This window comes from Scyliorhinus torazame, chromosome 2, assembly GCF_047496885.1.
Source record: "Scyliorhinus torazame isolate Kashiwa2021f chromosome 2, sScyTor2.1, whole genome shotgun sequence".
Classification (NCBI taxonomy): Eukaryota; Metazoa; Chordata; class Chondrichthyes; order Carcharhiniformes; family Scyliorhinidae; genus Scyliorhinus; species Scyliorhinus torazame.
Window position 1 is genome coordinate 142,456,705 of NC_092708.1, and position 69,815 is coordinate 142,526,519.

The window sequence follows — 69,815 nt, forward strand, 5'->3', positions numbered from 1 at the left end:
CCATGACTGCCAGCCTTCACCCCCGCATCCAAACTTCCGGAGGCTCCTTCATACCCTGTCTGCACCCTCCCATGCTTCATATCTCTCCCCCCCTTCCACCCTCATTTCGTATGCATGGCCCCCCTCAGGCCCTGGCCACTAGCCATGCCACCCTGGCACTGCCACCCAGGGAGTCCTCCTGCCAACCTGGCAGTGTAAAGGTGCGCATGTTCCCAGCGGGAGGGCCAGGGGGCCACCTTGCTCTGTCTCTGACTACACATGGGCTGTCATTAGCCTGGGAGACCCCACAATGCCCTTCCAGCTGATCCACATTTGTGTGGACCAGTACTGAACGGCACCCTGCTGGGGCCTCCCTGGGGAGGCCAGTAGATGCCAGATAGATACTGGGTCAGCACGCCTAAGTGGGTTTTAAACCCACTTAGGCATGAGAGGCTTGGTCCTGCCCATTGTGGGTGGGATTCTGATCACGACGCCTGCTGAGATCTGGGTAGATCTCGCGAGGCCTACTGGCTGTCGGGATCCGTGGGAGGTCTACCATTCAGGCGCAACATAGCCGGTATATTGTGCCCATAATCTGGTGCCAGGTGACTGATGCAATGTTTGCGAGGGTCACCACTTAGGTTCACTTTGCTACTGACAAAGCCAGTTAGATACAGAGGACTCTTGCATTTTTTGCAGTGGCTGGATTCCCACAGGTACTGGGAGTCCTTGACTGCATGCATGTGGCAGTCAAGGTGCCCTCAGATCATCCAGTCATATCTGTCTACCAGAAGGAATTTGGTATGATCTCAATGGAGACCAGTAGCTTTTAAAAAGGAAATTCAAATTCCCAATGGCGGGTTGGAAAACCTACCAGAGGCTGATGTTATGGGCCAGGGTTTAGAGAACCCTAAAGTGTATCATGGAGTTCACCTGACCCACAACTTTTACTTGATTGTGGTATGGGGAGCACACGGCCCACTCTACAGGTGTGGTACAGCAGAAATGGAAAAGTTTTTTTTTCAGCAAAACAATGTTTATTCTATGAACTTAAGTTAACCTTTTTAAAACATACAGTGAACATCTTGGCAACCATTAATTCAAATACAACCCCCAAAGACTACAATACTAAGTAATTCTTAAGCTGTCCTTTTAACATCCAGAAGACTTTTAAAAAAAACTTTCAGCAGAAGCACATCAGATTAAAGTCACTACTAAGAGCAGTTATTAGTTTTAAATCACCAAAGGATCGATTTACATTCTTTAGATTACAGAGAGAGACTCTAATAGACCTTCTGGCTGTGACTGCAGCTATCCAGCTCTGAAAATGAAACTAAAACACACCCTGCAGCAAACAGCCTAAAACAAAAGTAAAAAGCTGACAGACAGCCCAGCTCCACCCACACTCTGACATCACTGCAGTAATCAACACCCATTTCTTAAAGGTACTCTCACTACAGATACTTATATACACACCCATTTATAAACACCCATTTCTTAAAGGTACTCTCACATGACACTGAAGTGGACGTAGTTTCAACATGGGCTTCCACTCGTATCCTTGCATAGTGACTCCAAATCAAAAATGCCCCAGTTCCTGCTGACTCTCTGCTCCTTGTCCATGCTGTTGGAAGATTCTCTATTTTCCTTCTCCGAGCTTCTCCAAACACAGATTGACGCATACAGTTGAGGTACACCAAAACAAAAAATTCACTTTCTAATCGCCAGAGCCTGTCTGCCTGTCGAGTGACACATATGGCCTGTTTGCAGATAGAAATTAAAATTAATTATCTTGAACTTTAACCCTATGCTTTGATCTGAAAATTATAAGGATAATTTAAAATCTTCTTTTGGTTTATATGGTGTCTTCAAATCTTCCTTTGATCTGAAAAAATGGCATGAATATTTTAAGTGTCCCCACCCCCCACTAACCCCAGTTTCTACATTAATTTCAAATCCCCTTCCAGATATCTCAAGAGAAATTCAGAGAGACCACAATAATCCTTGCTGTGAATATCTTTTGTCACCATCCTAGCAACACAGTAAGACTTCCCCTTTGAACTGTAACTCTTGTCCTATCTGAAAAGATACCTGAGCTTTCTTTCATCTTTCCCACATTTAAAATCACAGTTTTCCGAACCAGAATAATGTCTTATGAACCAAACTTCCAAATATGAAAAATTCTTAAATATTCTTTTCACCCCGTGAGTGTTGAACTCAGTAAGTTTTCATGTACATCTGTGTAAGATATCCTGGAACTTGGTGGTGATGTGCTGTGCCTTGCACTGTCGAAAGAAATGGAGCTGCAGGAGGAGCAATGTGAGGACCACTCTGCATCCTTAGAGGAGGATCAGAAGGAGCCTGGTGTCACTGGGATGCCTGTGTCACTCAGATAAATGAAATATGTCTCCACACATGGTTCAGATAACCTGAAAGCTTATCCTCTGCTCTGATCCCCACGGCTAATGTCCATTTGGAGGGCAGGAGGCAAAAATAGAGATGAACGAGCAATGGAAACTTAAAATAATGTGTATGATTCACTTACTGTCCACAATATAATTACAACGAAAAATAAGTCTTTTTTTTTGCTTTTCCAATTTCTTTTACATGGCACAAAACCTGTAACTTCAGCAGAATTAGAGGCTGGCTGCTTTCTCTCTGCTCTGACAGCTGAGGTGCTTATGACCAATGTCCTCTGAGTTTTGGAGCTAGTGGGAGCCACACCAATGGCTGCACCACCTGGATGTGTGCAGAGGCAGACTCAATCATCAGGGCAGGAGCCAGCATCTGGGACTCTGACTGAACTGGAGGGAAATGGAGTCAAGGATATGATCTGCCTTTAGCAGAATCCTCACTTCTTTGTGACCTTTCTCCATCTTCCCTCTCATGGTTCACCCATACTTCCCTGCTAGCCAATAGCTGGAGTAAAATTGCTGCACTTCAGGGATCTATCCAGCTAGCAATGTATCACGATATGAAATGCTTTCCTCCCTTCCACCTAAAGTGACAAACTTAGTGTGCAGGCTATTATTCAAGGCAAGCATGCACTCAGTTACCTGCCACTTCTGATTCTCCTTGCAAGTGGTCACTCTTTCCAAGGAAGTGGACATCAATGCAAATGTCTGAGGAATCATGACACTCATGTTTAAGGTAAACTCCTCCACTCTCAGTTCAAGGGTGAAAACTAGCCTCTGGGAATGCAGAAACAGTCACTTACATTTTCTGTCACTGCTCCAGAATAGTTCCCTTTGCAGATGACCTCCAAAGCTTAGCATCTGTGCCCAGCTGGGTAGAACTTGAGTGTCCTATGCTGTCCAACAGGGATTCCCCATCACTGTCCCTGCCTCCAACAGCTGTCCTGCTCACTTGTGACATTCACCTCAACATGTGACAACTACTTGGAGCCCTCACAGAGGTGCGTGTATCTAAACTGGTCAAGGGTGCACAAGAATCATGTGACTGTTTCTTGTGATTGCATGTCCTCTTCTGCCACATCCCGCTCCAGCTATTGTGTCACTTGTGGGTCCATGGGAGATGAAATCCATGAATTAGAAATTGCATGGGGAGGATAAATTTTAAAATCCCCCTTTGCAAATGATCCCATTTCAGTTATAGGTGACAGGAAATCAACATGAGTGATTGTTATGTACCATTTGCCTGTGTGATACCAGTCAGCAGGAACGTGGGAAACCCCTATCTCTCCATCCCTAATGGACATGTACTTTGCCACCCTGCAATCTCCAAGGCCACCACCTCCACAGCGGTCAGAGGTCAGAGTGCCTAACCCTGGATAGCCGCTCCCCCAAAGTAGAGGGAGCAAGTGTGAATCAGTGCATACTGGTTAGACCACAGAAATAGTAATCAAAGGCCCAGACTAATGCTCTGGGGACGTGAGTTCAATTCTCACCATGGTGGCGTTTGAGGTGAAATTTAAATCTAATTAATTGGATCTGGAATAAAATGCTAGTCTCATTAATAATAATCATGAAACTATTGGATTGTTCTAAAAATCATTTGGTTCTTTAATGCCCTTCAAGGAAGGCAATCTGGTGTCTTTACTTGGTCTGGCCTACCTCTTCATTCCTCTGACATACCTCTTCATTCACCTGAGGAAGGAGCAGTGCTCCAAAAGCTAGTATTTGAAACAAACCTGTTAGACTTTACCTGGTGTTGCAAGACTTCTTACTGGCCTACATGTTGTTGACTCTTACCTGCCCTCTGAAAAGGCTAAACAGGCTACTCAATTCAAGGGCATTGAGGGATGGACATCAAGGACACGATCTAACGGAAATTTTTCTTTGTGTCATTATGGGCGGGTTTTGCTGAGAGTTTCCTGCCGGCGAGTTCCCCACCGCCGTCTAACTACACTTGGTCATTTTTGGGGGGCCCTGGGGAGTTGCTCACCGGTTTAGCCCACACTTTGAATGCGATCCAATGGCCATGATACACCCGAAAGGGAGCACGCCACAGCATGGCCGTTGAAAGCCAGAAGAACCCTGCTCCCGGGATCTATCCAGCTAGCAATGTATCACGATATGAAATGCAATGTGAATCCCGCCCACAATGGGCAGGGTCGCTTTTTGGCAAATCTGCATGTTAGAGCGAGGCAGTAGCCTCACCCTAATGTGCAGATTCCCAAGGTACCTGAGGCTTTGGGATTCAATCCCTTTGCCTCAGAGACCTCGGGTGAGCGCCATTCAGCACTGGTGCCCACAAACGGGGACCAGATGGAGTGGCACTCATGGAGGTATCCCAGGGGATCAGAAGCCCCCCTGCTGCTTGCCCTTTGGGCAGGGTGGAAACCTGGTACTACTGGAGCCACCCGAGTATCCTGACAGTGCCAGCCTGGCACCCTGGCACTGCCAAGGTGCCCAGGTGGCACTTCAAGCTGGCATGGGCACTGCCAGGGTGTCGGGCTGGCACTGCCAAGCTGGCATTTTGTTGCACGTGTGATGGGGTTGGGGTTGCCCGGCATGAGTGTTGGGGGGATGGGGATCAAGGTGGCAGTGCCAAGGTGCCCATGTTCAAGGGGGAAAGCCAGGGGGCCACCCTGTCCTACCGCTGACCACCCAGGGGCCTCTGATGGCCTGGGACAACCCCCCCAAATGCCATTCCATCTGGTCCCCGTTTGTGTGGACCAGTACTGAACGGCGCCCGACTGGGGACTCCCTGCGGAGTGAGTACGCCTTAGTAAGTTTAAGACCTACTTAAGCCAGTGTGGTTTGGTCACGCCCATTGTGGGTGGTACCCTGATCGCGAGATCTGGGTAAAGGTGTACTGGCTGCCGGGAAGCTTGCAGGAGACTTAACCCAACATCTACCAGCCACATTGCACTCCCGGTCGAGTGCAACACAGTCGGTAGATCTCGCCCCAAATCCTTGCCAGGAACACACACATTCTAAGAAGGAATAAGAAAAAGGATGAAATATCCAGAAAGGATAGAATAACAACATTTGTGAAGGGTAACTGTGAGGCAATAAGATGAGGGTGAGCGAATATAGTGGTGATCCAGATGGGTATGTGAGGCAGTTCCTGGAGAGAGAGGAATACGTGGAGCTGAAAGGACTTTTAGTGTGAGGAGTGCGTGTAGGAGAATGCTGATGGAGTCAGTGCATGGGGGATTGCAAAGGAAAATGATATGCCACACAGCTTTCCTGCCCCACACGCCCACTGGCACCCCCCTCCCCCAACACCCCCTGATGCGACCATCAATTCACTCAAGGACTCATGTCGGAATAAAACAGTGGTTTTAATTAACTATCAACTTTGCCTGCCTGCGGCTGGTACATACTGAGGACAGTCCCACAGGCCAGCTACTCTTATACTCCTTCAAAGGGGCGGAGCCATGGGCTGAGCCCGTACATGCTCCAACATCCTCCAACATCTCCCCCTGTGGGTGAAGCCATACAATGGCCCACAGATAAAACCCACAGGGTTAATAACATAGAACATAACTGGTGAATTAACTGTATTTATAAACATAGAACATAACTGGTGAATTAACTGTATTTACATTCGCCACATTCACCCCCTGTATAAAAAATAAATTCCGGCGGGGGTCATGGGTCACAGGTTCAGCCGTTCCGGCGCCCGGATCGTACGCTGCGACTGCCGAAGCACTGGTGTTGCAGCCGCTTCAGGTGGCTGGGGAAGTGGGTCCGGTGCAGCCCCAGGGGTGGACTCCGGGAGCGGCACTTCCTGAGCTTCATTCCTGCGGACTGATGTGCCGGGTGGAAGGGAGCTCTGGAGCCAAATGGGTGCGGGGGTGCTGGGCATGGGAGAAAGAGCGGGGTACAGCGTGGGGGGTACTGTGGACGTAGTTGTGGCGGAGCCTGTGGACGCAAGGTCTTGGAGGGAGACGGTATCCTGTCGACCATTGGGGTGCTCAACATATGCGTAGCGCAGGTTTGAGTGCAGGAGCCGGACTGGAAACGGGAGAACTCATCAATAATATTGAGAAAGTAGGTATTGCGATTATTCGAGGGGAGGGGCCCTTTGAAACCGATACTGATGCGTTCAAAGGGCCGGGACGCCTTCACCAGGTAGTGAAGTATCTGGTCGATAGAAGTGCAGTTTACACTCCGCACAGATTTGGCAGTCCCTGGCTACAGCTTTGACCTCCTCGGTGGAGTAGGGCAGGTTGTGGGCCTTGATATAATGGGCGAGCTGGGAGACCCCGAGGTGGCAGAGGTCGTTGTGGATAGCCCATAGTCGGTCCTCTTGCGCACTGGCACATGTGCCGCGGGACAGGTCATCTGGGGAGTCGTTGAGTTTCCCAGGACGATATACTATATCGTAATTATAGGTGGAGAGTTCGATTCTCCACCTCAAAATCTTATCGTTCTTGATTTTGCCCCGCTGCATATTGTCGAACATGAAGGCTACCGATCGTTGGTCGGTGACAAGGGTAAACCTCCTACCAGTGAGGTAGTGCCTCCAGTGCTGCACGGCTTCCACAATGGCTTGAGCCTCTTTTTCGACTGAGGAGTGTCGAAGTTCAGAGGCGGTGAGGGTGTGTGAAAAAAACGCAACCGGTCTGCCTGCTTGATTGAGAGTGGCGGCGAGAGCGACCTCTGATGCGTCGCTCTCTACCTGAAAGGGGACGGATTCATCCACCGTGTGCATCGCAGCTTTGGCGATGTCCGCCTTGATGCAGTTGAAGGCATGGTGGGCCTCGGCTGCCAGAGGGAAAAGGGTGGCCTTAAATAGTGTGCGGGCTTTGTCCGCATACTGGGGGACTCACTGGGCATAGTAGGAAAAAAATCCAAGGCACTTCTTGAGGGCCTTGGGACAGTGAGGGAGAGGGAATTGGAGGAGGGGGCGCATGGGGTCAGGGTCGGGCCCTAGGACCCCGTTTTCCACGACGTAGCCGAGGATGGCTAGCCTGGTGGTGCGGAAAACGCATTTCTCCTTATTATAGGTGAGATTAAGTTTTTGGGCGGTTTGGAGAAATCGGTGGAGGTTGGCATCGTGGTCCTGCTGATCATGACCGCAGATGGTGATGTTGTCCAAGTACGGAAATGTGGCCCGCAGCCGTTACTGGTCCACCATTCGACCCATTGCTCGTTGAAATACCGAAACCCCATTCGTGACGCCAAAAGGGACCCAGAGGAAATGAAAAGGGCGGCCATCTGCCTCAAATGCCGTGTAGTGGCGATCCTCCGGACGGATTGGGAGCTGGTGGTATGCAGACTTCAGATACACCGTGGAGAACACGCGGTAGTGTGTGATCTGATTTATCATGTCTGCAATCCGGGGAAGGGGGTACGCCTTGCGTAAACCGGTTAATTGTCTGGCTGTAATCAACCACCAGCCGGAGCTTCTCCCCGGTCTTGACGACCACCACCTGAGCTCTTGCTATTGCTGGCCTCTATGACTCCTTCCCGCAAGAGACGCAGGACCTCAGACCCAATAAATATTCTGTCCTGCATGCTATATCGCCTGCTGCAAGTGGCTACTGGCTTGCAATCAGCGGTGAGATTAGCGAAGAGGGAAGGAGGGTCGACTTTCAGAGTGGCTGCACACAGTGAGTGGGGGCAGGGGTCCGCCAAAGCTAAGCGTCAGGCTCTTGAGATTACATTGAAAATCGAGCCCTAAAAGGAGGCAGGGGCGCAGAGGTCTGGGAGCACGTACAGCTGGAAATTAGTGTACTCAGCGCCCTGTACCGCTAAGGTTACCGTAGTGCACCCTCGGATTTGTACCGAGTGCGACCCGGAGGCGAGGGAAATTATTTGTTGCGCCGGGAATATCGGGAGCGAGCAGCGGCTTACCAGATCCGGGTGGATGAAACTCTCGGTGCTCCCGGAGTCGAACAGGCAAGGTGTCTCATACCCGTTAACCCGGACGGCCATCATTGAGCTCTTGAGGTGCTTGGGTCGCGACTCGTCCAAGGTGACTGCGCTGAGTTGAGGGTAACCGGCGGCGTGGTCGGCTGTGCTGGGGCGGCCCCCCGGTGACTGTCCGAGCAGGTCGTACGCGTCGAGCGGCGTAGCAGATGGCATCCAAGATGCCGGCCCATGGGGGGGTTTGGCCAAAATGGCGGCCCCCGTGAGTCGCACGTGCTGTGCGGAGTCGGAGTCGGCAGGCACGCTGCCACATTTCGAGGTCTGCGGGCCTGAGAGTCGGTAGTCTGGGTCTGAGAGTTCGCGTGCTTGGGCTTGGCGAGGCAGACCTTGGCGAATTGCCCTTTTCGGCCGCAACTGTTGCAGTGCGTGTTGCGGGCCGGACAGTGCTGTCGAGCGTGTTCAGGCTGGCCACAAAAATAACAAGAGAACTCCCCATGATGAGCGGGAGGGCGCTCTGGTCGGGAGCCCACGAGGGGGTCGAGTGTTCGGCCGGAAATGCAGTGAGGCTTTGGAAAGCGACCTCCAGTGAAGTCGCTAGTTTCACCGTCTCGTCCAGGTCCTGGGCCCCTTTCTCGAGCAGTCGCTGCCGCACGTAATTTGATCTGACCCCCGCAACATAGACGTCTCGGACGGCGAGCTGCATGTGCTGAGTGGCCGCAATGGCCTGATAGTTGCAGTTGCGCGCGAGGGCTTTGAGGTCGCACAGATAATCGTCGAGTGACTCCCCGGGGCGCTGGCGTCGAGCAGTGAGAATATGTCGCGCATAGACCTCGTTCACAGGCCGCACGTAGATGCGCTCGAGGATTGCGGTAGCGGCGGTATATGAGGTGGCCTCTTCGAGTTGCACATAAATGCGGTGACTCACCCGTGCGAGGTGAATTAACTGTATTTACAAACATAGAACATAACTGGGAATTAACTGTATTTACATTCACCACAGCACGCCCCCCCCCCCCCCCCCCCCCCCCGCACCCCCCAACCCCTACCAGTGGTCATTGAGCCTCTTGGTGCATTGAAACCAGGTTTCAGAGGGCAACTCCTGCTGTTCACTGCCTCAGCTACTTCCAGCCAAACCTGCTGGGTTTGAGACCAGTCTTCCTGCTGTCTGCAGAAAACAACACTTCTGTTCTGGCCCTCACAGCCTGTAGCAGGACCTCCAGTGAGAAGTCAGAGAACTGAGAGGAAGACTTCTCACATCTGTTGCTTTCCAAAGCCTTTAGATCCTCTGGAGAATGTAATCATTCTGACCCCAGTCAGGGTCCCATAGAATTCCTTCCATTGACGGACATGGGGCATCATTCCATCTGCGCTCTGTCAGTAGGATGGCTGAGGTAAACACAAACAAAAAACAAGCCGAAGGAAAAATTTCATGAAGACATTAAATCCCATTGTCGCACTCACCAGTTTTTCCCAGCAGTCTGTCGTACATCTGGCTCCTTGCTACAATTGAGAAGAGTGTGGGAAATTGCTTTTGAATGATTCTTATCTTTGCTCCACAGGATATGACAGGTTTGAAGAATAGGTTCTATCCACATGCACACCTTTCTTGCACCTGAAGCAAGTGAGAGCAGCGATAAGTGACAGGGATGAAAAATGCCCCACTGCTATTGGGCTGCAAGAATTTGATGGGTTTACAGCTTTGACAGAGTGTATCGGCAGGCAATGAGAATTACAGGTGAAAGATGACAAGCATCTGCTGGTCATGAAAGAAAAACCAAGGCACCGAGAGTCTGAAATTCTAAAGTAAAACAATTTACTTAACTAGAAGCAATATAACAAATTGTACTTCAGAGAATAAAATCAATCAATCAACTGAGATATCATTGATTATTCCAGCTGGCAACACCATCTTTCATTCCTGCTTCTCTAGTTTCCTGGAGACCCTAAAAGTATTAATGTATCTGTGCCTGCTTTAGTAGTGAAAATAGGCAAACGCTTGTTTGGAAGAGAATCAATTCTGTAATGGAACAGTGAATAATTTATGTTGCAAAGTGAACACAGAATGTGGAAGTCTGAATAATTAGATGTAGATGGGGCATCTGCTGGGGAATGTGTTTTTTGTTTTTGAACACAAATAAGGTTTTTTGTTTAAGGATCCTGCTTTGCAGCCAAATGAATGTGGAAATATATATAAATATCTGCCAGAGATAAAAAGTATCCACCTTCCTACCTTTGCCAACAGGATATGTTTGGGGCAGCCAAAATGGTAATTAAAATTTAATATACTTAAAACAAAACCATAATTAAAGTAGCCAACTGGGAGTGTTTTCTAAGGATGATTAATTCTTGCAGGGCTGTCCTAAGAAGCAATTCAATTAAAAGCTACTAATGTTTAATGTTTTAACTTGTGTTGGATGGAAGAGGGGGGGGTTGGGGGGGGGGGGGGGTACGATGAAGCTGATGTTTCAGAGAAACCGCAAAAAGGGTGGTTGCACCAATTCAGCTTGAGTGGAACTAGATTACTGCCAGCAGTAATGCAAAAGCATATCTTTATCACCGGCGGCAATTTTATTCTCTGACAAGGTGCCTTTAGCGGCTGGGAAGATAGGCAGGAGACTAATTCACATGGATTTGCCCTTTAGTTTTCCTTCTTTTTCTATCAAAAGACTGACTGCACTTTCCTAATCAACACACTTGCAGAAGATGATTGGGTGAGGCAAAGATCTCATGGGAGTGAGTGCAAGCTACCTCTTGTCCTTCCATTGCACACACCATCACAGAAATGTCACCCTGTCTTTCTTGAAGAGCAGTAACAAATGTTTCTATGCCACAACCAAAAAGAAGCCACTAATATGCCATCTCTTTTGTGCTGGGAGATGTTTCTGCATTTTCTTTTGAAATTGTTCTGCAACAATTTAATTTTCCATAATGATTGATGGAAAATAATATGTTGCAAGGAGGTCACTGATTTTAAAAAGAGTTCTCTAGAGTATTGCATTCTTTAGAAACAAAGGCCTGGATCTGCAGCGGAGCGGCAACCGTCATCGGATCACCACTTCGCTCAATCTTTTCCAAGCCTCAATGCTGCTCCATATTTCTTTCCAGATCTCTGGAGTCTGGCTTTCCCAACAATGCAGAGTACAGCATTCTTCAGAGAACTTAATCTCAACGCTGTGCCCTGTGAGGAAGACTAGACCCCCTTCCACCCTTTCTTTTAACGACACTACTAGCTGCTGTATGGAAAGTCAATGAATGGGTAAGTCGATGAATGAATGAATGAATGGGGAGGGTGGGTGGTGTAAGTGGATAAGTAGGTAGGGTGGGGGAGGTAAACGGTTAGGTTGGAATGTGGATGTGGTGGTGGGTGGATAGGGTGGCAGGTGAGAGAGTTGGCGGGTGGATGGAATGGTAGATAGGTAGGGTGGGAGGTGGCTGGAGGCAGGTGGGATGGTGTCTTGTGGCGGTGAGGTGTCAGGTGGCTTAAAAAGTAGTAAAGTTGATCGGGGAGTAATCAAGTGGTCGGAGTTAGTCGAATTGGGCCGTTCTGTTGTTAGATGGCTGGTCGGGGGATAGTCAGATGGTCAGGGCAGTAGTTGGGTGGGGTCAGCTTGGGGTGGTAGTGGAGGGATTAGGAAGACTAATCAGTGGTCGGGGATGCGGAGTCAGGGAGTCAGTGTGTGTGATTGGGGTGTCAGCTCTATAGCTACCCATGTACTGGACTAGATTTTAATCCGTCTAACATTTCTGGGTAACTATCCAGGCAATTACCTCGGAACCATTCAAAATGTCCAATGGAGGATGCGGGGAGCAGGGGAATTTCCCATTACACAAGAACATAAGAACTAGGAACAGGAGTAGGCCACCTGGCCCCTCGAGCCTGCTCCGCCATTTAATGAGATCATGGCTGATCTTTGTGGACTCAGCTCCACTCTCCGGCCCGTACACCATATCCCCGAATCCCTTTATTCTTTAGAAAGGTATCTATCTTTTTCTTAAAAACGTTTAAAGAAGGAGCCTCAACTGCTTCACTGGGCAAGGAATTCCAGAGATTCACAACCCTTTGGGTGAAGATGTTCCTCCTACACTCCGTCCTAAATCTACTTCCCCTTATTTTGAGGCTATGCCCCCTAGTTCTGCTTTCCCCGACCAGTGGAAACAACCTGCCCGCATCTATCCTATCTATTCCCTTCATAATTTTATATGTTTCAATAAGATCCCCCCGCATCCTTCTAAACTCCAATGAGTACAGTCCCAGTCTACTCAACTTCTCGTCATAATCTAATCCCCTCAACTCTGGGATCAACCTAGTGAATCTCCTCTGCACTCCCTCCAGTGCCAATATGTCCTTTCTCAGGGAAGGAGACCAAAACTGAACACAATACTCCAGATGCGGCCTCACCAACACCCTATACAATTGCAGCATAACCTCCCTAGTCTTGAACTCCATCCCTCTAGCAATGAAAGACAAAACTCGATTAGCCTTCTTAATCACCTGTTGCACCTGCACACCAACTTTTTGCGACTCGTGCACCAGCACACCCAGGTCCCTCTGCACAGCAGCATGTTTTAACATCTTACCGTTTAAATAATAATCCATTCTGCTGTTATTCCTCCCAAAATGGATAGCCTCACACTTGGCAACATTGAATTCCATCTGCCAGACCCTAGCCCATTCACCTAACCTATCCAAATCCTTCTGCAGACTTCCGGTATCCTCTGCACTTTTTGCTTTACCACTCATCTTAGTGTCATCTGCAAACTTTGCCACATTGCACTTGGTCCCCAACTCCAAATCGTCTATGTAAATTGTGAACAGCTGCGGGCCCAACACTGATCCTTGAGGGACCCCACTAGTTACAGGTTGCCAACCAGAGAAACACCCATTTATCCCCACTCTCTGCTTTCTGTTAGTTAACCAATCCTCTACCCATGCTACCACTTTACCCTCAATGCCATGCATCTTTAGTTTATGCAGCAACCTTTTGTGTGGCACCTTGTCAAAAGCTTTCTGGAAATCCAGATATACCACACCCATTGGCTCCCCGTTATCTACTGCACTGGTAACGTCCTCAAAAAATTCTACCAAATTAGTCAGACACGACCTACCCTTTGTGAACCCATGCTGCGTCTGCCCAATGGGACAATTTCCCTCCAGGTGCCCCGCTATTTCCTCCTTAATGATAGATTCCAGCATTTTCCCTACAACCGAAGTTAAGCTTACCGGCCTATAATTACCCGCTTTCTGCCGACCTCCTTTTTTAAACAGTGGTGTCACGTTTGCTACTTTCCAATCCTCTGGGACCACCCCAGAGTCTCGTGAATTTTGATAAATTATCATTAGTGCGTTTACAATTTCCCTAGCCATCTCTTTTAACACTCTGAGATGCATCCCATCAGGGCCAGGAGACTTGTCTACCTTTAGCCCCATTAGCTTGCCCAATACTGCCTCCTTAGTGATTACAATCATCTCAAGGTCCTCACCTATCATATCTTTATTTCCATCAGTCACTGGCATGTTATTTGTGTCCTCCACTGTGAAGACTGACCCAAAAAACCTGCTCAGCTCCTCAGCCATTTCCCCGTCTCCTATTATTAAATCTCCCTTCTCATCTTCCAAAGGACCAATATTTACCTTAGCCACTCTTTTTTGTCTTATATATTTGTAAAAGCTTTTACTATCTGCTTTTATGTTCTGAGCCAGTTTACTTTCATAGTCTACCTTACTCTTCTTTATGGCTTTTTTAGTAGCTTTCTGTTGTCCCCTAAAGACTTCCCAGTCCTCTAGTCTCCCACTAATTTTTGCCACTTTGTATGTTTTTTCCTTCAATTTGATACTCTCCCTCACCTCCTTAGATATCCACGGTCGATTTGGATGTTCAAACCTTCCAGCCAATTCCCACAGAGGCCAGTGCGTTGGGTGCTCTGCAGTTCCAAACATGCATCTTGGATTATACTTCAGGTCTATGACAATCTGAAGGTTGGGAGATCTCGGCCAATATGGCAATAAAAAAGGCTACTCCTGAATTTATGATGTATTTGCTCATTTTTCCTTATGGAGAATGTTATGCTTCCAACAGCATATGTTAGGGGAACATAAACTTCTGCCCACAAACACAAATCAAAGAACCACAGGATAAAAGGATGTCTGATGTGCCGCTATGCACTAGAAGTTGAAAGCTCTCCACCTGAAAGTTCTAATGTGAGGGTAGTGTGTGAAATTACATGGATGGGATATCCTCTGGGATCCCGTCCATCCAACCTGAGAATGATTTTACAGAGGCGGGACATGGCTTTGGAGTGGAAACCCATTCTTGCTCCAATTAAGACCTTTAAATGGCCACTTAAGAGCCTTTTCCTGCCCAGCCTCAACCCTGAGGCTGGCGGTGGGTGACAGTTCAAGGGGAGAAACCCATAATTGAACAGAGTTGAATCTCGGGTGGGAAGGGGAGGGTGACCTCTCCAAAAGAAGCTCCCTTCTGACTGAGGATGCAACTCCTTTTAAGGTCCAATGACCTCCAGACTTCGCACCACCCCGCCCCCCCCCCCCCCCCCAACCACACGTGGTCTATCCTCCGAGACCCCAATCGTCCTCCTCACATGCCCCTAGGCCTTCCCTGCCGTGTCCCCTTTCCCATAACCCCAACTACTTGCCTGTCCTCTGGTTCCTGGCACTTAGTTCCAGGCAGCACTCAGCAATGCCACTTCCGGCCACTGCAGCACTGTGCCTGGAGGGACCGGAGAGCTGCTGGCTAATCTGATTGGTTGGCAGCTCGCCAAACTGGGACTTCTTCCTGAATGAGGGCAGCGGTCCCGTCTTCTGCAAATCAATGATTGTTGGATTGTGGGCATTGGGGCCGTGGGAGTTGGCGGGGATGTGTCCCCTGCTGACTCTTCTGATGGTGAGAGTCAAGCCCCTACCACCTTAAAAATTCAGACCATGGACTTTTAACTCCATTGTGTCACAGTGATTATTGGACCATTCAAGTTACGCCAACAATTAAAAATACCTTTTGCGTAAATGTGAAGGGTGTTTTATCTAAAGTACTCATAGATTGCCATTAATATTGATATGAACCGGAAGGTTGTTTATGATAAAAATGGTTGTAATTCCTGTCGCTTCTACCAGATGGAGCTAGATAGAGCCAGAAACAATTTATACTGTAATGTAACAGTGCACTCTTGTGGTTGACCTGCTGTCTTTTCATTTAGTTATAATTTCGTGATGAACATACATATTAGGTCTTTTGTTTTTTCTTTCCCCTGACTCCCATTGCCAATCACCTCTCCTCCCCTCATAAAGGTATTTTCTTTCCTTTATAACTATATACCAGTCCATCGTTGAACTTACTGCTAATTTTATTTTTAAAGTCAAAATGGAAAAATAAGAATAACTGTTCCAAACTGGTCTTGTATACCTCAAAATGGAACACCAGTGGAAACAGGGAAATAAGAACCATGGTGTGAATTGTTTTTTCCTATTGGGATGCTGAAAGTGGTTCTGTGACCTGCACTTTCAACTTCTATTGCATAGTGGCACATCAGACATCCTTTTATCCTGTGGTTCTTTGATTTGTGTTTGTGGGCAGAAGTTTATGTTCCCCTGCTGAGGGGTTTGAAGGTGAGGCTGCACGTCAAATCCAGCAGGATGCCGCCCCGCTGTCCACTCATCTACCCGACCTGTCTGAAATTTTACATGAGGCGGGAAAGGCGTTGGGTGGATCACCCACCCACCTTTGGGCCTTATCCCGCCAGTGCCAATATTTTATACACGGTAGTGGGATGCCCACACCATGCTGGAAGCCTGGCAGCTTTTGCTTCATGTGCTGCTTCCAGACAAGGTTGTGGGGGGGGAGGTCATGAGAGCAACGGTCGGTGCTCCTTTTCACAAATGTGCAGTGGCAGCAGAGGGGATCGGAGTAGGTGAGTAGCCATCTCCCGTGTTCAGGCATGCGGCTAGGGGCACTGGAGCTGTTGCCTGAGTGGTCAGGGGGGAGGAGGAGCCCCCAGGGGTACAGGGCTGGTCGAGGGGCAGGTCAGGACAGCACCGGCCGGGTGCCACCCCGGGCTGGAAGGGGGGCTCGGTGCTTGCAGGTCCCAAGGGTTCCACCCCTTCCCCCGACCCCCGCTCCCCCAGAAATGTGCACCCCCGTAACCGGGCAATTACGGCTGCTACCATCTAATGTTCCCAGCAGGGGTCTGAGGTCTAGGGGTCCCTGCTGAGTTGGGGACAGAAATGCAGAACGGGGCCCCCCAGCAAAACTGGCTCGGTGGAGGGACACAGGGTGTTGAGGGTCCCTTCTCCAATTCCACACAGATACCACGATGGATGGAGCTATCGACCCCCCAGTAGCTGCCCTCATGGCGCTGGTGGAAGCCCAGATGGCCAGACAGTGAAGAAGGCGGCAGCATCATCGACACAGGCTCATGGATGCAGTCCATGTGCAGGGGCCTGCCCCACACCCATGTGCAGCACCCATCAGGCCAGGGGAAGAAGCAGAGGAGGATGCCGGCCACAACCCAAGGTGTACAGCCATTGGGGTCCTTTGAACAGATGATGGACAGATTGTGCCACCTCAACAAGGAGACGGTGTGGCACCGCTGCAATGTCCTTGCAAACCATAAAATTACCATAGAATTTACAGTGCAGAAGGAGGCCATTCGGCCCATCGAGTCTGCACCGGCCCTTGGAAAGAGCACCCTAACTAAGCCCACACCTCCACTCCATTCCCGTAACCCAGCAACCCTACCTAACCTTTTTTGGACACTAAGGGCAATTTAGCATCGCCAATCCACCCAACCTGCACAACTTTGGACTGTGGGAGGCAACCGGAGCACCCGAAGGAAACCCACGCATCCACAGGGAGAGCGTGCAGACTCTGCACAGACAGTGACCCAAGCCGGAATTGAACTTGGGACCCTGGAGCTGGGAAGCAACTGTGCTAACCACTGTGCTACCATACTTGGCCCCACATGGAGAACGGGGACACCTGCTCCTGGTAACCATGAAGGTCATTACAATCCTGAACCTTTCTGCTTCGCCATCATTCCAGGACTTGAGTGGGACCTGTGCGGCATTTCCCAAGCCACAGCCTCCAAGTACAACAGTGAAGTCGCAGATGCCCTGTATGCCCAGGCAGCTGACTATATAAACTTTGAAACGAAAGAGAAAATGCTGGAAAATATCAGCAAGCCTGGCGGCATCTTTAGGGAGAGAAAAGAGCTAAGTTTCAAGTCCGATGCTGCCAGACTTGCTGAGATTTTCCAGCATTTTCTCTTTCGTTTCAGATTCCAGCATCCACAGTAATTTGCTTTTATATAAACTTTGTCCTTGATCAGGCCCAACAAGATTCCCTGGCAGCAGGATTTTGCACCATCACCCGGATGCCCCAGGTCCAGGGGGCAAGAGATGGCAGGCATGCCTCCTTGCGCACACAGGGACAATCGGGAGCACCCTCCATTACCAGGAAGGGGTTCCACTCCCTGAATGTCCAACTTGTGTGCGACTACCAGCTCAAGGTCATGCACGTGTGTGCACGTTTCCCAGTGAGTGTGCACAACAGCTACATCCTGGGGCAGTCAGAGATCACCGACATATTTGAGGGACCGGTTGGGTCTTGGGGGACAAGGGGTACCCGCTGAGATCCTGGCTAATGGTGCCAGTACAGAGGTCGGGAACTGATGTGGAAACCCGATATAAGGAGTCCCATACTGCCATCCGTGCTGTGATTGAGTGGGGCATCGGACTGCTCAAAATGCGGTTCTGTTGCCTAGAACGCTCTGGTGTGCGCTGCCATACACCCTGCAGAGGGTCTCCCACAACCTGGCACACAGCGGGGCGACGCGCTGGAGGAGAAGGATGAGGACGGGCATGCAGCCTCATGAGGATGAGCCGGAGCAGGAAGGGATGGAGGATGAGCACGGGGAGGACTAGCAGGAGGGTCTGGGGGAGGGAGGACAGGTGGCAATGGCGATGGCGAGGGTCCGGCATGCCCAGAGTGTCGGGGAGGCCCTCATCCTCGCAAGCTTCTCATAGGACGGGATTTCGTCCATCATCGCACCCTTCACCCCATCCCTGGACCCGCCTACACTGCCCCCACATCCCTCCATCACCCTCACCCACCACTGACCATCCAATAGCCGCACCCACATGAGTCCAACCTATCCCCCTCCTCATTCACCGACCCTCACTTCGCATGGGGGCATGGGCTTCGGGAGGGGGTTGACAGGGAGCAACGGGGGATGAGGTTGGCCCACCAGAAGGAATAACATGACAGATGCATCACGATAATTGTGTGTAACAAGTTTTCATTGAGAACATTCAACACCCTCATTGTCCCTAGCCACCGATGGTGACCCCCCCCCACCTCGCCCCAGTACCCATTCAGTGATCCACAACTTTCTTAACCTTACATGCTCTGCCACTATGCCTAGGTGCATCCCCAGGATGCATATTTAAAGTGGAGGCAGCCTGCTGCATTGATGGGTAAGATAATCCTCCATAGCCCTCACACTATTGTTCAACTCTTGGAGGCCGGAAGACTGAAAGGTGTCTCGAATAAGAGAGTCTCAAAGTGGGAAGCTAGTATTTTACCTGGGGACAGGCATGTGGAAATCTAAAGATATGAGGGAATATCCCGCGATAGGCTTAACGATACAAGGAACAGAACATGAATGCGTTGTGGAAGTAGAGGAGGACACGAGTGGAGGCTTGGCACAAGAGCCACGAGTTGGAGAGGGGGTGAACGACTTGTATGTGGATGGAGCAAGGAAATATATAGGAGGAGAGCCCCATACGGCATGGGCTGTAGTGGATAGTGAAGGTGAGTTGATTGCAGGATAACAGATCCCCGGGAACCACTCAGCACGAATGGCTGAATTAATAGCTTTAACGAAAGCCCTGGAACGGGGCAAAGGAAAGCGGATTGGGGGTACAGGGGACCGGATGTCACATGTGCAAAATTGTACCGCCTGGCAAAGTTGGACCATTCCTGGCTTGCGAAGCAGGGGCCATTGTCTGACATCACCGTGAGTGGGATGCCGTGTCGAGCAAAGGTGTCCTTACAGGCACGGATGACTGCAGACGATGTGATGTCGTGCAACCGTATCACCTCCGGGTAATTTGAAAAGTAGTCCACTATCAGGACATAGTCTCTACCCACTGCATGGAACAGGTCGATGCCCACCTTGGTCCAAGGTGACGTGACCAACTCATGGGGCTGCAGGGTCTCACGTGGTTGGGCCGGCTGGAAGCGCTGACAAGTGGGGCAGTTGAGCACTGTGTTGGCTATGTCGTCATTAATGCCGGGCCAGTACACTGCCTCTCAGACCCGTCGGCGGCACTTTTCCACGCCAAGATGGCCCTCGTGTAGCTGCTCCAGGACGAGCTGTCGCATGCTATGCGGGATGACAATGCGGTCCAGTTTCAGAAGAACCCCGTCTGCTACCGCCGGATGATCTCTGACATTATAGAACTGAGGGAATTGGCCCTTGAGCCACCCGTCTGTTAGGTGGCGCATGACACGCTGTAGCAAAGTGTCAGCTACCGTCTCGCGGCAAATTTGGATGAGGCGTTCATTCGTGGCAAGTAGATTGGAGGCCACAAAGGCCACATGGGCGTCAACCTGGCAGACAAATCCCGCTGGGTCGCACGGAGTGTTGACTGCCCTGGAGAGAGCGTCGGCAATGATGAGGTCTTTGCCTGGGGTGTATACCAGCTGGAAGTCGTATTACCGGAGCTTGAGAAGAATACGCTGGAGGCGAGGCGTCATGTCGTTCAAGTCTTTCTGTATTATATTGACCAACGGACGATGGTCGGTCACGACGGTGAATTGAGGAAGTCTGTACACATAATCGTGAAACTTAACTACACCGGTCAGAAGGCACAGGCACTCCTTTTCTATCTGCGCGTAGCGCTGTTCCGTGGGTGTCATGGCGCGTGACACATATGCAAGGGGGGCCCATGATGAGGCCTCATCGCGTTGCAGGAGCACTGCCCCAATGCCGGATTGGCCGGCATCGGTCAAAATTTTGGTCTCTTTTGCTGGATCAAAGAAAGCTAAGACCGGGGCCGTGGTGAGTTTGGTTTTGAATTCTCTCCCTTCGCGCTTGTGGGCAGGGAGCCATTGGAAGTCTGTCGTCTTCCTGACCAGGTTCCTGAGAGCAGTGGTATGAGAGGCGAGGTTAGGGATGAACTTCCCTAAAAAGTTGACCATGCCCAGAAATCGGAGGACCGCCTTCTTGTCCTCTGACGTTTTCATGGCTGTGATAGCAGCCACCTTGTCCGCATCCGGCCGCTCACCCAACTCGGAGATGTGGTCCCCGAGGAACTTGAGTTCCGTCTGACCAAGCGAGCATTTGGCCCTGTTGAGGCATAGGTCCTGCTCACGTATGCGTTTGAACACGCGCTGGAGGCGACTGACATGCTCCTGCGGGGTGGTGGACCAAATGATTATGTCGTCGACATAGACGCGAGCACCTTCAATGCATTCCATCATTTGTTCCATGATCCTATGGAACACTTCTGAAGCAGATATGATCCCAAACGGCATCCTGTTGTAACAATATCTGCCAAAGGGGGTATTGAATGAACACAGTTTCCTGCTGGATTTGTCGAGCTGGATTTGCCAGAATCCTTTTGAGGAGTCGAGTTTGGTGAAGACCTTGGCGCGAGCCATCTTGCATGTGATCTCTTCGCGCTTGGGAATTGGATAATGCTCCCTCATGATATTGCGATTTAGATCCTTTGGATCAATGCAAATTCTCAATTCACCAGAAGGCGTTTTCACACATACCGTGGAACTGACCCAGTTGGTTGGTTCCGTGACTCTGGAGATCACTCCTTGGTCCTGGAGGTCCTGCAGCTGCTGCTTGAGGCGGTCCTTAAGGGGTGCTGGAACCCTGCGAGGTGCGTGCACCACAGGTGTGGCATTTTGTTTCAATAAGATCTTTTAGGTATTTGGGAGCGTGCCCATGCCTTCGAAGATGTCGTGGTGCTGGTCGATGATGGCGTCGAGTTGCGCCCTGAAGTCAGTGTCCTGAAAGGCAGACGTGTCATCAGGAGAGAGAGAGTGAACTCTCTGAACTAGGTTCAACAGCTTGCATGCCTGCGCGCCAAGCAGGGAGGCTTTCGAGGAGCCCACAATTTCAAAAGGAAGGATGGCTTTGCGTGACCTGTGCGTCACTTCAAGTTGGCACGAGCCGCTAGCAGCAATGGCATTGCCATTATAATCCAATAGCTGGCAGGCTGATGGAAGGATGGCTGGTTTGACACAAAGGCTTTGGAAGTCAGACCGCGTAATGAGATTGGCGGAGGCAACAGTGTCCAGGCGGAATCGTATTTGGGACCGGTTGACCATCAGGGTGGCACACCACTCATCGTCTGGATTGATGCTGTATACCGACAGCGGCTGGTGTTTTCGCTTCGGGGACAGACTATTTTTTGTAACACCACCGACTCGAAAAGGCGCCTTCGGGTCCTCGGTGTCACTGCTGTGTGGGAGGTCCGCATCGGACTCTGTGACTGTGGGTTGAATTGCCCGGACATTCCTGCGAGGCTGGCTGAAGCGATATGAATTGGCAGGCTGAGCTGTGCGGCAGAAGGCAGCATAGTGGCCAAGTCTACCACATCTTAGGCATTGTCAAAATTTGGCAGGGCATTGCCGTTTTAAATGGGCGGAGCCACAGTTGCCGCACGTCGTAGCATCAGCACGTTCGCTGCACCGGTCGAGCGTGGTGCGCGCCTGCGCATTACGTTCTTTGACGTCGCCGTCCCCTTGTTTGGTGCGCACAAGCGCGGGAGTCCACGAAAAGCACGCAAAATGGCCTCCCTCATCCAGGCTGAGGCCCTGGAGTTGCTCAATCGCTTGGACCCGTTCCGCCTCGTGGGGACCTTGCCGTGCCATTTCAGCCGCTTGGATGTGGGAATACCGACTCGTGGCATTTTCGTGTAAGACACAGGTCTCAATGGCGGTCGCTAGGGTGAGCTGCTTTACTTTGAGGAGCTGCTGTCGTAGGGGGTCCGACTGAACACCGAAAACGATCTGGTCGCGTATCATGGAGTCGGAGGTGGGCCCGTAGCTGCAAGACTGCGCAAGGATGCGGAGGTGCATGAGAAAGTATTGGAAAGGTTCATCCTTACCCTGCAAACGCTGTTGGAACACGTAGCGCTCAAAACTTTCATTCACCTCTATGCTGCAGTGAGTGTCAAACTTGAGGAGGACCGTCTTGAACTTTGTTTTATCTTCATCATCCGCAAAGGTGAGAGAATTGAAAATGTGGATGGCATGGTCTCCGGCCGTGGAGAGGAGGAGAGCAATCTTCCTGGTATCCAAGGCGTCCTCCCTGTCTGTGGCCTCAAGGAAGAGCTGGAAGCGCTGTTTGAATATCTTCCAGTTGGCCCCTAGGTTGCTGGCGATGCGGAGCGGCGGCGGCGGGCTGATGTTGTCCATGTTGCAGGATGACTGAATGCTGGTGGAAGGCAGATCACTTGCAGGTAGGTCTAAGAAGTGCTAATATCCCTCAACTCCTGGTATCATGTTGTGTTGGGTGCTCTGGATCCGTGGAACACATACAGGTCACCAACACTTGAAATAGTGCAACACTATTTTATTGAATCATTAACTGTTTAACATACTCTGACTGTGGGTTAACACAATACTGGCTTTAACTAAAGACATTTGCCTTGTCCTAACCAGTCGATGCACTCAGCACATGGTGAATGTCTGTGCTGCAGGCTGTGAGCTCTGTCCTCCTAGCTAGCTGCAGCTCAAATGAGCGGGAACTCTGATGCTCCCTGTCTTTATAGTGCGTGTGCTCTAACTGGTGATTGGCTGCGGTGTTGTGTGTGTTGATTGGTCCCACCGTGTGTCCATCAGTGTGTGTCTGCACCATGATATACTGGTGTATATTATGACAATGCAGACTCCGGGAATAGCAGCTGTGAAGGCCATAAACAATGCCGATGATGATGTAAGGCAGGTGCAAGGACCAGCGCTAGCGGAGGAAAAGGAAGGGTGGAGAAATAATGGGAGACGGATAGGCCATAATGGAATATGGAGGAGAGAGGGAAAGATAATAGCCCCCGAGGCCATGCAACAATCCCTGTAAGACATAAACCATGGACAAGCGCACTCAGGGAGAGACAATATGATCAAACTATTAAAGGAATGTTGGTGTTGGAAAAGAATGGGCATGGATGTGGCCAAATTCTGCCAGCGATGCAGACAGTGCGCCCCAGTGGCCGTCGCTGCAAGATACAAATGGGAAGTCAGCCCTGGCCATGGGACCATGGGAAAATTTGCAACTAGATTTTACTGGGCCTTTGCCTCGGGTACAGGCTAAAACATATTGTTTGGTGGTTATAGATCAATTCACCCGTTGGGTGGAAGCATCCCTGTGTAAGGACACCACCACTAGTACCATGGCTTTGAAATTGGCAGATGAAATAATAGCAAGGTGGGGCGTGCCCCTCCAACTGGATTCTGACCAAGGTGCCCATTTCACAGGAAAAGCCATGAAGGAGGCTTGTAAAGCTTTGGGAATCCAGCAGAGATTCCACATCTCATACCAAGCTCAGAGCTCGGGAATGGTAGAGCGGATGAACCGAACCTTAAAAAACAGCCTAGCCAAAGCTATATTTCAGGAGGGGAATAATTGGGTATGGGCCCTGACTGCAAAATAATTGCGACAAAGAGCCACCCCCGCCCGGGGAACGGGTCTAGCCTCTTTTGAGTTAATGACAGGAAGAGCAATGCGCCTTCCGGAGGAGGTGATAACCGGAGGGGCAGAACACGAGATGAGCAAAGGAACTGTACTCCAATGTACGGAAGATCTGGTAGACCGCCTGCATGTCTTTAAGGGTCAGGTAGTTGCACAGCAACAGCATCGAGTTTGGGCCAAACCGACTCAAAAGGATACCCCAAAACTACCGGCACCAGGGGATAGGGTAATGATCAAATTCATGACAGGTAGAAAGGGTCTAGGGGTTCGATGGGAGGGGCCCTATGCAGTATTCATTGCTAGACAAACATGCGCCCTAATAGACGAGAAACCCAGTCTGTGGTGGCGGCGCTGGCACAGTTGAAACCCTCATGAGTAGTCAGAAGGATTGAGAGAACCCTCCGGTGGGTTTTAGATGTTTCAGGCGGGATAGAGGGGGGTGTAAAAGGGGTGGCGGAGTTGCGCTACTGGTTAGGGAGAATATCACAGCTGTACTACGGGAGGACACCTCAGAGGGCAGCGAGGCTTTTTGGGTAGAGATCAGGAATAAGAATGGTACAGTCACAATGTTGGGGGTTTACTACAGGCCTCCCAACAGCCAGCGGGAGATAGAGGAGCAGATAGGTAGACAGATTTTGGAAAAGAGTAAAAGCAACAGGGTTGTTGTGATGGGAGACTTCAACTTCCCCAATATTGACTGGGACTCACTTAGTGCCAGGGGCTTAGACGGGGCAGAGTTTGTAAGGAGCATCCAGGAGGGCTTGTTAAAACAATATGTAGACAGTCCAACTAGGGAAGGGGCTGTACTGGACCTGGTATTGGTGAATGAGCCCAGCCAGGTGGTAGGAGTTTCACTAGGGGAGCATTTCGGGAACAGTGACCACACTTCAGTAAGTTTTAAAGTGCTGGTGGACAAGGATAAGAGTGGTCCTCGGGTGAATGTGCTAAATTGGGGGATGGCTAATTATAACAATATTAGGCGGGAACTGAAGAACCTAGATTGGGGGCGGACGTTTGAGGGTAAATTAACATCTGACATGTGGGAGGCTTTCAAGTGTCAGTTGAAAGGAATTCAGGTCCGGCATGTTCCTGTGACGAAGAAGGATAAATACGGCAAATTTCGGGAACCTTCGATAACGAGAGATATTGTAGGCCTCGTCAAAAAGAAAAAGGAGGCATTTGTCAGGGCTAGAAGGCTGGGAACAGACGAAGCCTGTGTGGAATATAAGGAAAGTAAGAAGGACCTTAAGCAAGGAGTCAGGAGGGCTAAAAGGGGTCACGAAAAGTCATTGGCAAATATGGTTAAGGAAAATCCCAAGGCTTTTTACACCTACATAAAAAGCAAGAGGGTAGCCGGGGAAAGGGTTAGCCCACTGAAGGACAGGGGAGGGAATTTATGTGTGGAGCCAGAGGAAATGGGCGACGTATTAAATGAATACTTTGCATCAGTATTCACCAAAGAGAAGGAATTGGTGGATGTTGAGTCTGGAGAAGGGTGTGCAGATAGCCTGGGTCACATTGAGATCCAAAAAGACAAGGTGTTGGGCGCCTTGAAGAATATTAAGGTCAGATAAGTCCCCAGGGCCTGATGGGATCTACCCCAGAATACTGAAGGAGGCTGGAGAGGAAATTGCTGAGGCCTTGACAGAAATCGTTGGATCCTCACTGTCTTCAGATGATGTCCCAGAGGACTGGAGAATAGCCAATGTTGTTCCTTTGTTTAAGAAGAGTAGCAAGGATAATCCAGGGAACTACAGGCCGGTGAGCCTTACGGCAGTGGTAGGGAAATTACTGGAGAGAATTCTTTGAGACAGGATCTACTCCCATTTGGAAGCAAATGGACGTATTAGTGAGAGGCAGCATGGTTTTGTGAAGGGGAGGTCGTGTCTCACTAACTTGATAGAGTTTTTCGAAGAGGTCACAAAGCTGATTGATGCAGGTAGGGCAGTGGATATTGTCTATATGGACTTCAGTAAGGCCTTTGACAAGGTCCCTCATGGTAGACTGGTACAAAAGGTGAAGTCACACAGGATCAGGGGTGAGCTGGCAAGGTGGATACAGAACTGACTAGGTCATAGAAGGCAGAGAGTAGCAATGGAAGGGTGCCTTTCTAATTGGAGGGCTGTGACTAGTGGTGTTCCGCAGGGATCAGTACTGGGACCTTTGCTGTTCATAGTACATATAAATGATTTGGAGGAAAATGTAACTGGTCTGATTAGTAAGTTTGCAGCTGACACAAAGGTTGGTGGAATTGCGGATAACGATGAGGACTGTCAGAGGATACAGCAGTATTTAGATTGTTTGGAGGCTTGGGCGGAGAGATGGCAGATGGAGTTTAATCTGGACAAATGTGAGGTAATGCATTTTGGAAGGTCTAATGCAGGTAGGGAATATACAGTGAATGGTAGAACCCTCAAGAGTATTGAAAGTCAGACAGATCTAGGTGCACAGGTGCACAGGTCACTGAAAGGGGCAACACAGGTGGAGAAGGTAGTCAAGAAGGCATACGGCATGCTTGCCTTCATTGGCCGGGGCATTGAGTATAAAAATTGGCAAGTCATGTTGCAGCTGTATAGAACCTTAATTAGGCCACACTTGGGAGTATAGTGTTCAATTCTGGTCGCCACACTACCAGAAGGATGTGGTGGCTTTAGAGAGGGGCCAGAAGAGATTTACCAGGATGTTGCCTGGTATGGAGGGCATTAGCTATGAGGAGCGGTTGAATAAACTCGGTTTGTTCTCACTGGAACGACGGAGGTTGAGGGGCTACCTGATAGAGGTCTACAAAATTATGAGGGGCATAGACAGATTGGATAGTCAGAGGCTTTTCCCCAGGGTAGAGGGGTCAATTACTAGGGGGCATAGGTTTAAGGTGCGAGGGGCAAGGTTTAGAGGAGATGTACGAGGCAAGTCTTTTACACAGAGGGTAGTGGGTGCCTGGAACCCGCTGCCGGAGGAGGAGGTGGAAGCAGGGACGATAGTGACGTTTAAGGGGCATCTTGACAAATACATGAATAGGATGAGAATAGAGGGATACGGACCCAGGAAGTGTGGAAGATTGTAGTTTAGTTGGGCAGCATTATCGGCACGGGCTGGGAGGGCCGAAGAGCCTGTTCCTGTGCTGTACTTTTCTTTGTTCTTTGTCAGCGAACCCAATGAACAGGGGGTAGCCATGGCATTTGCAGCTGCTGCACTTGTAATAGGATTTATCTGGATTTGTAGATGGGCCACCAGAGTGGCTCAGGATATAGGACAAAGGCACGGAGAGGATGTATACGAGGAAGGAGTGGAGATAATGCAAATGATACAATGCTAACTGAGCTCCGAAGGCATTTGTTTATACCCACTGGATTCTATTGCTAGCACACTTTGGGGCCCCACCTCACCTCTGGTTGCAACATCAACATCAATCTCCTCGCCATGGACGCAGAAGGAGCCGGACATCGCTGACTCAAAAACAATGATTGCATGTATAGTAATGTCCCGCAGTTGCTTCGGGATGCTGTAAATGTTATGAGAGATGCAAAGGGAAGGAGTGGTATAGGTTTTTATTTCGATGGGACTCAGGATGTATGCACAAACAGGACTCTATACATTCCTGCGGGGCAGCTTATACAAAATACTTGCAATTCTGAAATACCTAGGCCCTATAGCAGTTGGGAACCCAGGATCAAGGGAATTACAGGCAATACGGAAAGCTGGAATGCTGGCCAAAGGCAAGATGACATTGGTTTTTTTTAAATGACCAATCAGAAAACATTAAATGGCGTCGATGGCCCAAATCGCCCTATTGTGAAAGTTATCGGGGACCATCTGGAGATTCACTGTCTAGCTCCCTGCCAGGTGCCTAACCATACTATAGATGATGAGATGATATGTTAAAGATTAACAGTTTTGTATCAGGGAAGTGCGGTAGGCAGCCAGTCAACACAGGAGTCCGAGAATCGGGTGGGATATTGTAGGAAGCAAGGACCCCATCAGTTAATGGTAGGGACCACGGTAATGGTAGGCAGCACGGTAGCACAAGTGATTAGCACTGTGGCTTCACAGCGCCAGGGCCCCAGGTTCGATTCCCCGCTGGGTCACTGTCTGTGCGGAGTTTGCACGTTCTCCCCGTGTGTGCGTGGGTTTTCTCCGGGTGCTCCGGTTTCCTCCCACAGTCCAAAGACGTGCAGGTTAGGTGGATTGGCCATGCTAAATTACCCGTAGTGTCCATAAGGGTTGGGAGGGGTTATTGGGTTGCGGGGAAAAGGTGGAAGTGAGGGATTAATGTGGGTCGGTGCAGACTCGATGGGCCGAATGGCCTCCTTCTGCACTGTATGTTCTATGTAATCTATGTAATCTATGGACCAGACAGAAACCTACCACCACCACTGTGGCACCAGCGAGCCCCAGTTTGGTTACAGCCACAAGTCCAAGGACGACCCCCAGACCCAAATGTGCTGATCCTATCACTAGCCACACTATGGGACACGGGTGCGTCCTGACTCACTCTGATGAATCAGTGAATATAGTCCCGGGAAATGAACATGTAAAAGTTAGGATTAATCTCGCCAGCCTACACTTACCAGCCTACACTTATCAGAAAAACAACTTTATAATGGACACAGGATTCTAGTAAACAACAGGTGGCAAGATTGGATTAAATCATGAGCTGATCACAAGTCATCATGTTGATTAAAATAAATTTTACTGGACAATACAAAATAGACAGCTTCAAGGGTTGGATCAAGTCCAATTGGGGTGGGCTATTGATTTTTTAAAAACGTTATAATTGGTGTGTTTGAACCAGTGTCATACCGATTGATTTTGGCATTTATCCAGATCTCTCTCCCATGTACATGGACCATGCTTGGAATAATTAACCTGGCTTAAACGGGTTGATGTGTGTCTGCAGATCTGTGTGTTCAGCTGAGCTGTAACTAAGAGGGAGGAACCCCACCTAAAAACTAGCTCAACACCCAGGCCTTGGAAATGCCCCTACAATCCGCAACTCCATCTGACCACCCCATGCCTGGACATCACCTTCCCTCCCCACTCTGAGGTCCCCGCAGTTTGCCCTGGTACTGGACTCGAGGAGTTAGAGGCTGGGGACTGCTTGTAGACCTAGCCCTATGCCCTGCATCTCCTGGCATTGCTGGGCCCAGAGAGTTGCCAGCCAATTAGATTGGTCAGCATCTCTCTGAGGTGGGATTTCATATCAAGTGAGGGGACAGAGGTCCCATCTCCAGCCAATTAATACCCCTTGGGGTGTTAATGGCTGTGTGGCAGCCAGTGTCAGGAGTGATGCATTCGCCAACAAGCCAACAACGAGTGGGGAAGCCCTGCCATCTGAAAAAACTCTGAAAATTATGTTGCAACAATGTCTAATTTCATGATTCAGATATTTTAGGAATAAAACTTTTAGGTTGGTCATTGAAGTATTAAATGTAAAATGAATGAGAAAAATTCTGAGTTTGAGAGGTTGATAAGCAGACCAAGAGTGATTGCAATTCAAAGGACCCATGTTAGTTTAACATGGTCAGAGTTGGAATTGGAAAAATACTAAACAATATTGGACCTGATTTTACAGCTTCCCTCTGGCCATGTTTGTGGGGGAGGGGGAGTCCAAGGGGTGTCTAGCACACCAGCTTCTCATCCCCCCGTGAGCTATCCACCATAATATGGGGGTGGACAGATGTTAAATTGACAGTCCACTTGCTAAATGCAAATAAATAATTATGCTGCCCGATATTAGACAGGCAGAACTGGCCAGTCCATTCTTTCAAAAAAGCTTTTAGAAGGACAGGAAGAAGGGGGTTACCATCTTCCATCAGGGTGTCTTTTGTTCATCCCAGGCACTCAGTGAATATAGTCCCCCTCTTCCTTCCTCCCTGCCTGCACGACAAAACCCACCTCCACCAGCCCCAGCCCCACCTCCCAAAGATGTCCAATCTAATACCTCTGACTTATGAGTCAGGGAACCATTGAGGTCTTCATCCTGGGTTCGCTTGCAAAGTTGGCAGTGTTCATTACTGAGCTCTGATGCTGCTGAGACTGCAAGAGCTGCAATGCACAGTAGCATTGTGGATAGCACAATTGCTTCACAGCTCCAGGGTCCCAGGTTCGATTCCGGCTTGAGTCACTGTCTGTGTGGAGTCTGCACATCCTCCCAGTGTGTGCGTGGGTTTCCTCCGGGTGCTCCGATTTCCTCCCACAGTCCAAAGATGTGCAGGTTAGGTGGATTGGCCATGATAAATTGCCCTTAGTGTCCAAAATTGCCCTTAGTGTTGGGTGGGGTTACTGGGTTATGGGGATAGGGTGGGGTGTTGACCTTGGGTAGGGTGCTCTTTCCAAGAGCCGGTGCAGACTCGATGGGCCGAATGGCCTCCTTCTGCACTGTAAATTCCATGATCTATGATCATATTGGTGGGAAACTCCCGAGGATGAGACTTCCTCCCAGAAAGAGGTGGATGTTCCCCTCTCACCTTGTTGTTGCTACCCGCAGCGTGTCTTTGCTGTGGGACAGACCTTATATTGGTCAGTTTCAGAATGATGTTTTAGTCAGGTGGGTGATGAGCAGTATGCATCCCTGTAAAATCCAGCCTAATGTGTGAGTCCTTTCTGCGTTGCTTGGTAGAGGTTTGATGTCTTCCTAAGGTGTTCAAATTATTCACGTCTTTACCAGACTAAGAAATGGTAGGAAAGCAATTGGCAAATAAGAGAAGAATTTAAAGTATCCATAGACTTTTTAGATCAAAGGACAGGTTTAATGTTGGAGGTAATTGGTTTAAATTTCTCTCTTAAGCATCCCAGGTAAGCCATGCTGCTATATAAATAGAATAGCAGGGAGGCAGTTCCCTATTGTTTTGGGTCTGCGTGTGTGCTTTTCTCACAGAACCCACTAATCAGTTTGGGAGCAGCTTTGAAACTGGCTGGATTCTCCGCCGTCGGGATGCTCTGTTTTGCCAGCAGCCCATGGGTTTCCTGACGGCGGCGTGGGACTGCCCCACAATGGGAAACCCCATTGATCAGCGAGCGAAATGAAGCATCCCGCCGGCTTGCTGAACCAGAAATCGGGCGCGGCGGATCAGAGAATCCAGCCCCAGTCTAAGTCTGGAACTGGAACAACATGGAAACAGTCACAGTGAGAAATCTGCCTGCAGCTCTAGACTTCTCAACAAGAAGGAAGTAAAGCCCATACTTGAGTTGGCATGTCTACAAATCTGAGGTGCTGAAGGAGAGTTAGAGGGTTGTCAAACCGGATGCAATTGGAAGACCCCCAAGAAATTTGGTACTGTAGAGATTAGTAGGGACACAAAGGAAACAAAGTGAATTCTTGGAAACTGTGGCACATCCTGGTTTGCTCGCAGAAGTGAAGGAACCCTCAAGATCCTGTAATGTGTAGGAGAACTGTTTGGTGGAATTAAAAACAGGTCTGTTAAGACTGTTGTGTTCAAAATCTAAGTGTTTATGAAATATATGGCATTAAGTTAATAGTACTTGCTTTGTTTCGCAACAGTTTTTGCTTGAAATATGAAATCCTTTGGCGTGTTCTTCTAATTAACAACTGGGAGTTCAAATTTTGTTTTAAAAGTTATTGGTCTACCTCCAGGTCAGAACAATCATCAGATGCAGAAGAAAATCTGCCAATAAAGATAAACTGTAATCTGAAAATATACATCTACATTTAGCAATAGGAATACTGGAAGAACACCACAGAAATAGTTCCATCATCTCTAAGTCTCTCTTAACATATCTGCATCTAAGTGTATGTCGAAAGACACACAGAGAGAAAAGAGATTGGAAAACAAGGAAAATATCAAAGCATACAAGAAAAGTGACTAAGATTGGGTTATGACGTAAGAGTGACTTAATTGTAGTTGGATGGACATATAGCTTAGTATTTTATCTAAAATAAAAGCAGAAATTCAGTTTTCGAATTAAATTTGTAAAACTCTATAAAGCATAGATATGATTGGAAGTACAAAGTACTGCAGCAATGACAGAAAATGCTGGAAATAAACAGCAGATTAGGCAACAGCTGTGGAGAGAGAAACAGAGTTAACAGGTCAGATTTTCTGGTTCCAAATTCCCACCCAAAGTCAATGGATGTTTGGCGCTCTCCTCATTTCCTGGTACAAGCTGTGCCGATCCCTGCCTTGGGAGGGACTGGAAAATCCCAGCCAACGTTTCAGGTTGATGACCTTTTCTTTCTGCACAGATACTGTCTGACCTGTTGAGTATTTCCAGGATGTTCTGTTTATTTCATGTTTCTAGTATCATTGCTTGTGCACCAGCATTTTATCTGTTCTGGCGGAGGTCAGAGTACAATCAAACTCAGTTACAGTATGAGGTAACTATTTAAATGCAGTTATCTTTTCCAGTCACAACCGAGTTTTATCGAGTGCGTTTGACAAATTCAACTGGTAAAATGATTTCATGGAAAACTGATTATATTTCAAGATTGGTGAAACATCACCATTATCCACTAATGAAAATAAATATTCATTTTGTGAGTTGAGCAAATAGCTCTGGTGCAATCTACCACCCAATAGCTAATGGACCAGAATGTTGAGTTGCTATGTCTATTCCCAAAGGTAAAACTTAAATTGTAGAAAAAACACTCCAAGGCTCACTGAATCACAATCAATTTTAAAAACTTGATTGCTTTTACATGTGGCCCCGAAAGACCAGCATTCAATTTCCCACCATGAAAATTTTAAACTGGACCCATTATAAATAGAACGGCAGATGAATCAAATAATCCCTCTGGATTCTAATACTGCACATACGGATTTAACAACATGTAAAAATTGATGTAATGTTTGTGCCTTACACCAGGGATTGTCAAACTCGGGGGTGCAGGTGGGCCGCGGCAGATTCAGGAGAGTCTCGGAGCCGTCTGGTGCGGCGCTCCCGATCGCACAAATCCATGGGCAAGAGCCGCAGCAGCCGGCTTGTAATAACGCCGGCTGCAAGCGGCCTTCAAAATGGCACGAACATATTTTAAAAATGCGGCCGCACTGCGCATGCATGCCCGCTCATCGGTACGCATGCGCAGAGTTTTGCGCATATGCACCGATGAGCGGGCACGCATGCGCAGTGCAGCCGCATTTTCTAAAATCTGGCCGCAGTCTTTTTGAAGTCCGTTCGCAGCAGGCATTGTTAAAAGCCGGCTGCAAAAAGTTTGAGGAGAATGCTGTGATTGGTTGCTTTCTGAGCTTTGATGCTGATGAAGTGGAAGTCTCTTACTCCAAGAATGGTGAGTGATCCAACGATGGTTTCACCGCTGCTGTAACTTCAACCAAGAGACATCAACTTTTTTCATCTTGATGTTTAAACATTCCAAAACAAAGTGCCTGCAGGTCGTATTTGGAAACTTTGTCAATTAATTGATTTTTAATTGTCTTTTATTTTTTTACATTTTTAACTGTAATGTTTAGGTGAAATGTGGTGCACCTCCAATTTCTAGAGGATGAAAACATTTTCAGTTTCTGCATTTTTTTCCTGTAAAATTTTATCAAATAAACCCCCTCCCCCCCCCCCCCCCCCCCTGAATTTGTAAACAAAAAGCTGGCTGCTGTGGCTGTTGCCCGCGAATTTGTGCAATCAGAGACGCAGAAGATTTTTTAAAAAATTCTATGTAATCTTCCTGCCTGAAGGAAGGCAGACAGCAGGTCACGCCCCCCCGAACATTGACATCACGTGCTTTGGGAGCGATTGCGATTCCTCCATTTTGACAGCAGCAAACAAGGTAGGAGAAAATGGTGGGTCGCGAAGGTCGGCCGGCGTGGGTCGCAAAGGTTGGCCGGCGTGGGTCGCAAAGGTTGGCCGGCGTGGGTCGCGAAGGTTGGTCTGCGTGGGTCGCGAAAATCAGCCGGGTTGCGTCCCGAAGGTTGGTTGGTTGGTAAAAATGGGTGCCCGGAAAGAAAGTTTGAAAAACACTGCCTTACACAACCATTTTTAAAATTTGGACACATGACAACCGATAGACAATTGAGGATCCAATCAAAATTTTTACTTGTAATAATGCAGTTTTTTCACCTGTTAACTATCCAAATAAAGATCTAAATTATCATTAACAGTGTGTTACTCCATCTTTGAACTGTTTAAATTTGTGTGCTTATGGTAACCTATTGTTAAAAAAAAACACACAGTGAAGGAACCGTGCAGACTATTGTGCATTCTGACAGAACGGCAAGTATTCTCTTGAAGGTGGAAGAAAACTCCATTAATAAGAGCCATGCTATCGACTTGAGAGTGAATGCAAATTTCCCAATTTGGTGCATGAGGACAAAAGTCTGATTTTTTAAAAATATCATTATTGAATGCTTTTCAACAAAAATATAAATATACAAAATATCAAAAGAACAACCAAAGAACATCAGAAGAACAGCACAGCAACCACAACAAACAACCCCAACTCTCCAGCCCCCCCTGACACCGATCCCATCCACGTCCCGCATTTGCTATTTTAGCCCCCTTACCCCCCCACACATCTTGCTGACCCCTCAAACCTCCTCGAAGAAATTGATGAACGGTTTCCACCTCCGGGTGAACCCTTCTACCGATCCCTGCAGAGCGAACTTGATCTTCTCCAACCACAGGAATTCTGCCAGGTTGCTCACTCACACCCCTGCCTTCGGCGGCTCCGAGTCCCGCCAACATAACAAAATCTGTCTCCGGGCTATCAGGGAGGCAAAGGGCAATACATCGGCCTCCCTTCCCCCCCTGCCCTCCCGGATCTTCCGACACACCAAATATCGCCACCTCCAGACTCGGGACTACCCCCACACCTAGAACCTCGGACATAACCCCTGCCAAACCCCCTCAATCTTCTGCCAGAACCCCCTCAATCTTGGACACGCCCAGAACATATGGACGTGATTCATAGATCCCTCGCGTACCGCCCACACCTATCCTCCACCCCCTCAAAGAACCTGCTCATCATCACCACTGTCATGTGGGCCCTATGCATCACTTTAAACTGGATGAGGCTTAACCTCTTACACGACGAAGATGCATTCAACCTCCTCTCCCAGCTCCTCCTCCCATTTGCACTTAATATTCTCCACCAGTACCTTGTAAATATCCGACACCTTCATTTCCCCTATTTCGTCCTCCAATAGAAACTTATCTTGCAGCACCGGAGGCAGTAACCCTGGGAAGGCTGGCACCTCCCTTCTCATGAAATCCCAAACCTCCAGGTACCTAAAACCATTCCTCTTGGGCAACTTATTCAATTCCTCCAACTCATCCAGTCCCACGAATTTGCCCCCTATAAACAAGTCCCTGAAGTACTCATTCCCCATCCACAGCCAACCCCGGAACCTCGCATCTAATCTCGTCAACACAAACCTCTGGTTATCAGAAATAGGCGCCCATAACGCCATTCCCTCTGACCCCAAGTGCTGCCTACACTGCCCCCACACTCTCAAAGCCAATACCACGGGGTACCTGGCCGGCGAGAAGAGCTGAGGTGCCAACAACAAAGCCCTCAAGCTCGTTCCCCTACACAATGTTGCCTCCACCCATCCCCAGTCCGACCTCTCCTCCATGGCCCATTTCCTCACCATCGCAATGTTTGCAGCCAGTAATAATTTATCGCATGTGGCACCCAGCCCCACCTCCCCTCCCCCATTTCAGAAAAGGCCGCCGCCCACAAAAAACCCCGAAATCAACCCATTGACATTCTTGAAAAATGGCTTAGGGACAAAGATAGGGAGGTTCTGAAACATGAAGAGAAACCTAAACCGCGCCGTTGTTTTTACTGTTCCCACCCGCCCCGCCAGCAACAATGGCAGAACGTCCCCTGTCGTGCCCCTGTTCAAAAAAGGGAATAGGGATAACCCTGGAAATTACAGGCCAGTTAGTCTTACTTCGGTGGTAGGCAAAGTCATGGAAAGGGTACTGAAGGATCGGATTTCTGAGCATCTGGAAATACACTGCTTGATTAGGGATAGTCAGCACGGATTTGTGAGGGTAGGTCTTGCCTTACAAGTCTTATTGAATTCTTTGAGGAGGTGACCAAGCATGTGGATGAAGGTAAAGCAGTGGATGTAGTGTACATGGATTTTAGTAAGGCATTTGATAAGTTTCCCCATGGTAGGCTTATGCAGAAAGTAAGGAGGCATGGGATAGTGGGAAATTTGGCCAGTTGGATAACAAACTGGCTAACCGATAGAAGTCAGAGAGTGGTGGTGGATGGCAAATATTCAGCCTGGATCCCAGTTACCAGTGGCGTACCGCTGGGATCAGTTCTGGGTTCTCTGCTGTTTGTGATTTTCATTAATGACTTGGATGAGGTAGTTGAAGGGTGGGTCAGTAAATTTGCAGACGATACGAAGATTGATGGAGTTGTGGATAGTGAGGAGGGCTGTTGTCGGCTGCAAAGAGACATAGATAGGATGCAGAGCTGGGCTGAGAAGTGGCAGATGGAGTTTAACCCTGAAAAGTGTGAGGTTGTCCATTTTGGAAGGACAAATATGAATGCGGAATACAGGGTTAACGGTAGAGTTCTTGGCAATGTGGAGGAGCAGAGAGATCTTGGGGTCTATGTTCATACATCTTTGAAAGTTGCCACTCAAGTGGATAGAGCTGTGAAGAAGGCCTATGGTGTGCTAGCGTTCATTAACAGAGGGATTGAATTTAAGAGCCGTGAGGTGATGATGCAGCTGTACAAAACTTTGGTAAGGCCACATTTGGAGTACTGTGTACAGTTCTGGTCGCCTCATTTAGGAAGGATGTGGAAGCTTTGGAAAAGGTGCAAAGGAGATTTACCAGGATGTTGCTTGGAATGAAGAGTAGGTCTTACGAGGAAAGGTTGAGGGTGCTAGGCTTTTTCGCATTAGAACGAAGAAGGATGAGGGACGACTTGATAGAGGTTTATAAGATGATCAGGGGAATAGATAGAGTAGACAGTCAGAGACTTTTTCCCCGGGTGCAACAAACCATTACAATGGGACAAAAATTTAAGGTGAATGGTGGAAGATATAGGGGGGATGTCAGAGGTAGGTTCTTTACCCAGAGAGTAGTGGGGGCATGGAATGCACTGCATGTGGAAGTAGTTGAGTCGGAAACATGAGGGACCTTCAAGCAGCTATTGGATAGGTACATGGATTACGGTAGAATGATATAGTGTAGATTTATTTGTTCTTAAGGGCAGCACAGTAGCATTGTGGATAGTACAATTGCTTCACAGCTCCAGGGTCCCAGGTTCGATTCCGGCTTGGTTCACTGTCTGTGCGGAGTCTGCACATCCTCCCCTGCGTGGGTTTCCTCCGGGTGCTCCGGTTTCCTCCCACAGTCCAAAGATGTGCAGGTTAGGTGGATTGGCCAAGATAAATTGCCCTTAATGTCCAAAATTGCCCTTAGTGTTGGGTGGAGGTGTTGACTTTGGTAGGGTGCTCTTTCCAAGAGCCGGTACAGACTCAATGGGCCGAATGGCCTCCTTCTGCACTGTAAATTCAATGATAATCTATGATTAATCTAGGACAAAGGTTCGGCACAACATCGTGGGCTGAAGGGCCTGTTCTGTGCTGCATTTTTCTATGTTCTATGTTCGCACCTCTTAAAATCCGCCTTCATCCGTTCTACCAATGGGGCCAAGTTCAACCTGTGCAGCAGGGCCCAGTTCTGCACCACCTGGATACCAAGGTATCTAAAGCCCATCCCCACCACCCTGAACGGCAGCTCCCTAACCTCCTTTCCTGCCCCCTAGCACTGATCGGGAACACCTCACTCTTTTCTTTGTTCAATTTATACCATGAAAACCAACCAAATTCTCCTAAAATTCCATAATACCCCCAATGCCGCCCAACAGGTCTGAAATATATCCTACCAAATCATCCGCATATATTGACACCTTATGTTCGACAACACCCCCCCCCCCCCCCCCCCCGCTCCATGCCTCTCCAATCCCTCAACGCCCTGAGCCCCATTGCCTATGGCTCTATTGCCAAAGCAAAAAACAACAGGGAGAACAGGCACCCCATCGCGCCCCACAGCGTAGAAGTCTGACTGTTTACGAGAACAGCCTTTATACATTGAGGATTGCTGTAAATTATCCAACACTGCCTTATTGAGGATTGTCAATTATTTTACACTTAATTGTTGGTATGCTCATTTACTAATACTCTTGCCTTTGGGCAGAAATTCAAATTTCAATGCAGAAATTGAGCATACAATTTAACATTTCAACCTAAATTTTTATCCAGATCCTTTACAGTTCCAATTGAGCAATGTTTTCTCTGGGGCCAGGTATTTCGATGGGTCAATGGATTTCTGGGCTCTCAATCAAGCCTCATTATGTATTCTTGGCTGGTAGATCAGACCTCCATTAGAGTACCAAAACACCTGAGCCCCAGAGAACACAATGCTTGGTTGAGATCTCTGCCTCTCTGATCTCTGCTGTCAATTGCACAATACTTATTTACAGAAGGTAAGATCTTTCAAGTGTTTGCAGCTTCAGCTACTGAGCCTTTAAAGGGTCTGGATGTTTGATGTTTTTATTGGGCTGAGGTAAATATAAGTTTTTTTTAAGAAAATGGAAAGTTACCTATGAATTATTATTTTTATAGCTTTTTATTACACATCAACTGTCACTATAGTGTTCTTTGATTTTATACATTGTAAAGTGGTAAATGGGCATAGAAGTTTCATAGCTTGGCATATGGCATGAAGGGCCAAAGGAATTGTCTGGAGCATACATTGGCATGAGGGCTATAGATGTTAGATGGGGGATCAGATCTTGGTATGTGGGACATGAGGGCCCATAGGAATTGGGAGGGCACTAATCCTTGGTATGAGGGACCATTGTAGTGGATGCAGCACACCTGGGCACGGGGGCACGTGGAGGACAACATTATCTTACCTCTTAAAAGGTCCAAGCATGCAGACTATAGTACAAAACTGAGGTGCCATGAACCCAAACTCAATGATAACCTGGCCTAGCTCCATGAAAATGATGGAGAATAAGACATGCCTGTCCATAGAACCATAGAAAAGTTACAACACAGAAGGAGACCCTTCAGTCCATCTTATCCATGCCAGCCCAAGGCCATCCAGGTGCCTTTTTTAATCCCACCTTCCTGCACCCGGTCCATAGCCCTGTAGCTTTCAGCATTTAAGGTACAGTTCCAGGTACTTTTTAAAAGAGTTTAGGGTCTCTGCCTCCACCACCAACTCAGGCAGCGAACTCCAGGCTCCCACTACCCTCTGCGTAAAAAATGTTTTTCCCTTTGTCCCCTCAACACCTTCTGCCACTTATCTTGAATCTATGATCCCGGTTCTAGAATTCTTTGCCAAGAGAAATAATTTTATCCTGTCCACTCTACCACTTACCCTCATAATTTTGTACACTTCAATTAAATCACACCTCAGCTTTCTTTGTTCCAAGATGTTGTATCTGTTAAATCACAAATACTTCGTCCAGTATATAAATTAAACTTTTACCCAGGTGCCTTTAGTTGCAAGATGGACAAAGGACAAACACAAGTAAAGGTTCAATAAGGTTATTAATAATAATACTATGAATCCTTAAATTGCCCACAGTAAACCAGAAGATACCACAGGTTCAAGTATGCTACCCGCAAAGATGGTTTCGTTGAACTGCAGGCCTGATTCTATAATAATAATAATTTTTATTGTCACAAGTAGGCTTACATTTACACTGCAATGAAGCTACTGTGAAAAGCCGCTAGTCACCACATTCCGGCGCCTGTTCGGGTACATGGAGGGAGAATTCAGAATGTTCAAATTACCTAATAGCACACCTTTCAGGTCTTGTGTGAGGAAACCGGAGCACCCGGAGGAAACCCATCCAGACACGGGGAGAACGTGCAGACTCCGCAGACAGTGACCCAAGCCGGGAATCAAACCCGGGCACTGTGAAGCCATAGCACTAACCACTATGCTACCGTGCTGCCCCAGATTCTCTGAGTCCCTCTGGTCTGTCGTCATGAAGGTGAATGTCGATGGCAGCTTCTTCTTTCCTTCCTTCTCTGGTCAGTCTTCCGGATGGTCAAGGTCACCTCCCTCGTCGAGTCTCCGCTGTTGGTGTGTCTAGGATGCGTACCTTTATCCCCCTCCCTCCCTGCCTGTCCAGAAAGCTCTCTGGCTTCCGGCCAATGGGGTCTTGGGAGGGGGTCCCAATACCCAATGGGTTTCTTGATGTCTGCCTGACAGGATGCCGGGGCCCGCCCCGAAGTGTCCATTGCCATGGTGATGCTTACATGTAACCTGTTGCCATATCAGTTAATGGCAGGAAGTCTGGCCGGATCTGGACTTCTACCAATAGGCTAGTGCATTTCAACGGAGTGCTGGTTCTCAGTAGATCATCTTTGATGGGTGATTGATGGGACAGGTCCAGACATGTTTCTGTGTCTTTGTATATTTGATCTTAGTCAAGTTTGGCTGTGTTTGATTTTAATATGCCCAATTCTTTAATTTAGGATATCCAATATAATCAGCGTTAAAACTACACGCTGATCATATTAACACAAAGGAAAATAACTGTGGTGAATGTATGGCTGTAACAATTCACCATGTGCATATCTGTATTATGCTGTTGCCCATGTGGGCTCCACCTATGGACCATTGTAAGGTATTACCTATGATGTAGCATGTTGGGGCCTGTGTGGGTTCCGCCCCTGGCTCCACCCCTTGAGGGGAGGTATAAAGAGCAGTCGCCATGTAGACTGCTCTCACTAATAGATCAGTCGCAAGCATGCACTGTTCTAGTTGATTAAAGCCACAGTTTACTTCTACTCTGGGTTTTGTGTGAATTGATGGTCCCATCAATAACCCCAACCTATCCAATCTCTCCTCGTAGCTATACTTTTCTAGCCCTGGCAACATTCTTGTAAACCTCTTCTGCACTTTCTCCAGAGCAATTCTGGCCTATAAGGGGATCCATACCCTACACACCCCCGCACCCAATCTCATGTACACAGGGCACCCGCGGGCCTGATCCGCCATGCAGAAAATGCCAGATTGGCACCTTGGCACTGCCAGTCTGGCACACTGGCAGTTCCCCTGCTGGCAGGAAGCCACCTGGATCCAGCAGAGGGCAGTAGAGCAGAGCTTCTGATTGGCTGTTGCAAGGGAAAATTGCATACCTCCATTGTGGTCACCCTAACTTGAAGGTGTACCTGAGCTAGAGACCCTAGCTATTCGAGTGAAGACAAGCATCCAGCAGAGGGCAGTAGAGCAGAGCTGCTGATTGGCTGTTGCGTGGGAAATCTGCATACCTCCGTTGTGGTCACCCTAACTTGAAGGTTGTTTGTGGAGGAGCTGTTGTCAAGTGACACTTAAACCCGAAACACTTCTTCCGTGTTTCGCTCCCTACCCCCTCCTCGAACCAAAAAAACCAACCGCTGTAAAGATCAAGGGGAAAGCTCGAGGGCAGGTAGAAGTTGAACCGTGATGTCACAGCCTGCAGGTAAGGGATTGGCTGGTGACTGGTAAGTAATTTTTCTTTTATTTTCCCTCAGGTGTTATCGTGCAGGGCGCAGAGGTTGCTGAGTGAGTGCTTGCTGAGAAGGGGAGTGAATAACAGGTAAGCTCTTTCTTTCTTTTTCTTTTTTGATCTAGAGGGGATGGCAGGGAAGGTAGTGCAATGTTCCTCCTGCAGAATGTTTGAGGTGAGGGACGCTGACAGTGTCCCTGCTGATTTCATCTGTGGGAAGTGCACCCATCTCCAGCTCCTCAGAAACCGCGTTAGGGAACAGGAGCTGGATGAACTTCGGATCATTCGGGAGGCAGAGCTGGTCATAGATAGAAGCTTCAGGGATGTAGTTACTCCGAACAATAAAGATAGGTGGGTGACGGTGAGAGGGGCTGGGAGGAAGCAGTCAGTACAGGGATCCCCTGTGGTCGTTCCCCTTAGTAACAAGTATACCGCTTTGGATACTGTTGGGGGGGGGGGGGGGACTTACCAGGGGTAAGCCATGGGGTACAGGTCTCTGGCACAGAGTCTGTCCCTGTTGCTCAGAAGGGAAGGGGGGAGAGGAGTAGAGCATTAGTCATTGGAGACTCCATAGTTAGGGGGATAGATAGGAGATTCTGTGGGAACGAGAGAGACTCGCGGTTGGTGTGTTGCCTCCCAGGTGCCAGGGTGCGTGATGTCTCAGATCGTGTTTTCGGGATCCTTAAGGGGGAGGGGGAGCAGCCCCAAGTCGTGGTCCACATAGGTACCAACGACATAGGTAGGAAAAGGGATAGGGATGTAAGGCAGGAATTCAGGGAGCTAGGGTGGAAACTTAGAGCTAGGACCTGGGTTGTTACCCGTGCCACGTGATAGCGAGACGAGGAATAGGGAAAGAGAGGAGTTGAACGCGTGGCTACAGGGATGGTGCAGGAGGGAGGGTTTCAGATTTCTGGATAATTGGGGCTCATTCTGGGGTCGGTGGGACCTCTACAAATGGGATGGTCTACACCTGGACCAGAGGGGTACCAATATCCTGGGGGGGAAATTTGCTAATGCTCTTCGGGAGGTTTTAAACTAGTTCAGCAGGGGCTTGGGAACCTGAATTGTAGCTCCAGTATACAGGAGGTTGAGAGTAGTGAGGTCATGAGTAAGGTTTTAAAGTTGCAGGAGTGTACCAGCAGGCAGGAAGGTGGTTTAAAGTGTGTCTTCTTCAATGACAGGAGCATCCGGAATAAGGTAGGTGAACTTGCGGCATGGGTTGGTACCTGGGACTTTGATGTTGTGGCCATTTCGGAGACATGGATAGAGCAGAGACAGGAATGGTTGTTGCAGGTGCCGGGGTTTAGATATTTCAGTCAGCTCAGGGAAGGTGTAAAAGAGGGGGAGGTGTGGCATTGTTAGTCAAGGACAGTATTACGGTGGCAGAAAGGACGTTTGATGAGGACTCGTCGATTGAGGTAATATGGGCTGAAGTTAGAAACAGGAAAGGAGAGGTCACCCTGTTAGGGGTTTTCTACAGGCCTCCGAAAAGTTCCAGCGATGTAGAGGAAAGGATTGCAAAGATGATTCTGGATAGGAGCGAAAGCAACAGGATAGTTGTTATGGGGGACTTTAACTTTCCAAATATTGACTGGAAACGCTATAGTTCGAGTACTTTAGATGGGTCCGTTTTTGTCCAATGAGTGCAGGAGGGTTTCCTGACACAGTATGTAGATATGCCAACGAGAGGCAAGGCCATATTGGATTTGGTACTGGGTAATGAACCAGGACAGGTGTTAGATTTGGAGGTAGGTGAGCACTTTGGTGATAGTGACCACAATTCGATAGTTTACTTTAGTGATGGAAAGGGTATATACTGCAGAGCAAGAGTTATATCTGGGGGAAAGGCAATTATGATGCGATGAGGGAAGACATAGGATGCATCAGATGGAGATGAAAACTGCAGGGGATGGGCACAATGGAAATGTGGAGCTTGTTCAAGGAACAGCTACTGTGTGTCCTTGATAAGTATGTACCTGTCAGGCAGGGAGGAAGTGGTCGAGCAAGGGAACCGTGGTTTATAAGGCAGTCGAAACACTTGTCAAGAGGAAGAAGGAGGCTTATATAAAGATGAGACATGAAGGTTCAGATAGGGCACTCGAGAGTTACAAGTTAGCAAGGAAGGATCTAAAGAGAGAGCTAAGAAGAGTCAGGAGGGGACATGAGAAGTCTTTGGCAGGTAGGATCAAGGATAACCCTAAAGCTTTCTATAGATATGTCAGGAATAAAAGAATGACTAGGGTAAGAGTAGGGCCAGTCAAGGACAGTAGTGGGAAGTTGTGCTTGGAGTCTGAGGAGATAGGAGAGGTGCTAAATGAATATTTTTTGTCAGTATTCACACAGGAAAAAGACAATGTTGTCGAGGAGAATACTGAGATTCAGGCTATTAGACTAGAAGGGCTTGAGGTTCATAAGGAGGAGGTGTTAACAATTCTGGAAAGGGTGAAAATAGATAAGTCCCCTGGGTCAGATGGGATTTATCCTAGGATTCTCTGGGAAGCTAGGGAGGAGATTGCTGAGCCTTTGGCTTTGATCTTTAAGTCATCTTTGTCAACAGGAATAGTGCCAGAAGACTGGAGGATAGCAAATGTTGTCCCCTTGTTCAAGAAGGGGAGTAGAGACAACCCCGGTAACTATAGACCAGTGAGCCTTACTTTTGTTGTGGGCAAAATCTTGGAAAGGTTTACAAGAGATAGGGTGTATAATCATCTGGAAAGGAATAATTTGATTAGACATAGTCAACACGGTTTTGTGAAGTGTAGGTCGTACCTCACAAACCTTATTCAGTTCTTTGAGAAGGTGACCAAACAGGTGGATGAGGGTAAAGCAGTTGATGTGGTGTATATGGATTTCAGTAAAATGTTTGATAACGTTCCCCACGGTAGGCTACTGCAGAAAATACGGAAGCATGGGATTCAGGGAGATTTAGCAGTTTGGATCAGAAATTGGCTAGCTGGAAGAAGACAAAGGGTGGTGGTTGATGGGAAGTGTTCACACTGGAGTCCAGTTACTAGTGGTGTACCACAAGGATCTGTTTTGGGGCCACTGCTGTTTGTCATTTTTATAAATGACCTGGAGGAGGGCGTAGAAGGATGGTAAATTTGCAGATGACACTAAAGTCGGTGAAGTTGTGGACAGTGCGGAACGATGTTACAAGTTACAGAGGGACATAGATAAGCTGCAGCGCTGGGCTGAGAGGTGGCAAATGGAGTTTAATGCAGAAAAGTGTGAGGTGATTCATTTTGGAAGGAATAACAGGAAGACAGAGTACTGGGCTAATGGTAAGATTCTTGGCAGTGTGGATGAGCAGAGAGATCTCGGTGTCCATGTACATAGATCCCTGAAAGTTGCCACTCAGGTTGAGAGGGTTGTTAAGAAGGCGTACGGTATGTTAGCTTTTATTGGTAGAGGGATTGAGTTTCGGAGCCATGAGGTCATGTTGCAGCTGTACAAAACTCTGGTGCGGCCGCATTTGGAGTATTGCGTGCAATTCTGGTCGCCGCATTATCGGAAGGATGTGGAAGCATTGGAAAGGGTGCAGAGGAGATTTACCAGAATGTTGCCTGGTATGGAGGGAAGATCTTTTGAGGAAAGGCTGAGGGACTTGAGGCTGTTTTCGTTAGAGAGAAGGTTAAGAGGTGACTTAATTGAGGCATACAAGATGATCAGAGGATGGATAGGGTGGACAGTGAGAGCCTTTTGCCTCGGATGGTGATATCTATCACAAGAGGACATAGCTTTAAATTGAGGGGAGATAGATATAGGACAGATGTCAGAGGTAGGTTCTTTACTCAGAGAATAGTAAGGGTGTGGAATGCCCTGACTGCAACAGTAGTGGACTCGCCAACACTAAGGGTATTCAAATGGTCATTGGATAGACATGGACGATAAGGGAATAGTGTAGATGGGCTTTAGAGTGGTTTCACAGGTCGGCACAACATCGAGGGCTGAAGGGCCTGTACTGCACTGTAACGTTCTATGTTCTATGGATACATTGGCAGTGCCAGGTGCCATCCTGACCAGAGGACATGCACCTGGGGGCCTCCGATCCCCTGAGTGACCTCCAGGAGTGCCGTTCCATCTTGTAGAAAGAGGGTTATCTCCTTTGAGGAGTCCCCTGTGCCCATTGAGGACAAACACTCAAGTCATACACTCCTTATCCCTGCCCACTACCCTGGCTTCGAAAACCTGAGACCCTCTTCCCAACTACCCTTCCCCCTTTACTGGCAGGTAAACATTACTTAATTGATCTAATTTGCACTAATTTTCTTTTTTTTTAAAATATGTTTATTAAGAAATTTTAACAAAGTTTTCAACCATACAAAACAACCCCCCTCCCCTCCCCCCCACCCCCCCCCCCCCCCCCCCCCCCGTAACACAAAAGAAAGAAAGCTCGCATAGCAAGACATGGACACGGCAAGTCAATATGATACAGAGCTTTGTACATTGGATTCCTCCCGTACATATCAGTTTCCCGGATCATTCATGTATTTTCTTGCTCTAATGCCCCCCAGAAAGGCCCCCTCCCCCCCCCCCCCCCCGGGTTGCTGCTGCTGCTGTCCGACCTTCCTCTAGGTCTAGGAACGGTTGTCTAGGAATAGTCTAGGAACGGTTGCCACCGCCTGTAGAACCCCTGCGCAGACCCCCTGAAGGCAAACTTTATCCTCTCCCACTTGATAAACCCTGCCATATCATTTATCCAGGCCTCCACGCTGGGGGGCTTCGCCTCTTTCCACATTAACAAGATCCTTCGCCGGGCTACTAGGGACGCAAAGGCCAGAATGCCGGCCTCTTTCGCCTCCTGCACTCCCGGTTCGTCCACTATTCCAAATAGTGCTAGTCCCCAGCTTGGCTTGACCCGGACTTTCACCGCCTTATATACTGTTCCCGCAACTCCCCTCCAGAACCCCTCCAGTGCCGGGCATGGCCAAAACATATGGACATGGTTTGCCGGACGTCCTGAGTACCTCCCACATCTGTCCTCCACCCCAAAGAACCTACTCAGCCTCGCCCCCGTCATATGCGCTCTGTGAACTACCTTAAACTGTATCAGGCTAAGCCTGGCATATGAGGAAGAGGAATTAACCCTACTTAGGGCATCAGCCCACAGCCCCTCCTCAATCTCCTCCCCTAGCTCCTCTTCCCATTTATCTTTTAGCTCCTCTACCAAAGCCTCCCCCTCTTTCATCTCCTGGTATATCGTCGACACCTTGCCCTCCCCGACCCATACGCCCAAAATCACCGTCTTGAATCCCCTGTGCCGGGAGCAGCGGGAATTCCCTCACCTGCCGCCTCACAAACGCCCTCACTTGCATATACCTGAAAGCATTTCCCGGGGTAGTCCAAATTTCTCCTCCAGCGCCCCTAAGCTCGCAAACGTCCCGTCGATGAACAGGTCCCCCATTCTTCTAATCCCTGCCCGATGCCAGCTCTGAAACCCCCCGTCCATCCTTCCTGGGACAAACCGATGGTTATCCCTGATCGGGGACCACACCGAGGCTCCCATCACTCCCCTATGTCGTCTCCACTGCCCCCAGATCTTTAATCTTGCCGCCACCACCGGGCTCATGGTGTACCTTGTCGGCGAGAGCGGCAGCGGTGCCGTCACCAGCGCCCCCAGGCTCGTTCCTTTGCAGGACGCCATCTCCAACCTCTTCCATGCCGCCCCCTCTTCCTCCATCACCCAGTTACGGATCATCGCCACGTTGGCTGACCAGTAGTAGCCACCCAGATTTGGCAACGCCAACCCTCCTCTATCTCTGCTACGCTCCTGGAACCCCCTCCTTCCCCTCGGGGTCTTGCTCGCCCACACAAATCCCAATATGCTCCTGCTTACCCTCTTAAAGAAGGCCTTGGTAATCACAATTGGGAGGCATTGGAATACAAAAAGAAACCTTGGGAGAACCACCATTTTAATTGACTGTACCCTGCCCGCCAGCAAGAGTGGCAACATGTCCCACCTTTTAAAGTCCTCCTCCATCTCTTCCACCAGCTGCGTCAAATTAAGTTTGTGCAGTGCCCCCCAGCTCCTAGCTACCTGAATCCCCAAGTATTGAAAGCTCCTTTCCGCTCTCCTCAACGGTAGGTCGTCTATCCCTCTTCCCTGATCTCCCGGCTGCACCACAAAGAGCTCACTCTTTCCCACATTGCGCTTATAGCCCGAAAAGTCTCCAAACTCCCTTCGGATCTGCATGACCTCAACCATCCCCTCCACTGGATCCGCCACATACAGCAACAAGTCGTCTGCGTACAGCGACACTCGATGTTCCTCTCCCCCTTGGACCACCCCCTTCCATTTCCCGACTCCCTTAACGCCATGGCCAAAGGTTCAATTGCTAATGCAAACAGGAGAGGGGACAGGGGGCACCCCTGCCTCGTCTCTCGGTACAGCCGGAAATACTCCGACCTCCGCCGGTTCGTGACCACACTCGCCACCGGGGCTCTGTACAGGAGCTTAACCCAACTAATAAACCCTCGCCCGAACCCAAACCTCCTCAACACTTCCCAGAGATACTCCCACTCTACTCGGTCAAAGGCCTTCTCCGCGTCCATGGCTGCCACAATCTCTGCCTCTCCCTCCACCGATGGCATCATTACACATTTAGGAGCCATCACACATTGGTATTTAGCTGCCTACCCTTTACGAATCCCATCTGGTCCTCGTGAATCACCCCCGGGACACAGTCCTCAATCCTCGTAGCCAACATTTTTGCCAGCAACTTAGCATCTACGTTGAGGAGCGAGATCGGTCTATACGACCCGCATTGCAGTGGGTCTTTATCCCGCTTCAAAATCAAAGAGATCGTCGCCTCCGACATTGTCGGGGGCAGAGTCCCCCCCTCCCTTGCTTCATTGAAGGTCCTTACCAGCAACGGGGCTAACAGGTCTACATACTTCCTATAAAACTCTGGCCCCGGGACCTTCCCCGCCTGCATGCTCCCCAGTCCTTTAACCAGCTCCTCCACACCAATGGGGGCCCCCAAACCAGCCACCTCCTGCTCCTCCACCCTCGGGAACCCCAGTTAGTCCAAGAATCGTCACATCCCCTCTTTTCCCCCTGGGGGCTGGGACCTATACAGCTCCTCGTAAAAGGCCTTAAAGCCTCATTCACTTTCACCGCACTCTGCACCGTAGTTCCCCTGCCATCCTTGACTCCACCTATTTCCCTCACTGCCATCCTCTTACGGAGCTGATGTGCCAGCATCCGACTCGCCTTCTCCCCATATTCATATAGCGCCCCTGTGCCTTCCTCCACTGTGCCTCTGCCTTCCTTGTGGTCAACAGGTCGAACTCCGTCTGGAGACTTCGTCCCTCCCTGAGTAGTCCCCCATCAGGAGCCTCTGCATATCTCCTGTTCACCCTTAAAATCTCCCCCACTAACCTCTCCCTTTTCCTGCCCTCTCTCTTCATCCTATGAGCCCTGATGGAGATTAACTCTCCCCTGACCACCGCCTTCAGCGCCTCCCATACTACTCCCACCTGCACCTCCCCATTGTCATTGGCCTCCAGATACCTTTCGATGCACCCCGCACCCTCCCACACACTTCCTCGTCTGCCAACAGTCCCATGTCCAACCGCCACAACAAGCGTTGGTCCCTCTCCTCCCCCAGTTCTAGCTCCACCCAATGCGGGGCGTGGTCTAAAATGGCTATGGCCAAATACTCCATTTCCTCCACTTTCGGGATCAATGCCCTGCCCAAAACAAAAAAATCTATCCGGGAGTAGGCCTTATGTACATGGGAGAAAAAAGAAAATTCCCTGGCCAAAGGCCTGGCAAATCTCCAAGGATCTACTCCCCCCATCTGATCCATAAACCCCCTGAGCACCTTGGCCGCCGCCGGCCTCTTCCCCGTCCTAGATCTGGAACGATCTAATGCTGGGTCCAACACCGTGTTGAAATCCCCACCCATTATCAAGCTCCCTACCTCCAAGTCTGGAATACGCCCCAACATCCGTTTCATGAATCCAGCATCGTCCCAGTTCGAGGCGTATACATTTACCAATACCACCTCCGTCCCCTGCAACCTACCGCTCACCATCACGTATCGGCCTCCATTGTCCGCTAATATGTTCATGGCCTCAAACGACACCCGCTTCCCCACCAGTATTGCCACCCCTCTATTCTTCGCATCCAGCCCCGAATAGAACACCTGTCCTACCCATCCCTTCCTTAACCTGACCTGATCTGCCACCTTCAGATGTGTCTCCTGAAGCATGACCACGTCTGCCTTCAGACCCTTTAGGTGCGCGAACACTCGGGCCCTCTTAACCGGCCCATTTAGGCCTCTCACATTCCACGTGATCAGCCGGATTGGGGGGCTACCCACCCCTCCCCCCCGCCGACTAGCCATCTCCTATCTTAGGCCAGTCCCGTGCCCGCGCCTCCCGCACCCTCCAGTCCCCCCGACGTGGAACCCCCGCCCCGACCACCTTCCATTTTCAGTTCCCCCTCGACCAGTGCAGCAGCAACCCTATTGTCCCCCCCCCCTCCTCCCTTTCCCTCCCCCCCCTCCCCGCTAGATCCGCATCTAGCTCTTTTGCTCCTCCCATACTACTTCCGTGAGTCAGCTGACTTCTGCTGACCCCGGCTTCCCCGCCTTCCCGTTGATCTCCTCCATGTGGGAGTCTCTCCTCCTCCTTACCTTCCTCCATCCCTCCCCTCCCTAGCGCGGGAAAAAGCCCGCACTTTCCTGAGCCTGCCCCGCCCCCTGTGGCACAGCTCCTGCTGCGGCCTTATCCCAGTTCCCCCATCCCCGAGTCTCACCTCCCTCCAGCACCGACGCCCACATTTCCCACTATCTCGTCAACAGACAAAAAATTTAACAAGAACTCTTCCCACATCCCCCTTCATCATCCAACCCATGAAACAATATTTACCCATATTTACAGCCCCGTATACAGTCAACATCCCCCCACAACCACAGCCCCTCAGTTCGAGTCCAATTTTTCCGTTTGGATAAAGGTCCAAGCCACTTCTGGCGTTTCAAAATAGTGGTGTCAGTCCTGATAAGTGACCCACAGTCGCGCAGGCTGCAGCATTCCGGACCTGACTCTTTTTTTGTGCAGCACCACCCTGGCCTGGTTGAAGCCAGCTCTCCTCTTTGCCACCTCCGCACTCCAGTCCTGGTAGACTCGGATCACCACATTCTCCCATCTACTGCTCCGCACCTTCTTGGCCCATCTCAGGACACTTTCTTTGTCCGCGAAGCAATGGTACCTCGCCACTATCGCCCTTGGCGGCTCAACAGCCCCGGGTCTCCTTGCCAGGACTCGGTGAGCTCCTTCCAGGGGGCTCGGAGAAACCTCCGCACCCATCAGCGAATGGAGCATCGTGCTCACGTACGCCCCGGCATCAGCTCCCTCCACTCCTTCGGGGAGACCCAGAATCTGGAGATTCTTCCTCCTCAACCTGTTCTCCAGGACCTCGAGTCTCTCGGCCCACCTCCTGTGCACCGCCTCGTGCGCCTCCATCTTTACCGCCAGGCCCAGGATCTCGTCCTCGTTCTCATTAGTTTTATCCCTCACCTCACGGAGCTCCACCGCCTGGGCCCACTGGATCTCCTTCAGCCCCTCGAGTGCCAACAGCATTGGCGCCAGCACCTCCTTTTTAAGCTCCTCCACACAGCGCCTGAGGAATTCCTGCTGGTCCGGCCCCCATGCTGCTCGATTTCCGCCCTCCGCCATCTTGTTGTTTCCCTCTCGTTTTTGCCGCTGCTCCAAAACCTTTTTCTCCGACGCTCCACCGCTACTCCCTGCCATACAACGTAAGGGGGACCTTACTTCACCTTCCCACACGAGATTCAATCAAAACATTTCCGTTGGGGCTCCTCTGGAGAGCCCAAAAGTCCGTGATAGCAGGAGCGGCCGAAATATGCGGCTTAGCTCCGCATCGCCGCAACCGGAAGTCCTAATTTGCACTAATGATAATGGGTGCATCTAACCTGATTGATATATAGAACAAACAATCTGACCCCAGGCATCATTTCAGTTAATGCAACATGCACGCATGTTCCCTCCTCCGGCCTGTCCTGTGAGAGTTCTTCTGCGGGATGGTTCCAAAGCTCCAGCTGAATATTTTGACACATTAAGCGCTTACAGCACATTTGCTCATAATTCTGCTGCACAGCAAAGCCCGTGGAGATTGCTTTAACACAATCAATGCTTTGCTATTATTTGAGCTGTCCAATATTATGAATGTTGTCACATAATCATCTACCCACCCTGGGCAAAGTCAGTGTTTTATGATCTCTGACATCACCTGTTTTTCAGACACTTGTTGCACACACTATTAGCATGTTAACACTTCAATGCCTATGCCTGGTCAAAGCAAGTAGAACATGGTGGCCTTGGTACCCAACCATTTTGTCTTGGATTCAAGGCATGATGGTTTACTTTGCACTTTATGTGGGCCTCTGGAATTGGACCATGTTATTATGTTTTTGGTTGTCACTCACACATGCACTGCTTGAATTTCCTTTTGACCATTTTCTGTTAATAAAAGCCCAGGATACATTTTTTACCTTGTCATCACTGCTTCTACCCAGGGCATATTATAAGCAGGGTTTAAAGTTTAGGACAGGTTTTTACTCCATGCTGGCTTCAAGAGCGATGGCATCAGATGCTAAAAACATTGCTAGTCTGCAAACCAAATCCCACCCCCAGGCTATTTGCATAGAGGCTAGATTGGAAGTCAGCAGGAATACCTACCCACACATGGCGATTAGTCAATTTTAGTAATTTTTAAAAAACATTTTTAAAAATAAATTTAAAGTACCCAATTCATTTTTTCCAATTAAGGGGCAATTTAGTGAGGCCAATCCACCTACCCTGCACATCTTTGGGTTGTGGGGGAGAAACCCATGCAAACAAGGGGAGAATGTGCAAACTCCACAGAGGGGAAGATGATCTTGGATAGGACTGGTGGACACGCAATACCTCCAAAAGTAGGTCCACTGCTCTTGTCTGACAGCAGCTTGCATAGCTAAAGCCGTCGGTCTTCCCGCATGACATGGGCCTACCCCTGCCACCGGTAAAACACTAGCAGCGGCAGCATGGGGCCCTAAAGTATCCACTACTTGAACAGTTAAGGGCCCATAGGCCCAAGGATGGTTAGGCTGCGCAATGCCTTTGCTATTCCTCATATAATTTGAGACTAGTTGCAGACAGGCAGTGGGTTGAAAATCCATTGGATTTTATGTGTCCCCAAGCCATCAAACCTGCCGACAAGGGAGCATAAAATCCAGCCTAATCTGCAGTCAGTTATCAAATTTAAATTATTTGACATTAATTAGAAAAGGCATCAGAACTAGGGGTTTCCTGGATTCTCACATCTGTTTATCATTGGAGATGATTCTCCGTCCAGCGACGCCAGAATCACGACTAGCGATCGGGCAGCGAATCAGCTGTCAGCCGAAAATAGAGGTTGGCGCCAGGCTCCCAACAGAGTGCCATGCTCTGGTGATTCGATGGCGGCGTGAATAAGCGATTTTCATTTTCATTTCAATATGTTCCACACCCTGTGCTGGCACGGGCATGCAAAACACACAGTAACACTCATTAACATATCATTCACTAGCCCAGCCAGGTAGTCTCCGGCCTCCCGCGATGCTCCGCCTCCACCAATAGGGATCAGGCACTGTGGCTGCTGAGGGAGAGAGAGGAGGTAAGAAAAGTTTCCAAAGGCGCAATGGTGGGCGGACAGTTGTGCTGCTGGCTGGAGGGCATCTGCCAGGGCCAGCGGGGGTACAGGGGGGGACCAGGAGCCGGGCCATGGGTTCTGAGTGTCCCCCCCGGGATCGGGGTGTACAGGCACGGACAGCCATTGCCCCGGCCTGCAAGGCAGCTATCTGGCTGTGACTTCACTACTGCCCATTGTATCCTGTAAATGTGCCCAGCCCCACCAGCCGCTTGGGTGCCCCAACCCCAGGCCACCTCCCCAGGAACCCCAGACGCCAGTCGCTCTTTGACAGGATATGCGTGGTCCAGCACAACTCGTGGCTCACCAGGTGTTGACAGTCCTCAGTGCATCCATCCAAGGCACTGCCCCACTGCAGGGGAAGAGCATAGCATACCCAGAACAGCAGACACATGCGCCATGGGGCTTTGCTATCCACCCTGGCACATTGCCCTCCCAGGACGGATACCCCACTATCAGCTAGCCCACCCAGCAGGACCAAACTTGGCCGTCACCAAGCCCCACCATCCCACTGAGCCCCTGCTCCCATCCATCCTGCCCCTGGACAGGTAGGCACAAGTTGTGCATTGCAAAGAGGTCCCACTGCACACCACAGCTATGATCCCAACAGGTGCCCACCTTCTTTCCCAGCCCCATCGGCCCTGCCTGCAAACATGCTACCAAGCATGGCATCAGTCAGTGATACAGGGTGGCCCACTCCCCCCACAACTAGGTGCCACTCTGCTGGCGGAGAAGCACATGACCCACCTAAGGAAGCCACCCTCAAAGACCGCACAGGAGGGTGCAGGACAGGGGCTGCGGAGAATTGCGCTGGCATGGGTAGCGCCAGCCACTGGTACCCCTGCCAGCAGGGACAGGTGGCTGGGTTAGAGGCCCCAGTGCCAGGCACCAATGGGACAGGGGCTGCAGTGCAGAAGGCAGTGGGCTGGGGGTGGAAGGGGAGAGGGGCACATGTGGGGGCGGGGCTGCAGTGCAAGCCAGGGTCACCGTGTAGCCTGCTGGACCTGGATGGGTACGAGAGTATTGACCAGCTAACGTTTCTGCCCTTTACCCCTTGCAGGCAATGGATTTCAGACTCCAGCAAGGAATGGTTGGCATCTGCCTGGCCGTGATGGCCTTTGCGGATGCAATGAGGCTGCACGAGCAGGAGCTGCTCAAGGAATACGCTGCAGAAGAGGAGCCTGTCCCAGAGGAGCAGGGGTTAGCTGGTGAGACTGGAGAGTCAGCCGTCCAGCAGTCCTAGGAGGAGGTGGGAAGGAGGCGATGCATCAGGCCCCTTGTATACCGGCAGCACCTGTCCTTCAAGGACTTTCTGGACCAAGCGTATCGCCAATGACTGAGGCTGAGAGGGTAGACCATGCGACATCTGTGCTAGATGATGGCGCACCTGGAACTGCGGGGGTATGGGGGAGGACACCTTCTCCCGGTGGCCGTCTAGGTAACGGTCGCCCTGAACTTTTTTTGCCACTGAGTCCTTGCAGGCGCCAAGTGAGGACCTGTCTGGGATCTCATAGATGTCAGTACACAGATGCATCTGGGCTATCAAGGATGGCCTATATGCCCGGGCGACACAATAACTCAACTTCAGTCTGGACTAAGACCACCAGGTTGCCCGGGCAGCAGGATTTACCATCATCACAGGCATGCCCCAGGCCCAGGCGGTGATAGATGGGACATATGCCCCCCTATGAGCACTGGCACATGAAGTGGTGCCCTTCATCAATAGGAAGGGCTTCCACTCGATGAATGTGCAGTTGGTATGTGTCATGATATACATCAACATATCATGGTGCAATCGCACACACACTGACGGACATACAGTAGGACCAACCAGCATATGCAACATCGCAGCCAATCACCAGTGAGAGTACACGCACTATAAAGACAGGGGACACCAGAGTTCCCGCTGATTCTAGCAGCAGCCAGCTCAGAGCACAGAGCTCACAGCCTGCCTCTCAGACATTCACCATGTGCTGAGTGCCTCACCTAGATAGTGATAGGACAGGGTCCACAGATAAGCTGGTAATGCACGTACCCAAGCTTACAGTCTGTTATTACAGTTGAGTTGTTAATAAAATAGACTTACACCATCTCCAGCCGTGTTGACCTGTTTGTAGACCAGAACACCCAACACGACAGTATGTGACCACCAGCTGCATATCATGCACGCCTGTGCCCGATACCCAGGCAGCGTGCATGTCACATTCGTTCTGGTACACTAGTCAGTGGCTAACACCTTTGAGGTGCACCCTTGGGCGACAGGGTTACCTGCTATCGTCCTGACTGATGACACCTATCCAGAGGCCCAGACTGACACGGAGGACCGCTATAACGATGCCCATGCAGTGACTAGGAGCGTCATCGAGTGGCACATCAGTGTCTTCAAGATGTGGTTGAGGTGCCTGGACCACTCTGGTGGGACCCTCCAGTAAAGCCTCAGGAGGGTCTCTGATATCGTGGTGGCCTGCTGCATCCTCCACAACATCACGAAGCAGAGGGCATGATGCTGGAGGAACATCAGGCTTTGTCCAATGCGGAGGATGCAGAGGAGGGCCAGGATGGGTAGACAATGGGGCCCAGGAAGGCACAGGGTGCCACAGACATGTGCACCAGGCTGCCGCGCAGGACGTCATGATCACCTGCAGGTTCACTGACTGGGGGCGTGGCCACCAGCAGCTCAATTGTCCCGTCCCACCCCCAAAAACACATCCCCCCCATGTCCCCCCTCCCTGCATCCCCCCTCACCACAGTTCCACCACCATCTCCCAGCTTCCCACCAGCTTCACCACAGTGTGTTGGCCCTGGATTGGCAGTAACAGCGGGTCTGGTCCATGGTGGAGACTGATGGCGACCCGCTCCGTGATGAGCTCTGGTGCTCTGCATCGTTTGACAGAGTCTGATTCACACCCTGCTGTCATATTCCACTGTCCGCCGGGTGATCCCTGTCTGCATGTTGGCCATTCCATCACACGGGCCCACAGACCTTCAGGGGAGATGGGGCTCGGAATGTTGGTGAACAGGTGTTTATTTGTGACAATGCTATGTACAATAACTGTGCTCTAAACCCTAACGCTATGTTATGTGCTGCACACGTGCCAACTTTACTGGTGTCTACCTTTATAATCTTACTGGTGGGTCTTCAGGCAGTGCATCAGAAGCGGAGCGTATCCTACCCTCTGACCTGGGCCCCTTTGGCGGCTGTCCTCTGGAGCGACCGTGCCTGGATGGGCTCGGCAGTCTTCCGGGTTTCACAAGTGGCATTGTGCCACCCTGTTCCGCCCGCTGCCCATCGGATGCGTCTGGGACAGGTGGGAGGGATTTAGAAGTGCTGCGTTGTTCCAGCACCTCCCCTGCGGGAGTCACCGGCACGGGCCCCATCACCTCCTCTTCACCCGGGGTGCTCGATGACCCTCAGGCTACGCCTTGAGACGGGGGTGAGGCCGGAGCGAGATCCAGGGCTCCGCCGTCACCTGGTTCTGCCAGTCCTGGAGGCTTTCTCTCTTCTCAACCAGGGTCTCAATGCTCACAAACATGGAGCACAGACACTGCCCATGTTCCAGAGGGACTTTACCACATCACTCAGGGACCGTGCTAGGTACCTGTGTCTGGCTCAGGTCAACATCCGGCCAATGCTCTCGACACCCGCAGCCATGGCCCGTTGTGATTGGGCCACACTCTGGAGTGCAGCAGCAATTTCCATGTGGCTTTGGTACATGGCTGCCCTGTCCTGCAACTCAGACACTGCCTGCACACTGTGCCCATGGCCTTGGACATCCTGACTCATGGCCGTGACCTTCGTACCCAAAGCCTCCACCGTGTATGGCACCCATGTGGTGTTGGCCTGAGTGGCATGCATTTTCAGCAGTGCCTCCTGCTCCTGCGGGTGGTTGGGCACATCGGTTGCACCTGCAAGCTCTGAATTGTAGTTGACACCCCCTGCATCTTTAACATTGATGGGACCGCCCTTTCCAGAAGTTCAAGTCCAGTCTGGATGGCAGCTAGTCAGTGGGGTGCACAATCAATACTCTTGAGACCACGAGGAGTCATATCGATTCAGCTTTAATCAGATAGAACTGTACCCAGCAGCGATGTTACAGAAGTGAAGGTTGCTGGGACGGCACGGGCTCTTATACCCCGCCTCTCAGGGCGGGGCTATGTACATTACCCAATGATCAGCAAAGATCAGTGGGAGACTAGAGGACTGGGAAATCTTTAGGGGGCAACAGAAAGCTACTAAAAAAGCTATAAAGAAGAGTAAGATAGATTATGAGAGTAAACTTGCTCAGAATATAAAAACAGATAGTAAAAGTTTCTACAAATACATAAAACAAAAAAGAGTGGCTAAGGTAAATATTGGTCCTTTAGAGGATGAGAAGGGAGATTTAATAATGGGAGATGACGAAATGGCTGAGGAACTGAACAGGTTTTTTGGGTCGGTCTTCACAGTGGAAGACACAAATAACATGCCAGTGACTGATGGAAATGAGGCTATGACAGGTGAGGACCTTGAGAGGATTGATATCACCAAGGAGGTAGTGATGGGCAAGCTAATGGGGCTAAAGGTAGACAAGTCTCCTGGCCCTGATGGAATGCATCCCAGAGTGCTAAAAGAGATGGCTAGGGAAATTGCAAATGCACTAGTGATAATTTACCAAAATTCACTAGACTCTGGGGTGGTCCCGGCGGATTGGAAATTAGCAAACGTGACACCACTGTTTAAAAAAGGAAAAAAGGATGTAGGCAGAAAGTGGGTAATTATAGGCCAGTGAGCTTAACTTCGGTTGTAGGGAAGATGCTGGAATCTATCATCAAGGAAGAAATAGCGAGGCATCTGGATGGAAATTGTCCCATTGGACAGACGCAGCATGGGTTCATAAAGGGCAGGTCGTGCCAAACTAATTTAGTGGAATTTTTTGAGGACATTAACAGTGCGGTAGATAACGGGGAGCCAATGGATGTGGTATATCTGGATTTCCAGAAAGCCTTTGACAAGGTGCCACACAAAAGGTTGTTGCATAAGATAAAGATGCATGGCATTAAGGGGAAAGTAGGAGCATGGATAGAGGATTGGTTAATTAATAGAAAGCAAAGAGTGGGGATTAATGGGTGTTTCTCTGGTTGGCAATCAGTAGCTAGTGGTGTCCCTCAGGGATCAGTGTTGGGCCCACAACTGTTCACAATTTACATAGATGATTTGGAGTTGGGGACCAAGGGCAATGTGTCCAAGTTTGCAGACGACACTAAGATAAGTGGTAAAGCAAAAAGTGCAGAGGATACTGGAAGTCTGCAGAGGGATTTGGACAGGCTAAGTGAATGGGCTAGGGTCTGGCAGATGGAATACAATGTTGACAAATGTGAGGTTATCCATTTTGGTAAGAATAACGGCAAAAGGGATTATTATTTAAATGATAAAAAATTAAAACATGCTGCTGTGCAGAGAGATCTGGGTGTGCTAGTGCATGAGTCGCAGAAAGTTGGTTTTCAGGTGCAACAGGTGATTAAGAAGGCAAATGGAATTTTGTCCTTCATTGCTAGAGGGATGGAGTTTAAGACTAGGGAGGTTATGCTGCAATTGTATAAGGTGTTAGTGAGGCCACACCTGGAGTATTGTGTTCAGTTTTGGTCTCCTTACTTGAGAAAGGACGTACTGGCACTGGAGGGTGTGCAGAGGAGATTCACTAGGTTAATCCCAGAGCTGAAGGGGTTGGATTACGAGGAGAGGTTGAGTAGACTGGGACTGTACTCGTTGGAATTTAGAAGGATGAGGGGGGATCTTATAGAAACATATAAGATTATGAAGGGAATAGATAGGATAGATGCGGGCAGGTTGTTTCCACTGGCGGGTGAAAGCAGAACTAGGGGGCATAGCCTCAAAATAAGGGGAAGTAGATTTAGGACTGAGTTTAGGAGGAACTTCTTCACCCAAAGGGTTGTGAATCTATGGAATTCCTTGCCCAGTGAAGCAGTAGAGGCTCCTTCATTAAATGTTTTTAAGATAAAGATAGATAGTTTTTTGAAGAATAAAGGGATTAAGGGTTATGGTGTTCGGGCCGGAAAGTGGAGCTGAGTCCACAAAAGATCAGCCATGATCTCATTGAATGGCGGAGCAGGCTCGAGGGGCCAGATGGCCTACTCCTGCTCCTAGTTCTTATGTTCTTATGATAGACCCCGCGGTCTAGCCAATGGTCATTCCTCTCTCAGGTACTGCAATACCTGGTATTATCACATTCACCCCGTTAAAAAAAGAGCCAGCGGGGTGATGGCCAGTGTTACTGTCGCCTTTTCAGGGTAGGACCAGGTATTGCAGGTACCATGCTGTCGAGGGTAACGGAGAAAGTTCTTGTGTTGTTTATTTTCTTCATGGTGCTGCAATCAGACGATCGGGTGGCCTGGACGTCCTACTGGAGCGTCTAAGTTTCGTCGACGATCCTGGTGAGAGCCCCGGCGGTTGTGACTCCAGGAACGTGGTGTCTTCCTCCCAGGCAGTTTTGTCACCCCTAGGCGGCGCTGTAGGGTCGTAGAATGGGCAGGAGGAAGAGGTGCCTGTAGGGGGCGTCGGTGCCTGCTCGGCTCTGGGTCGGGATTCTGGCGGCAGTACTGACCCTCCGGTCAGGTGCAGTGGGGGGGGGGGGGGGGCAGTGGCTCGGGCATGCGTAGGGCTCCGGCGGGCGGCAGGTCCTGAAGGGAGACCGTATCTTGGCATCCGTCGGGGAACGCTATGTAGGCGTACTGGGGGTTGGCATGCAGCAGGTGGACCCCCTCGACCAGCGGGTCCGACTTGTGCGCCCTTGCATGTTTCCGCAGCAGGACGGTTCCGGGTGTCACTAGCCAGGTTGGGAGCGAGGTCCCCGAGGAGGACTTCCTGGGGAAAACAATGAGACGTTCGTGAGGTGTCTGGTTCGTGGTAGTACATAGCAGTGACCGAATGGAGTGAAGGGCCACTGGGAGGACTTCTGGCCAGCGGGAGACTGGGAGATTCCTGGACGGAAGGGCCAGCAGGACGGTCTTCCAGACCGTTCCGTTCTCCCTTTCTACCTGCCCGTTTCCCCGGGGGTTGTAGCTGGTCGTCCTGCTCGAGGCGATGCCTTTACTAAGCAGGAACTGGCGCAGCTTGTCGCTCATAAAGGAGGACCCCCTGTCACTGTGGATGTATGCGGGGAAACCGAACAGTGTAAAAATACTTTGGAGGGCCTTGATGACGGTGGTTGTGGTCATGTCTGGGCAGGGGATGGCGCATGGGAACCGGGAGTACAGCTGCAGCAAGGAGTTTAGATCGGGCAGCGCGTCATCAGCCGTGCTGGGGGCTTGAGGCCCCATCCAAGATGGCGCCGGCCATGGATCGCACGTGGAGTTCGAGGACGGAGACGCCGACGATTGGACCGGCGAGGGACAAAATGTCTGCGCGCACTCCTCCAGCGTGGTTGCCGGGGGGGGCAAAATGGCCGCGGCTGCGACGCTGCCCGGAGGGACAAAGGCTGCGGTGCGCGTTGGGGCGGCGGGGCTGGGAAAAAGGAGTGCGGTGGGCCTTGGACGGTCGGGACTTGAAAAAAACGGCTGTGGTTGCACAGCGGGTGGCTGGAAGAACGGCTGTGGGTACTCGTTGGATACCGCAGCCACCACACGGGCTAGGCAGACCGTGGCATAGTGGCCTTTCTTGCCGCACCCTTTGCAGGTGACGGTGCGGGCTGGGCAGCGCGCGCGGGTGATTCGCCTGGCCGCAGAAGAAGCAACGTTGGCCGGCGGCGGTAGCGGGGCACCTTGCCGCGCAGGCCTGCGGAGTTAGCGGGTAAGTCTGGGGGTTAAGCGGGTAAGTCTGGGGGGCGGCCTCGGCGGGGTGCCACGCAGCCCAGGGGGGCGCGGCGCACGCCGGGGCGTACGCAAGGTCGTTCTTGTACGCCACGTCCATGGACCCAGCCAGGGCCCGGGCCTCGGTGAGGCCCAGCGTGTCCATTTCGAGTAACCTTCGGCGAATGTTGGGGGAAACCATACCTGCCACGAAAGCGTCTCGAATTAAAAGTTTGGTGTGCTCGTTCCCCGTCACCACTGGGCAGCCGCAGTTTTGGCCCAGCACTATCAGTGCCCGGTAGAAGTCTTCGAGTGTCTCATCTGGGCTCTGCCATCTTGTTGCCAGCAGGTGACGGGCGTAGACCTGATTAAGTGGACGAATGTAATGTCCTTCCAGCAGTTCCATGGCTTTATCATAGTTCGCCACCCCTTCGATCAGGGGGTAGATCGCCGGGCCGACCCGCGAGCGTAGGGGTTGTATCTTCTGCCTTTCCGTGGGGGTGTCGGCAGCAGTATCGAGGTAGCTCTGAAAACATGCCAGCCAATGCTTAAAAATGGCAGCGGAGTTTTCTGCGTGAGGGCTGAGCTGAAGGCACGTCGGCTTGATGCGGAGATCCATCCTTCAAAGTACTTATCTGATTAAATTGATGCACAATCATTACTCTTGAGACCACGAGGAGTCATATCGATTCAGCTTTAATCAGATAGAACTGTACCCAGCAGCGATGTTACAGAAGTGAAGGCTGCTGGGACGGCACCGGCTCTTATACCCCGCCTCTCAGGGTGGGACTATGTACATTACCCAATGGTAGACCCCGGGGTCTAGCCAATGGTCATTCCTCTCTCAGGTACTGCAATACCTGGTATTACCACACGCCCTCTGACATCCCCCTCCCTCTCAGGGCTTTCTACCTCCACCTGATGCACCGCTGTATGTGTGCCGTGCTCACCTGATGGTGCCCCAGGAGCCTCATCACTAAAGTGCCCAGCTGAGATGAGTGTCTCTGGGTTGGTGGATGCTGTTGGTGACAGCAGTGACAAAACATCAGTTTTGTCCCCGGACATGTGCTCTGGGGTGTTGCGTGGTTGCAGCGGTGAGTGGAGGTTTAAGGGACCCAGGACAGTCCCGTCTCATTGGCAGGTGCATCGCGGGGTTGTGGTGCGGGACAAGAGACACCAGCCGGTCCCTCCTCTTCGGGAGGTGACCCTGCAAAACACAAGACAAGAGGCATGGTGAGATTGCGAGTCGGCATAATGTGTGTGTGGGGGGGTTGTTGATTCATGTGCCATCGTGACATTGCAACACACTGGGGGCTCACCTGGTTGTCCCATGCTAATCTCCGCCTCTGCGACTGCCTGCTGTCCCAGCCTGCCAATCAGGTCCATCACCCTTTGCTCCAACGGTGAGGGATCACAGGTCTTGTGGGACCCCACCGATCTTCTCCCTCTCCTGGCGGTTGTGGGCCATCTTCTCCTGGGAGACAGATAATGCAGTGAGACACACGGACGCAGGCAGCACAGCTGGTGGCCTGTGTTTGCAGGGCACACGGCCTTGGCGGGTGACATGGGTGTTGGCATGTGGTGCAGGGTGCTCGTGGATTGCCAACTGGTGGGATTCAGTCACCCTCTAGGCGGGGAGTGTGTTATGGGAGTGTGGGATAGGGGTGGTGCCAGGGGCACGGAGCTGGTGACTCACCCTGCCTGGCCTGGGGTGTTGTGCAGCTTCTTTGTGCACTGCTGTCCAGTTCTCGCGATGAGGCACACGGCGCTCACGGCCTCTGCTACCAACACCCAGGGCCGGTTTACATCGACGGCTGGCAGCCTCCTTCCCACCCTGAGGAACAGGTTGCCCCAAGCCCTCCTCCACGGCATCCAGTAATATCTCGAACTCTGTATCTGCAAATCGTGGGGCCACTCTCTGGTCTGGCATCTTCTTGGCTGGAATGAGTGTGTGGCAGTGGAGTGCTTAGATGCAGCTTCAATTTGTCAGGCTCTTGAGTGCTGTTCCCAACCCCAGATACTCACACACTGGTGTGTGTTGGTATTGCACTAGTTGCACATGGCACGAGTGCTGGCCAATGGACCTCGCACTCAGACTACCGTCCTTAACAAGATGGGATTTAATGAAGGCCACGCTGGAAGTTCTAAGGGGCGCGGGTGTGGTAGTCACCACTGTTGTATATATCACATATGAGATGTAATACGGTAAGGCTCCTGTACTACAGGTACGGGGGTAGATCACAGCCTGCTGGCTCTGCCCAGTAGGCGGAGTATAAATGTGTGCTCACTTGGCTGCAGCCATTTTGGTAGCAGCTGCAGGAGGCCACACATCTCTGCGTAATAAAGCCTCGATTACACTCTACTCTCGTCTCGTCATAATTGATAGTGCATCAATTTATTAAGCAGAGATTTTACAACGATGGATCTCCGGATCGCCTGCAGCTGCAACCTCAAGCAGACAACACCACGTCGGCCTTCGCACATTGGCTAGCTTGCTTTGAAGCCTACATCAGATCTGCGACAGACCCACTCTCAGAGGCACAGAAGCTCCAGATCCTGTATACGCGGCTGAGCTCCGATATCTTTCCCCTCATCCAGGACGCGCCTTACTACGCTGAGGCCATGACGCTACTGAAAGAGAACTACACTCAGCAGACCAACAAGCTCTGTGCCAGGCACCTCCTGTCCACGCGGCATCAACTTCCCGGTGAGTCTGTGGAAGATTTCTGGCGTGCTCTGCATGCCCTGGTGAGGGACTGCGATTGCCAGGCCGTTTTGGCCTTTGAACATTCCGAACTCCTAATTAGGGACGCTTTCATTACGGGCAGAGGGTCAGCGTACATCCGCCAGCGCCTCTTAGAAGGGGCTACCCTCTACCTCGCAGCGACCAAGAAACTTGCGATCTCACTAACGGTCACCTCCCGTAATGTACAAGCATATGCCCCCGACCGCATGGCGCCCCCTCCTGGACATCGTGGACTCCACCAGCGAACACCCCATCGTGGACCCCACCAGCGACCGCCCCCAGCCAACCCCAAGCCTGCGCCGCGCGGCAGCCAGCCAACCCCGGGGGACCAAAGTGCTACTTCTACAGACAGACAAAGCACTCCCGGCAGCGCTGCCCGGCGCGGAGCGCACTCTTCAAGACCAGCGGGAAGAAAGGATATTTTGCTGCTGTGTGCCAGGCCCACTCGATCGCCGCTGTAACCAGGCCCATTGTTCCTGCACCCCCCACGTGCGACCCGTGGGCGGCGCCATTTTCACCCCTGCAACCTACGTGCGGCCCTTGGGCGCCACCATCTTCCTCGCCTCAGACCACGTGCGGCCCGTGGGCACCGCCATCTTGCTTGCCTCAGAACACGTGCGGCCCGTGGGCGCCGCCGTCTTTAACACCGCCCGCCACGTGCGCCCCATTGGCGCCGCCATCTTCCCCGCCTCAGGACCCTGGCTCGTCGGGCACCTCATCGGGCCGCTCATCGCCTGCCGACCAGCCAGGGGCCTTCCAACACCAGCTACAGCTCGCCTCCATCACGATCGACCAGTCCCGGCCGCAAACCTCGCAACGGCGTCGACGACGGTAAAGGTCAATGGGCACAAGACATCATGCCTTCTTGACTCAGGGAGCACAGAGCGCTTCATCCACCCCGATACGGTAAGGCGCTGCTCCCTCGTGGTACATCCCATTAACCAGAGAATCTCCCTGGCCTCCGTATCGTACTCGGTGGAGATCCGGGGGTACTGCACCGCTATCCTCACCATCCAGGGTGTAGAGTTCAGCGACTTCCGGCTCTACGTCCTCCCCAACCTCTGCGCTGCCTTGCTACTCAGCCTGGACTTCCAGTGCAACCTCAAAAGTCTAACCCTGAAATTCGGCGGGCCCCTACCACCCCTTATTGTATGCGGTCTCACGACCCTTAAAGTCGACCCGCCTTCTCTGTTTGCAAACCTCACCCCGGATTGCAAACCCGTCGCCACCAGGAGCAGACGGTAAAGTGCCCAAGACAGGACCTTCATCAGGTCCGAGGTCCAGCGGCTGCTGCGGGAAGGCATTATTGAGGCCAGCAACAGCCCCTGGAGAGCCCAAGTGGTAGTTGTGAAAACTGGGGAGAAAAATAGGATGGTCGTTGACTACAGTCAGGCCATCAATCGGTACACGCAGCTCGACGTGTACCCCCTCCCATGCATATCTGATATGGTCAATCAGATTGCACAGTACCGGGTCTTCTCGACAGTGGACCTGAAATCTACCTACCACCAGCTCCCCATTCGCAAGGCGGACTGCCCGTACACCGCGTTTGAAGCGGACAGCCGCCTTTATCACTTCCTTAGGGTTCCCTTCGGCGTCACTAATGGGGTCTCGGTCTTCCAACGGGAGATGGACTGAATGGTTGACTGGTACGGACAGCGGGCCACCTTCCCGTACCTGGATAACGTCACCATCTGCGGCCACGACCAGCAGGACCACAACGCTAACCTTTTCAAATTCCTCCACACCGCCAAACTCCTCAACATAACGTACAACAAGCAGAAGTGCGTGTTCAGCACCAACCATTTAGCCATCCTCGGCTATGTGGTGCAAAATGGAGTTCTAGGGCCCGACCCCGATCGCATGCGCCCCCTCATGGAACTCCCCCTCCCCCACTGCCCCAAGGCCCTCAAACGATGGCTGGGCTTCTTCTCCTACTATGCCCAGTGGGTCCCTAACTATGCGGACAAGGCCCGCCCACTCATTCACTCCACCGTTTTCCCCGACGGCCGAGGCTCACCAGGCCTTCAACCGTATCAAGGCCGACATCGCTAAGGCCGCGATGCACGCAGTCGACGAGACACTCCCCTTCCAAGTCAAGAGCGATGCATCAGATGTCGCTCTGGCCGCCACCCTCAACCAGGCAGGCAGGCCCGTGGCATTCTCTTCACGCACCCTTCATGCCTCAGAAATTTGGCGCTCCTCCGTCGAGAAGGATTGGAGCATTGGAGGCATTACCTGGCCGGCAGGAGATTCACTCTCCTCACTGACCAACGGCCGGTTGCCTTCATGTTCAATAACACACAGCGGGGCAAGATCAAAAATGATAAAATCTTGAGGTGGAGGATCGAGCTCTCCACCTACAATTACGAGATTTTGTATCGCCCCGTTAAGCTCAACGAGCCCCCCGATGCCCTATCCCGAAGTACATGTGCCAGTGCACAAGTGGATCGACTCCGGACCCTACACGACGCTGTCACCCAGGGGTCACCCGGTTCCTTCACTTCATAAAGGCCCGCAATCTGCCCTACTCCATTGAGGAGGTCAGGGCTATCAAAAAGAGACTGCCAGGTCTGCGCGGAGTGCAAACCGCACTTCTACTGGCCAGACCGCGTGCATCTAGTGAAGGCCTCCCGCCTCTTTGAACGCCTCAGCGTGGATTTCAAAGGGCCCCTCCCCTCCACCGACCGAAACACGTACTTCCCTAACGTGATCGACGAATACTCCAGATTCCCCTTCGCCATCCCATGCCCCGATATGACGTCTGCCACCGTCATCAAAGCACTCAACACCATCTTCGCTCTGTTCGGTTTCTCCGCCTACATCCACAGCGACCGGGGATCCTCCTTTATGAGTGATGAGCTGCGTCAGTACCTGCTCAGCAAGGGCATCGCCTCGCGCAGGACGACCAGCTGCAACCCCCAGGCAAATGGGCAAGTGGAGCGGGAGAATGGGACGGTCTGGAAGGCCGTCCAGCTGGCCCTACGGTCCAAAAATCTCCTGGTCTCTCGCTGGCAGGAGGTCCTCCCCGACGCCCTTCACTCCATCCAATCGCTACTTTGCACACCGACTAATGCAACCCCCCATGAATGTCTCCTTGCGTTCCCCAGGATGTCCACCTCCGGGGTTTCGCTCCCAAGTGGCCGGCAGCTCCAGGACCCGTTCTCCTCCACAAGCACGTGCAGCTCCACAAGGCGGACCTGTTGGTCGAGAGGGTATAGCTACTCCATGCAAACCCACAGTACGCCTACGTGGCGTACCCCGACGGCCGCCACGACAGTCTCCCTCAGGGACCTGGCACCAGCTCGGTCCCCACCCCGCCCCCCTCTGCCCCGGCGCCACTCTTCCTCCCCCCAGCGCACCTCACCACAGCCCCCGCTCCAGGACAATCTGTCCTCCCCTTGGTCCCACCCGGGGAATAAGATGAGGTCTACACGCTCCCGGAGTCACTGGCGACCGAACCGACACCTGCATCGCCACCGGGACTGCGGTGCTCACAACAGAGGATCAAGGCACCCGATCGGCTGAATTTTTGAACTTTCCCCAAAATGTTAACCTTAAAATGCATGTACATAGTTCTCCACCAACCCCGCTGGACTCTTTTTTAACAGGGGGTGAATGTGGTAGTCACCACTGTTGTATATATCACATACGAGATGAGCGAATGAGATGTAATACGGTAAGGCTCCTGCACTACAGGTATGGGGGTAGATCCCTGCCTGCTGGCTCCGCCCAGTAGGCGGAGTATAAATGTGTGTGCTCACCGAGCTGCAGCCATTTCGGCGGCAGCTACAGGAGGCTACACATCTCTGCTTAATAAAGCCTCGATTACACTCTACTCTCGTCTTGTCGTAATTGATACTGCATCAAGGGCATCAGCGGGGTTGTGGCATGTTTCGTGGGAAGGGACAGCTTTTAGCCTGATGTTTTTTAAACTAGTGGTGGCTCATTTGCATGTCCTGAATGGGTCCGGCAGTCCCACCCCATCAGGACCGTGGAACACCCGCCATTCAGTGCCAGCATCAGCACTTCGAAAAATATTTTATTGAGGCATTTATATATATATATATACACATCAAACACAACCATAAAACAAAACAAGCAAACATGGCTGCAAATAATCAAAACAACTAAATATCTAACACCCCACCATCCCGCCTCTCGCTCCCCAACTCCCCAACCTCTTTTTTACCCACCCCACTGCTGACTATTTTCAAAGAAGTCAATGAATGGCTGTCATCTGCGGCCAAACCCCTCCACAGACCCTCTTAAGGAGAACTTTATCTTCTCCAGCATGAGGAACTCTGCCAGATCGTTCACCCAAACCCCTGGTTTTGGCGGTCCCGAGTCCCGCCATTCCAATAAGATCCGCCTCCAGGCTAGCAGGGAGGCAAAGGCCTAGACATCAGCCTCTCTCGCCTCTGGACCCCCGGGTCTTTTGACACTCCAAAGATCGCCACTTCTGGACTCGGGACCACCTTCACCTTCAAAACCTCTGGTATAACGTCAGCGAACCCCAGCCAGAATCCCCCAAGCTTCGGACATGCCTAAAACATGTGGACATGATTTGATGGCCCACCCACGCACCACCCACATCTATCCTCCAACCCTTCAAAAAACCTGCTCATCCTGGCCACAGTCATATGTGCTGTGTGAACCACCTTGAACTCAATAAGGCTAAGCCGAGCACATGAAGAGGATGCGTTCAACCTCCTCAGGGCCTCTTCCCACACCCCAGCCTCCACCTCCCTCACCAACTCTTCCTCCCACTTACACTTACAACTCCTATCGGGGTTCCCTCCCAATCTATCAGCTCCTTTTAAATTTCTGACACTTTATCCTCACCTACCCGTTTTTGACATCACCTTGTTCTGTAACCCCTGGGCCGGCAGGTGGGGAAAGGACCGATCTACTTCCAGGGTTGGCTTCCCTGACTCTGTCCTGTCACTGCCTCCCCAGAGCAAAAGTTGGATGTAAGAGGATCTTTTAAACCAAGGCGGGTTTGGCGAGTTGGAAGATTTTCTGATTCAAACGCACTGCCTCGGTAGAGAATGTCAGCCCGAGGAATTTAATGTTGTGACATTCATTGCTATGGGAACAGCCTCAGGTGATGGTTCTCTTATAGTCATTCATGTGAAGCTTGAAGTCGCAAAAAAAACTTTTCTGACATATCCATGTAGACATGGCAGTGTTTGTGGTTACTTGGATTTTTCAACTGAAGTTGCACAGCTGACAAAGGGATTATGGAGTTGTTTTTTTTATTTAGAGTACCCAATTTATTTTTTCCAATGTATCATGGCCAATCCACCTACCCTGCACATCTTTGGGTTGTGGGGGTGAAACCCACGAAGTCACGGAGCGAATGTGCCAATTCCACACGGACAGTGACCCAGAGCCGGGATCGAATCTGGGACCTCGGCGCTGTGAGGTCAACAAAGCACTCTATTGAAAATGTAGGAACGAGTGGTTCTGGTGTTTCTAACCTATACTAGAATACGGCATCAAGGTACTCTGGCAAATTTGAAGTCAACGGGAATTGATGGAGGGAATGTGTGGAATACTGGTTGCAGTCATAGCACCATTCGCAACTGCTCAGACACTGAAGCATCCGTGTCTATATGAAGTAATATCAGGACAAGCTTCAGACTTGGACTGATAAGTGGCCACGCAAGTGCCATGAAATGATAATCTCCAACAGATAATTTAACCATCTCCCCATGAAATTCAATGACCTTAACATTGTTGAATCCCCCTCTATCAACTTCCTGTGAATTAGCATGGACCAGAAATTGAACTGGACTAGCCGTATAAATATTGGCTACAAAAGCAAATCAGAAACGGGAATTCTGAGGTGAGTAACTCACCTCCCCAAAGCCTGTTCACTATCTACAAGGCACAAGTCAGGTGTGTGATGGAATACTCCCCACTTGCCTGGGTGAGTGCAGCTCCAGCAACACACAAGAAGCTCAATACCATCCAAGACAAAGCAATCCACTTGATCAGAACCCCATTCAACAACTTAAACATTTAATCCCTCCACCACTGACACACAGTGGCAACTGTGTGTACCATCTACAAGATGTAACTCATCAAAGCTCCAACAAATTGAAGGACACGGGCAGAAGATGCATGGGAACCCCACCACCTGCAAGTTCCCTT

At 50.5% G+C, this 69,815-nt stretch overlaps 1 protein-coding gene and 1 long non-coding RNA gene across 3 annotated transcripts; one reads left to right on the forward strand and one right to left on the reverse strand.

Annotated features, from left to right (window-relative positions):
• Window positions 1–993: 993 nt before the first annotated feature.
• LOC140392485 (uncharacterized) lies at window positions 994–32,966 on the reverse strand. 2 transcript variants are annotated; one of them, XR_011935379.1, is made up of 3 exons: window positions 32,800–32,966; window positions 9,726–9,876; window positions 994–1,739 (listed from the first exon to the last, which is right to left on the reverse strand). XR_011935379.1 is itself a non-coding variant. In XM_072477723.1 (3 exons), exons 2-3 carry the CDS (start codon window positions 9,751–9,753, stop codon window positions 8,330–8,332), a joined length of 906 nt encoding a protein of 301 aa, XP_072333824.1. In that variant the 5' UTR covers window positions 9,754–9,876; window positions 32,800–32,966; the 3' UTR covers window positions 5,717–8,329. The 2 variants fall into 2 exon arrangements, 1 of the variants encoding a protein (XP_072333824.1); XM_072477723.1 differs by lacking the exon at window positions 994–1,739 and adding an exon at window positions 5,717–9,207.
• Window positions 32,967–33,099: 133 nt separating this feature from the next.
• LOC140407805 (uncharacterized) lies at window positions 33,100–55,217 on the forward strand. Its single transcript, XR_011939813.1, has 3 exons — window positions 33,100–33,225; window positions 41,456–41,520; window positions 54,186–55,217. It is a non-coding gene; the product is annotated as an uncharacterized lncRNA (long non-coding RNA).
• Window positions 55,218–69,815: the final 14,598 nt, after the last annotated feature.

Coding starts and splice junctions, on each gene's coding strand:
- LOC140392485 (XM_072477723.1), bottom strand. CDS start 9,753: ATGTACGACAGACTGCTGGGAAAAACTG. Junction 9,208..9,725: donor CAGACTGCTGGGAAAAACTG/GTGAGTGCGACA, acceptor TTGTAAATACAG/TTAATTCACCTCGCACGGGT.